Below are 60948 nucleotides of genomic sequence, written 5' to 3' on the forward strand. Positions count from 1 at the left end.
TCGAAAATCTCTGCAATTACATGAGACAGGTAGTATTACATGTGGTAAAAACCACTCAAACCAGACTTATACATCTATTGTGTGTGTGTGTGTGTGTGTGTGTGTGTGTGTGTGTGTGTGTGTGTCCAGAAGACAGTTGTACCCCTTCAATGGGACCATAGAGGTCATTTAGTCATTTTGTGCACCTATGGTCACCTCACATACATTGTAGGCTACCTGGTGCACACTGAAAGCCTGCCAACCAAAGAACCAAATTAACGTCACTTCTTCAACTTTACATTTTGACGCTGAATGTAGGCAGAAACTTGGATTGCATTAGTGTACCTGTTGCTTCCTGTGCACGACAACAAGCCACAAGGGGAAAATAGGGCCCTATACTGGATACACCTCCCGTATTTCATAATGTCTTCATGTTGAATCATCATGAATCATACGTAGGTTCTTACTGTAGCTTACATGATATGATTCATGATGACTATTTTATGTATTTGATGTAATACCATGTTTTTGTTCTTGTTTACTGTAAATCGCTCAGATTAAGAGCGTCTGCTAAATGCCTAAATTGTAAATTGAAATTGTAATGTTTTTTTTGGTGTGCGACAGTGACGCAAAAGTAGTGAAAATAGCCAATCTACACGCTGCAACAAGTTGTAAGCAAGTTATAGATCTGCTATTTATAATTTTCACCTACTGTATAATGACATAACAAGTTTAAAGTGGTAAAGTGTCAGGGGGATTTAATAAGCATTGAACCAATGAAAGCTATTAAGTTATGAACTTGTGACTAAGTTTCCTTCCATTTCCTTTCCATTTCCTGAAGTTCTAGTTTTGGAAATGCAAGGTTTCCGCCCGACAGCAGCGATCCTATTGTATGGAGAAACAGGGCCACAATCATACTTTTAGTTTTAGCACATTCTGCAAATAATGCAGTTCACATATCTTTCAAGTTTCAATATATCTCTGCTGTTGAGTTTAGGAGGTTTTTGTCGAAGCTACTTTTCATTTGTTCAATATTTCTTTCATCAACACACAGACGTAAAGGGCGTTCAATAGCATTGATTTATGAAACAAAAATGAAAAAAAAAAAAGCTCAAAAATGGAGTTAGGTTGTTTCTTCAACAATATAGAACATTTAGACGAGAAATTAGATCTGGTACTTTTTTCTAGGCACTAAGGAATTTCTATCAAGGATATTAACTTAGCAAAAAGGTGGTTTGTTGTTTGTTTGTGATAAAAGGCCGATTTTGAGAGTGAACTAAATTTCTGTTTCTCGACGTAAAAGTCTCCGGGCTCCATCTTGCGCCACCCTTAATCCTAAGTATTTGCCATTTTTTACTATTTTGAAAAACATTTTAAAATAGTTCAACTAGCCTAATCTACATCGAGACATTGTGAGCTTGTAGATTTGAACTACTGTTTTTAAAAATAGTAAAAAATGGCAAATTAATTTAGGGATAAGGGTTAAGGGCGCAAGATATAGCCCTCCATTTCTGAAATGCGACTATTCCGATTTGGGGTAAATCTATGAAGTACAAACAATGGTACATGCAATCCAACCCCAGGTTCCACCAAAGTTCAACGTCTCTTTATCGTCTGTAAACATGAAGTAGAAGACAAGGGAAACATTCCTATCAGGGATTACCTCATGGCTCGGTGACATGGAGCAACCAGGCTGTACTTTGACCCTAAGAGTATCATTATTATTAGGGGGGTATAAAAGTCTCCATGGTGACTATAGCTTAGCATACAGCGCAGTACGAGGAAAACTGTTGTACTCTTGGAACGCAGACAGTGAAACTGGACAGATTACGTCACGTCAACAGAATTAATCTGTTAATAGGGCAGGGTAAAGGCTAATTCTGTGCGTGCGTGCGATTGAGAATTTAGGTATTGGTTATTATCAGTGAGATTACGTTTAGGATAAGGATAAGGAATGTGAGTCAAAAGTTTACAAAATCAACAAATTAAAATGGCCTACAGAAACTCTTGAAAACAAATAATTAACTTTAAAAGCCCTATTTTGTTTTTACTTTGTCGTATGACATGTCGTGCAAAAATAACTGATCTGCAGGCTTAAAACAAGTCTTTAATGTGCTAGTTTGAAAATGTTTGAAAAGCATTGATTTTAGTGAACATTTCTCGTTTTTTGTGACGTGCCCAAAACAGTTGGCTCTCTCACCTTGCGGTAGGTCTTCACTGTGTGCCTCTTCACCACCTTCATCCCCTGCTCCTGCTCTCTCCTCATCCTCATCTCCTCCTCTCCCACCTCCTCCTCCTCCTCTTCCTCTCTTCCTCTCTTCTTGTCTCTTATGAGGACCTGGTCGTCCTCTTCCTCCCGGAAGTGGATGCGTGCGGCCTCCTCCGTCCCTCGCCCCTCCAGCTCTTCCTCCGTCTCCTTCTTCTTCACGCTCTCCAAGCCCAATTCTTCCGGCTCCGTCCCGGTGACCCCTGGGGCGGCAGGCGACATGGCGTCGGGCCCGCTCTCCGTGCCCGGGGTGGGCTTCCCGTCTTGGGGCGCTGGGTCCTCCTCGGGCTCTGCCTCCTTCTGCTTCTTCCTGGTGCTTCGTCTCCATCTGCTGCTGATACGGCTGGGTTTCCTGCAGAGGAGAGTCTCCCCGTCGTCCATCAACCCCTCGAAGTCGAAGGTCTCCTCTAGCCTCTCTCCATGGCCGCGCGGGGCGGTTGTGGGCCCGCTGCCGTCCGTAGTGCTGTTCTGCTTCTCCTCCTCGGTGTCCCGCTCTCCGCTGGCGCTGGCCGGCTCGTCCAGGCGGCCGTAGAAGCCGCTCGCTTTGTCCAGGAACTTGGGGGCCCGGAGGGAGCTCCGAACGGAACTCATCCTGGAGGTCTTGCCGATCGCCATCTTCTGTTCTGCCTCTGGTCTCCACTCACTCGCCTGTCTTTAGTTTTTTGTTGCTGAAAGGGAGAAATAGAACAGGAAAGATATTAGTTTAATGCCGTTGATAGCCTAATCATCTTTCTCCCTCTCTCGCACACATGCACACAACCATCATGTGTAGATAAGAGAGATAATGCCATATTACACTGGAGGTCAGTGGAAGATATCTCCTTTATCAGTCCCTTCCTGAGAGGAGAGGAATGCTGCTGGCTGAATGCACGTGTGCGCTCACGGTTTTGTGTGTGTCTCAACGGCTTGCAGTCGGTGTTATCAGGGATATGCAGATAAGCATTATGTCTGAAGACACCATGTTCCAAAACATACATTGTTGTATACACAAATGACCCAACAGGACGGGAGGACTTTGACGTTCATTTAACCTGTCGAACCGTTCACTGCTGCCAAAACCAATCAGTGTGTTTATCTTCTGCGTGTCAGTGTCAGCCTGATGCCCTACGCAGCACACATAACCACGTCCTACCTGCCGTCACCAGTTTTGGGCAATGTCTTTCTAAGCAAAACAATATATGTTATCAAAGACCTTTCTACTAACGTTTTCCATGAATTTCTTGAAAAATTTTCATCTCTTTTTAAAACCCATTTTGACCTGAGATCAGATTCTAAAAATGTCTTCTACATCCTGACAGTTTTCTGAAAAAGCTATGTTTCTATGTCAGTCGATCTGCTATTTTTCAATAGCTAAAGCATGACATAATGCTAGCACCAAAAGGGGTTCCTGCCCAAAATGGGTTAAAACATTTCAAAAGTAGCATTATGTTCAAGCTCACACAACACGTCACTTTAGTAGAGCTTATACCGTAGATGTGGTATTTTCACCATTTTTCGTACAATGACGTGGCCTAGATACGTAGGGGCTTAAGTGGCTAAAGTATCGTTAATCTGATAAAGAATTCAAATATCCCAAGGCTACAGAAACTTCACTTAATGTTGGTGGACACATGTCTCTCTCTCCTAAAACTGTGATCTTGTAAATAAACATGGTAGAACCTAGTCGAAATGTCCATAGGGCTGAAGTGGTTTAATGTAAGTTTTGTAATAATAATACAAATCTACAAAGTAACTTAAGTTGTAACTAAAGTTTTCAAATAAGTAGAAGTAAAAGTATTGGAAATTTGAAATACTCAAGTAACGTACAAATACCTCAAAATTGTACTTAGCAATAGACTATATAGACAGTGTATACCGGTAGTCTATTATATTGTAATACAATACATTACTGTGTACTGATGTTTCTTTTTGGCCATACACACCCCCACACTCTAATCTATCCACCATCACAATACCAGTTTGTATTTAGAGGTCCAGAAGCTACACATGGAAACCACCCAAACTAAGTGACTAATAGGATAACAGGCAGGTAGCGCATGAAAGCGGACTGCAGACATCACTAAGACATACATAGAAACTGTGTCAGAGACAATGGAAGAGAACCATTTGAACAAGTGCCAAAGAACAGCCTCGGGAGGAAGGAACTTTAACTGAATATAGCACACAAACATGACATTTTAAATTGAGTAATTGAGTAAAAGAGAGAGAGGGAGAGAGAGAGAAAGAAAACAAGACAGCGTTTACCTGCTCTTTCCTGTGTTGTGCGCTTGTGTACGACGTCTGCCAGTGAACTCTGTTTGCTGTCTCTCTCTCTCTTGCTGGACTCTGTGCTTGGAGCTAAGGTTACACCCCTCACACACACACACCGTGCCTAAACCTGTCAGCATAGCGTCACCAAAGCAAGCGTGCACACGGGTGCACACAGGTACACACCGCGCACACACACACACACACACACACACACACACACACACACACACACACACAGACACACACACAAAGTTGTCCAGTTTATGTTTTTAGTAACATTTTACAGAACACAGAAAGACGATCTGTAAGACAGAGAGACATCTATTCTTGTTTTTTTTAGATATTCAGTGCTTGACACAACACAACACAATTACACAACACAACACAACGCAACCTATAGACTGTCAATAAACAGTTAAGCTCACAGAAGAGCTTGCATCAGAAAGGGACATCCTACTCAGAATATCTACATACAACTACAATCAGCTGTTATTATTATTATTATTAACTACAATCAGCTGTGATAGACGGAGGAGAGTGGCCTTCAGTTCAAACCAGACGTTTGTGTCTTATCCCTAGGGCTATACAGTTTCATTAATCTTTTTGCTTACAGTCTTTTTTCCCAGGGCTTGGCGTTTGAAATCGTTTTAGCCCACTTATCAGAAGGCCTGTATTGTTTCCATCACGTTTGTGGCTGGAGTCAGAAAACAGACCTCAATAATAACAGTTTTGTCCTTAAAGTTGGCGCACACTGAACACTGATTAACTTATCCTAATTCACCGGTCGGATGAACAGGCTGCGCTCTACACTCTCTATGCTTGCGGTATCAACAAGGATTTGTCTCTGCCTCACTTTAAAGTAGGCGTAAAAAGATAAAAAAGACTGAGCTTGGTCACTGAATGTTGATCCCACTGTTGGCACGGTAAACACTGCACTCACTGGGTGGGACAGGGTGTGTGTGTGTGTGTGTGTGTGTGTGTGTGTGTGATACCAATACATCCTGAGAACAGAGACAGGGATAAATGGACTAAACTCCAGGATGAAGCCATATAGCACACAAACAGATTCATACTGTAATGTATACACACAGACAGACACTGACGTCCATACATACTCATATACAGTACACACCACTGCATTCCCTTTCTGCTTTTGTGGAGTTCATTGAGACACACACACACACACACACACACACACACACACACGCACGCACACACTAGATGGAGCATAATGAGCGTTATTATTCCCAGAGTGAAAGCGTGACAGTGTTTGGCTGACGATACACTCATTATCCTCACAGACACAGGTGTGAAACTCGACCTTGCAGCGACGAGGCACACACGGTAATAAAAACCTCCGTCTGACTGACTGTGCAGAATCCTCCTCCTTCACGAGCTTTGAATCATCATCGTCGCATGTGTCTGGCCTTGTAAGTAGCTAACCACCTCTTACTCACCTGTCGACACCACCCACCAGCGTGTGTGTGTGTGTGTGTGTTACTATACTTGTGCGAGGGCCAAATGTCCCCACAAGTATAGTAGAATTTAAGAAATGGGCATTATGAGGACCATTTTCCTGGCCCTCACACGAGAAGTTGGTTGTTTCATGGTTTAAAAGCAGTGCTTGTGTTTTACGGCATTCCACTCATTTTCAACATTTTACTGTCATTAATTAATATACCTTAGAGATTAAATAATTAAAAAAGTCCCCCCATTCTGCGTTTCCTAGAACTGGAGGTCTGAAAAGGTATATTAATGACATAGTAAAATGTTGAAAATGAGTGGTATTCCCCTTTAAATACAATACTACAACTACAATTATCTCAAAATTGTTATGCAAGTACAGCACTTTGAAAAAAAAATTACTTTACACCACTGGGTTTAGGATTAGACATTTCGATATTAGGTCTAAATGTTAGGGTTGGAGTTATGCCTGATTTAATAGTTGTGTACCGGTGTTGCACTGCAGAAATAGCAGATTTAAAAGCTTGTTAATAATAATAAACTGTATTTATATAGTACCTTTCATACATAAAATGCAACCCAAAAAATAACAATCAGCGGACTAAAATATATACAAATGACGTTGCTCACAACGTAATTTGTATATATTTTGTCTTGTATTGACCTGCTTTTTTGTTTTTCGGCATTCCGCTGATTGTTATTTTTTATGTCAGCATTTTCCGGATTGAGGGTTAGGTTTACAAAAAAGTGGTACAAATGGCATTCATAAATCACCATCATGAAATGCTGATGTCCTCACAAGTATAGTAATACAAACGTGTGTGTGTGTGTGTGTGTGTGTGTGTGTGTGTGTGTGTGTGTGTGGTATAGGGAACCTGTGTGTTGTGCACTGAGGTACACAGATACCGTTCCATATATGGTCATTGTCCGGGCAGCCAACCACGTGAGGGCGTAGCGGCATGTCAATCACTCAGCCTTGGAAACGGGCCAGGTGGGTGGCGGTTCGAGAAGCTCCGCCCCCCCGCCCTATGATAGGCCAGGAAGAGCTGCCAGGTGGGTGACCATGGCAACGATCAAGCAGAGGCAGGTCGTGGCTGGATGGATACCGCAGCAGGGCAATTAGCACAAAGGCAGTGACGTTATTTATCACGTCTGAGAGAGAGAGAGAGAGAGACAGACACACACTCTCACTCACATTCACTCGCACAGACCAGGGGTTCTCAACCAGTGGTCCGGGGACCACCAGTGGTCCTTGAGGGGGTTCCAGGTGAGTGTTGCAATGGGCCTGGTACCCATGTACCCGTCTAACTACTTCAAAAACGTCAATCAAGCCCACAATCACAACACAAACGCCGTTCAACCCAGATTTGGCACGAACAAGGGTTTAAATGTGTTCTCCTGGTATGCCACCAAAATGTGGAATGCCTTACCAACAGCCATAAACAACTTTAAGTCCATTTTGATACCAATACTTTTGTACTTTTACTCAAGTAAATTTTGAATTCCGGACTTATTTAACAGCTAGAGCAGGGGTTTTCAACTGATTATGAACCAGGGACCACCACCCTGACTGAGAATCAACCTGGGGACCACCACCCTGACTATAGAATCAACCTGGGGACCACCACCCTGACTGAGAATCAACCTGGGGACCACCACCCTGACTATAGAATCAACCTGGGGACCACCACCCTGACTGAGAATCAACCTGGGGACCACCACCCTGACTATAGAATCAACCTGGGGACCACCACCCTGACTGAGAATCAACCTGGGGACCACCACCCTGACTATAGAATCAACCTGGGGACCACCACCCTGACTGAGAATCAACCTGGGGACCACCACCCTGACTATAGAATCAAGCTGGGGACCACCACCCTGACTATAGAATTAACCTGGGGACCACCACCCTGACTTAGAATCAACCTGGGGACCACCACCCTGACTGATTGAATGAACCTGGGGACCACCACCCTTGATTGAGAATCAACCTGGGGACCACCACCCTGACTGAGAATCAACCTGGGGACCACCACCCTGACTGAGAATCAACCTGGGGACCACCACCCTGACTGAATCAACCTGGGGACCACCACCCTGACTGAGAATCAACCTGGGACCACCACCCTGACTGAGAATCAACCTGGGGACCACCACCCTGACTGAGAATCAACCTGGGGACCACCACCCTGACTATAGAATCAACCTGGGGACCACCACCCTGACTATAGAATCAACCTGGGGACCACCACCCTGACTATAGAATCAACCAGGGACCACCACCCTGACTGAATCAACCTGGGGAAAACCACCCTGACTGAGAATCAACCTGGGGACCACCACCCTGACTGAGAATCAACCTGGGGACCACCACCCTGACTATAGAATGAACCTGGGGACCACCACCCTGACTGAGAATCAACCTGCGGACCATTGTTGTGTTGGGAGGGGGGATATGGTCATGGTGTGGGGGAAAGAAACTAACCTTCCATATTAAACTCATGTTGCTGTTCATTGCAACTTACTCTATGAGTAAGCAGACACCTTTTTGATTATGGGTTATGATTGATTATGGGCACATTTCCTTTTAATGGTGAATCAACCAGGCAATCCGGTTATACGGTTTCCATTGAGATTCAAACTCTTTTCTGAGGAAGTTCTTGACATCAGACATCCCAGTAACTGACAACATCGACATCATTTGTCACCAGATAATTTACTGCATTGTTTCTCAACATGTAGGTTGAGAAACCTACAAATTGTGGAGGGGTCAGTTTAGTTTGGGGATTAAGACCACAGCAAGGAAGAAAAAGGAGGGTCACCTCTATACTGTGCATCAGACATTATCCAGGACGAATGACTTGAATGACCTTGTGGAACATTCACTGACAAACAGTAGTCAGTCATCTAAGGTTCACATGTTGCCTGGAGCTATTAGAACACACACACACACACACACACACACACACACACACACACACACACACACACACACACACACACACACACACACACACACACACACACACACACACACACACACACACACACACACACACACACACACACACACACACACACACACACACACACACACACACACCTGAGATCTGACTGACTTACAGGAAATAAACTCTGTACCATCATCCGTTTGTCACCTGTATCAGACCTTGGAGTCATAGGACAAAATAAATCAGTCAATATCCTTTTCCCCCAAAAAATGTATAACAAAGGGTAACGTTTTACCAAACTCTGGCTATCTTTGGGTTGTCTGATTGCCGTAAAACAAAAGACATAAAGAAAGAAAAATATTCCCATTAAATATTTTTACTTGCATATAATGACAGTCACATGCAAGAGTTTTTTTCTGTCATTACGTTTACGACCTCCTATTATGCCTTTTAGTCCATGGGCCAGCTGAGATCTCGGTACAACTAAAAAGGACAAGATATATCTAGCCCATGGACTATTTGTACAGTCGTCTCTTTTCGTAAATAAAGACATAGAATAGTCTGTCATATTGTTGAATAGTGTGTTATATATTAAACCCTATATTTTGTTGTGAAAAATAGATGATCTACATTGTAGATCATCTATTGAACATTTTTGCTTGATTTTGAGCTTGTAGATTCTACAAGCTCAAAATCAAGCAAAAATGTTGAGATTGAAGATCCATTTTCACTTAATGTTTCGCCCATTATAACATGCCCAGAGGGACGATAGGGTTTATGTGGTAAGGAAGTACACGTAGACACAGTGTAGAGACATATCTCTGTCTGACACTTGATCTGTACAAACACTTTGAAGTCATATTGCCCACAGCTAACTTGCAGTGACTCACTTAACAGCAGAGGTGAGCGGTTGTCTGGAAATCGAAATATCGCCGGTTCAATCCCAGCATCTCCTCCTGGCATCATGTGGAAGGAAGTGTCTTTTAGCAAGGCAAATGAGATTTATTAGCTGTTCAAAGTTGCAATTTTTATGTTTTAAGAGAAGTCCACACCAAGCACAATAGCTAATATACTGTAACAATGAATATAAAGATAATAGTTAAAACATTTCATGTGGACTATAACAAAGACAATGGTGAATGATATAGTTATTAGTGCATGGCCCTTTACGCAGTGATTCCAACCTGGGTGCTCTGTGGATTTTGGATACAGGATAGATTGTGCTTTGAGATTCCTACAACACCACGTGTGTGCAACAGTAGTGGTCTTACCCGACCACAGAATGGAAATGTCACAATAGAAGAATAGGTAGACCAACCACCATAGTTGTGTTAAATTGTATAATCACACTTTACCATAAAGACTGGTCGAAATATACCTTTCCAGTAGAACATGTTATTTGACCTTTGCTCCAGCCATCTTGTTCCACCATGTGCTCAAACATAAGAATCTAAAACCCACAGTGGTTTAAAGAGAAACAAGACAAAGTTAGTAATTACTAGTTATCACTCATCTCATTATCTGGCTTGAATCAGTGAGAGAATTCCTTCCTTGAGTGCCTTCATCTACATACAGTGCATACTGCATACTGTAAACTGACCAGATTTGATAACATGATATGATATGATATGATATAGTACTTTATTGTCAGTTCACACTGAAATTTGTCTTGCGACACAGCACAGAAACACATATACAAAACACAAATAACAAGACAATTTACATACATAGAGACATGAGCAATATCCACCGCTTAGATTATCCTGTGGCTACTACATCTCCTGATTAAGCCTCAAGGTCGACTGGTAGACAAAGGACCTCTTTAGTCTGACCTTATTGTATGCTGGTACACCATATCTCCTTCCTGAAGGTAGCAACCTATATTCTCCATACAACACATGCTTAGTATTAGAGGTGATATTCCTTGCTAACCTTAGGATGCTGTTATCATATGTGGATGTATAAAGTTTCTGAAGTTGTTGTCCAACAATCTTTGAACAAATGTTCAATGTTCAACATGTGTTAATGTGGATCATTTCTACTGACCCTGGCCGCGTGGTTGGCTGTAGTTGAGCTGCTGCGATTGGTCTACATTTGTGGGGACAGAGAGACAGGCGGACAGACCATCCCTGTTCCAAACGGCAAGGCCACCCACGCCACACCAATAAAAAACAAAACTCACTGTTAAAAACAAAAAAACAAACATTCAGACTGTACTAGAAATCTTTTGCATTATTTGGTTTATTTCCTCAAGGCTGGGACAGACAGACAGTTAAGACTAGAACCACATTGCACATTGTAAACAAGGAACAATATCAATATCTATACAACAATAAATAACTTATCATACACTAGGATTTAAAGGACTTACAGGCACTATTTAAAAAACACACTCAAACAAACACTAGCTGCTTGTCATTTTCTTACAGTATCATACAACAGCACAAACGTCCACCAACTGTAGCAATTTTCGGACAACCTCAAAATCGTATATGTTGGCTATGTTATGTATCACTTTATTATTGCATAAGGCAGTGGTTCTAAAAGCCGGACCCTCAGGGTTCCTTGAGGGGGGTCCAAATGGACCCTTACATGTCTCAAGGTACACATTCACATTTGTACACTCCCAAAGGACAGCTGTGGGGGTCCTTGAAATGTAAAAGTTTGAGAATGACCGGCGCAAGGCATTAAAATGACCAATCCAATAAATATTTCCCCTTAAGTTTCTGAACGCATTCCTGTAGCTTTCAGTCGGCTTCCCGTCAGGCTAACGTATCCCCACAGTGTCACTCAACGTACCAGAGTAACAGAGTACCAGTCGCCATTGTTGAGAAGGCATGTTAATGCTAGGTTAGGTGGCCTAACTCACATTTCATTTATCCTACTTATGTGTTGATAATAAGGCATGCAGGGAACTAAGTACAGAGCCTGTGATTCAATGGCTTTGCGATGAGAACATTTTGTAAGTAAATCTAAAGTTTCAATAAAGAAAATGTATTATATATAGGGGGTGGGGGTCACTACTAGCCAAGCGTGATCATCATTACTGTCCACATAGTACATGTATGTCTGAGCAACATGCCTGTGATTCTCCTTCATAAACGCATAATAGGATAATGCACCTCGTTTGAACTGGTATATCGCCACTGGCAGTGCATTGAAGCATTCCTAAGTTCGACACAAAGCAACGGTAGCTATGGTTCGACACAAAGCAACGGTAGCTATACAGCTATACTGTAAAAGGTGCTCCTTCTGAACCCGCCGACGTTTTCCAGATAAAAGGTGAAGAGGGGTGTAATATTTGCATTAGCCACTAATGCGTTAGTCAAACTTGTCACGTTGTCAGTGGAATGACAGCCCGACACACCCACTACACACCCACATGGCAGCTTACCATACTCGGTACAGTTTCAAACCCTGAACCGGGAGGATAGGGTGGTCATGTGGTCAAAGGATAGGCATGATGTTAGCAACAAGGACAACAGAACAGCTGACTGGTGACTTAAAGCTGCACTGCCGGTATGTAACTTTCCTGTTCCGTCCCGGATTTGAACCCGGGTCTCCTGCGCACAAGTGCTGACATTCTTGCCAGTGAGCCCATAGAGCCTGCCTGCTTGCACGGAGGAGAGATAGAATTGACCTTTTAAAGGGTCAAATTTCTATTCTATGAATTCTCAATAGAATAGCAGGGAGACCAAATACAACCACGTCAATTGTATAAGTTATATTGTATTAACATACCATACAGATTGGACAAAATAAAAAATATATTAAAAAAGAAAATAAGTTAAATAATACAGCTTAATAAACCTAACCGACAACAATACATTCACTCAATTCACAACTCACACATTCACTATGCTGTAGCAGGGCAACACGCCCATACAAGCACTCATTGCCATTCACAAAACAACGCAGACAGACATAACCGCGTCATCTTAAATATGTCACCTTGGACAGAGCTTTCACATTTTAATATTTTACAGTATTTACAAAAGAAATCCCTGTACAACATATTACAAGAGAAAGGTACCATTGTGTGTGTGTGTGTGTGTGTGTGTGTGTGTGTGTGTGTGTGTGTGTGTGTGTGTGTGTGTGTGCGCGCGCGCGTGCGTAGCCGATTTACAAGTTCACAACGCATTGTGATGCATTGAGCTTGTAGATCCATTGTTGAAAATGGCCAAAAAAAGATTCAACATGGAAACAATTTGACATTTATCGCAAAAATAATTGCGATTACCTCAAACAGTTGCGATTAGGCGATTCCCTGAGGTCACTGACTGAAAGGTCAGCTACCCGACGTACCGTCATATCGCCCTAGGGCTTAGCAGTTATCAGAGGGTTTCTTCCTGCGTGAATAATTACAATGCAGCTGCCCGGGTCTTCCCCCCCGAGCTTTGTTGATGAACATACCAGCAATAAATACAACAAGTATTTTCATTATAATGTGTATTGTGTACAGTCGACCTCCTGAGTGTTTGTGGTACTTATTGTTAATAGCATACACGGTAGTAATCCAGAGCAAAGCCAGCTTTGCAGGGGACGAAGAAGAAGACTTTCCTAACTCCAAAGTCAAAGCTAAAGTTTATAGAGTAAAATAAAAGTGTTTTAAAAGTGTAGTTTCCGGTGACGCTACACAAGATGGCAGCTTAGTAACAGAGCTCCGGGTATCGTCCCATTATATTCCCCTAATTGAGTAAGTTTTATACATCGAAAGTTATACAAACTGAGTGAATAATCAGTGGGGGAAAAGAATCAGGGTAAAAAAAGGAAAATATGAGTTAACCCATTTTAGGCGGGAACCCCTTTTGGTGTTAGCATTACGTTATGCTTTAGCTATTTAAAAATAGCAGATCTACAAGATCATGAGCTTGTAGGTCTGCTATTTTTGAAAAATCGAAGGACGACTGACATGTGTGTGTGGTGCGTGCGTGTCAGTCTCCCAAAGAGTGGTATTGGTACAAGGAGTATCTGTATGCCAACTTTGAGGGCCTTAAGGAGTTTGCGACCAGCATGATCAACCAACAAGTGTGTCACGAGTGATGACCCCACTGAAGCAAGGACAACATTGACAGCCTCACTGGATTTTTTAACAAGACCCAATCTTGGGAAAACAGCATTTCCCCTTAACACTAGGAAGTCTGAAAAAAATTCACTACTACTCAGTCGGACTATTCCGGCCCAATAGCCCGCTCTCCCCCTTTCTCCCCCGCACCACTCGTTCACACCTCTTCAGCTGGAGACGACATTGTTGCCTAAATGCACGCACTTTTCTGAAAATGGTTAATCTGCAAGCTGCCCGAATTAAATCATATACGTTTGGCTGGTTAATTAACTTGGAATTTGTTTATTATTTTGATAAGATAATAGGAATATGAATACAATGATTATTATCCATGATGAGGGTGGGATGTTAATGTTATTGAATGCTCGGTTAGACTCGACCGACATTTAGCTATTAATTTTTTTCCCTCTCTCTCTCCCTCTCTCAACTGCTTTTGCGCCGTTTCCCGACATTTCCTTTTCACTTGATGCCGTTTCGTAGAGATGGCCTACACAACCGATCTATATACCAAATGAAAGCCAGCATTTCGTAGTTTACATGGTATTTTGATTTTTTTAAAATGAGAAACATAGATTTTTAGAATCTGATCTCGGGTCAGAATGGAAAACTGTCAGGATGTAGAAGACATTTTTTTAGAATCTGATCTCGGGTCAGAATGGGTTAAGAAACGCCGCTGTTGAACAGAGGAACGAGGAGGACGCGAACGCTGGGAAAACAACAGCGGGACAAGATGGAGGAGGCGGCGACGGCATAGACCGGCGACCCGACATGGAGACGGTGGATTCACTTCGCAGAGTTGTGAGTGAAGTTGTGACCACGGGGGGTCTGGCTACAATGCAAGCTGAACTGAAAAAAGATCTCGCTGAATTTCGTACATGTTTCCGAGAAGATATTAAAAAAATCAAATGGAGGAGTGTAAGTCTCTAAACAAATCGTGGAAAATAAGCATAGGAGACACGTCACTTCCGCCCACCCCGGAAGTGATAGCCGTCCATATTTGAGCCATATCCTCATTATAAGCTCATTCTAATGGTCTAATAAGATGTTAATTGTAATATGGTTATTATATTTATTATCATTATTATTATTAATCACCTAACTCACCTAGATCAAACGAAGGCATAAGGTTATGTGGTAATTATATATATATATTCATGCAATGTGTTTGTAATAATATTATATAATGGAAATACAATGGCAAAGTCTGTAACAGTTATAGCTGTAGTTTCTGAGTTTGAGTTTCAGAATGGGTGTGTCTGACAGTGTGTGTATGTGGGTGTGCGTGCACTCGCCTGTGCGTTTGTGTGTGTGTGTGTTCTTCAGACCTACACAGCAGTGTCTGAGCCCAGTGTGTGTGTGCGTGCGCCCGTGCGTTTGTGTGTGTGTGTGTGTGTGTGTGTGTGTTCTTCAGACCTCCACAGCAGTGTCTGAGCCCAGACCCTGAGCCTGGAGAGCTTCTTCTCTCTTCATCTTGGGCTTCTCTGTTCGTGTGTGCCACACCAACACCTGCACACACACACACACACACACACACACACACACACACACACACACACACACACACACACACACACACACACACACACACACACACACACACACACACACACACACACACACACACACACACACACACACACACACACACACACACAATTATGGCTAAGAATAAGCATCAACTAAAAATATAAGTTCACTAATAAATATATATCATTTCCTAATGATAACATTACACTGGTACTGGTCAGTATCATGCAATTCAAACCAATAGTCTTCTGCTTCTGAACATTATTTTCTGCCAATTCCCACCATGTGCAAAGTCTGTGTCACTGCTGACCCCTAGTGTTTGGGGAGGGTGTAGACACCCACATCTCCTACACGGGCTCCATGCACACAGAATAACTCTTCCTATACTTCCGGGCCCCTTTACTTCCCTCACAGGTGTTACCGATGATACTACCGGTAATTAAGGCTCTGTTCCTGTTTAGTGTGCAGTGGTTCTCAAACTTTTAAATTTCAAGGGCCCAAGAGTTACACACCCGTATAGGGACATTTGGAACCCACTAAAGACACTGAGACTCACTGGTGTAGCAGAGTGATTCCGGTGAGCCAACATGCACAATAGCAACACCCTGACTGTTTGACCAGAATGGAAAAAAATCAGTCGCATGCACGTGCGCACGCACACGCACACGCACACGCACACGCACACGCACACGCACACACACACACACACACACACACACACACACACACACACACACACACACACACACACACACACACACACACACACCATCATCTAACCTTGGTGCAGTTGTCTGCCTTGGGCTCCAGTTCGTCCATGGTAACGAGACCCTGCAGGAAGCTGCTCTCCAGGAACCCCATTGGAGCGTTGCCGTCGAAGCAGGCGTCCCGATTGGCCAGGACCAGCTTGAGGGAGACGGCGAAGCCGGCCATGTCCATGGGGAACGGACGGCTGGGACGCCAGCCGGTGTGGAAGCGAACGACCTGAGGAAGAGCAAAGGACGGGTACAAATAAATATCATGTTAGTTAGCCCTTTTTGACTGGAGATCAGATTCTAAAAAATGTCTTCTACATCCTGATAGTTTTCTGAAAAAGCTATGTTTCTATGTCAGGCGTTCTTCGATTTTTCAAAAATAGCAGACCTACAAGCTTGTAGCGCGCCACTCGGTGGCGCGCTATGAGCTTGTAGATCTGCTATTTTTCAATAGCTAACGCATAACATAATGCTAACATCAAAAGGGGTTCCCGCCCCAAAATGTGTTAAATATTTATTTAGGTCTTCTGTTTGCGTATACGTTTCATGTCAAGATTTTGCAGATTTTTCTTTACAAAATATGTCGGTCAAAACTAAGTAAAACATTGGTAATCGGTAGACATAAATGGCTCAAGTGAACAACAGTGTAACATTTCACAGGTTCTGGACTTGTTTCCATAATTATGCTAAGTTTCAGAAAGGTTCTCAGAACCTGCTCAGGCGGTAGTAGTAACCCTGAGTTCTTGGAAACCCAGAACTTATACTTTCACATTTTTCTTTGGAAAATATTGCCAATCTAAAATCTAATTATGTACCTCCCGCTTTAGGGATGGTTGTAGTTACAAGGGAAATATACCATCACCGAATTCAAGAGGTTCTGGAAGGTTTCACGTCATGGGAGGTTCCGCCATAAGTAAAATAACTCCAAAAAGAAAATCAGGATTCAGACCCAGAAAGCTGGCATCGGCCATGCTCTTAAGCCGACTGCGTAGGTTGCGGCTAATAATACAACTGTGCAGAGACGTGTCACTGAAACACCAGTGTGGACAGAATAAATAGGACGTGTCACTGAAACACCAGTGTGGACAGTATGACCGGGCACCCATTTTGGTGTTGGCATCATGTTATGCTTTAGCTATTGAAAAATAGCAGATCTACAAGCTCTACGGTTCTGGTTCTGTAAATAAATAAACAGGACAGGCGAGTAAAAAGGTTTTGGAATTGTTCTTATTTTTTTTAGGTTTTCTAATCTCAATTGCACCCAAAAAACATGAACTTTTAACATTCAGTAGATTTTCTGTGATCTGGGGTTTTCTGGCTCAAACAGGTGCTCTGATTTGCCGGCAGTAAGTGACATCACTTACTGCAAATCCCATATATGTCAATGGGATTTGCCAGCAGATGTCACTGTTTCACTGTGTTGCCTGTTTTCATTGTAGCTCAAAAGGCCCAAAAAACCCCAAAGAAAACCTCAGACCACAGAAAATCCACTGAATGTTCAAAGTTCAGGTTTTTTGGGTGTAATTGAGGTCATAAAACCTAAAAGAAAAAAGAAAAAGAAAAAAAAATGAAAATGAATGTCATAAAACCTTTAAATAATAATAAACAGGACAAACGAGGACAGTGACGGTACCAACCTTTCCTCCTTCAACCACAGGCCTCTCGTACCTCATCCCTCCAACCAGGCCCACAGGCCACACTGACACACGCTGGGTACCACGCATCTGGGAGAGGAGGACGAGCAGAACACCAGAGTCCAAAGAGGGAGTAGGATTATTGATCCATCAACAATGTTCTTGCTTACGAAGTACAGTAATAAGTAGGGACCTGCTTACTTGTAGCACATTTAACTAGTTCTTAACCCATTCTGACCTGAGATCAGATTCATACGAGGTTTCCACTGGACACACACTGGTCTGATTAACCCATTCTGACCCGAGATCAGATTCTAAAAATGTCAGTCGTTCTTCGACTTTTTCAAAAATAGCAGACCTACAAGCTTGTAGCGCGCCACATGATCTGCTATTTTTCAATAGCTAAAGCATAACATGATGCTAATACCAAAATGGGTTCCCGTTCAGAATGGGTTCAAAACTTAATTCCTATATACCGTACTTAGTTAACTGGGATCCTACAGGGGTCTATGCTTGGCCCCATCCTTTCCCCCCAAATAAATAGCACATTTTATTTAAGTTGAATATGTAGGGCAGGGTATTTAATTCAATATGTTTTGTATCTATCAAATATGAATTTGTCATACATACAGTACATATACTTAAATATTTGTTTAAAGTTAAATGTTCTCGAATATATTTAGTTTCTCTTCAAAATGTTTTTTATTCAAGTTTTAGATTTTCAAATGTGAAAATTGTGCACATTTTGACAAAACATAATTGGTGCTCCGGGACACACGTGCACAGTGAGGTCTGCGCGCTGTCTACACACGTGCACACACACCTCCTCAAAGAGCTGCACACTGTGGGCTCCATTTCCGTCACCGCTTTAAACCCCTTATCCCTAAACTTCTTTGCCTTTTTTACTATTTTGTAAAACATTTTTGAATAGTTAAAATGGCCAGTTCTACAGGCTCACAACGTGTCAATGTAGATTGGCTAGTTGAACTATTCAAAAATGATTTTCAAAATAGTAAAAAAAAAAAAGGCAAAGAAGTTTAGGGATAAGGGGTTTAGCGGTGACGGAAATGGAGCCCTGTGTCTACACACGTGCACGTGCACTTCACACACACACCTACCTCTTCAAAGAGCTGCAGACTGTATGTGTTGTCGTCGTCTGCAAAGTAGACCACAGCAGCCTGCTGGTCCCTGCCGTCCTCTCGGAGCCACCGTAGACCCTCGTTTCTCTGCTCCGCTCCGCGAGGCTTCAGCCAGCTGGGGTCTCCCTGGGGGGGATCAATCAACACGCCACTCCGTTTAAACCAGTGCTTTTCAACCAATGGTATTGGTTGAAAACCACCAGTGGTCCTTGAGGGGCTTCCAGGTGGTCCCCAGCTAAATGATGGAGAGTAGATGGAGAATAGATCTTTAACTCCTGAGAGCGTGAAATGAAACACCAACTATTTGGTTTCATTTTACGCTCTCAAGTTCTTACGCTCTTCTACGTCGCTATTTCAGTGGTGCTCAAAACGTTGTTACTGTATGTCTTTGTCCGCCCTAGCCCATCCCTCAATGTCCACCCACCTCTTGCAGTTTGCGGTCTTTGGGCGTGGCGATGTGGAGGTGAGTGTAGGTCAGGCCGCTCTTGGCCAGGAAGTCGGTCACCAGAGGTGTCTTGTGAGGGGAGTCCTCCACCAGGATCCAGTGGAGCTGAGGTACGTGCCTGAACGTCTGAGACAGGCGAGTCAACTCCGCCTTCTGCACAAACCTGGACATTGATTGATTGATTGAAATATGTATTAACAGTTTGCAGAATTACAGTACATTTCAAGCACAAACTTAATACAAAGACTGTTAACTCTGAGTGGACGACCCAATTAAGCATTACATGTTGTTCAATTCATCAAAACATTTAGAGACGTACAAATAGACACTTCTATATAGTCAAAGAACAGAACAGGAATTCACCATAAGATGAACACATGTACGGAGCAAGTTCAACATCGTGTGTGTGTGTGTGTGTGTGTGTGTGTGTGTGTGTGTGTGTGTGTGTGTGTGTGTGTGAAAGAGACGGACAGACAAAACGAGGGAACGAGTGCCACAGGCTCCAGCTCTGCTTCATAAGCGCGGGTAATCCAGTCGCAGTGTGCCGCGGGTTCGACTCCCGAGACCGACGCGGCCTTTACTGCATGTCTTCCCCCATCTCTCTCCCGTTTCCTGTCAGCCTACTGTCTGTCCCTTCAAAAAAGCGTTAAAAAAAATAACACCCGTGTGAACCGAGTGGTGCAACTCCCCTCTCTCTCTCTCTCAATAGCAGGCAACAGTGCAGCACTGTCTCTCTCTCTGTTTCTGGCACAACAGCGCCCCTACTGGTACATACTGGTGCGCATTAACGTCACATAGGTGAACACGGACATTGCTGTTCCTTGGAGTTGTTGCACCACTCAAAAAGCTCACCACAATCTCACCTGGTCGGATTGTGGTGAGCCCACGGTGGCCACTAGATGGCAGCAAATTAAGTTATTATTTACCTTGCATATGTTGGGGTGATTACAAAAATGGTGGTCTGGGGGCCTTTGACTGGCTGCTTCTGGGGGGATTTGGTCGTCTCTGCCTTCTTCATTTGCTCCTGGAGACGGTGTACCTCCCCCCGTAGCCGAGAGATGGTACGGTCCTTAGGCATGTTGTGCTCTGCGCAGTCGCAACGCTGACCTGCATGGTATTAGGTACAGAACAAAATAAAAGTATTCACTATTCATTCAGTATTCACTCCACTAGTCCACTCGTTTTTATTAACAGGTCATGTTGCTGCCTCCTGCATTATGTGCAAATTCAAAACAGGTGGTACGCAGGGCCGTTCAGTGACTTCGACGAGCGCACCCAAACTCCAACACAGAATTTCTTGACAGAAAGAAGCTCATAACATGTCTACGGTGGATTTTTATGAAACAAACGCTTTGCAGTTTGAAAGAGGATAATTCAAGCTTGGACTACAGATGCAATGTTGGTGAGTTTAACGTTGTTTAATACAAGCAGATAGCAAATGCAATTTGGATGAATGGGCTCACACTGGATGGTATTGCAATTCTAGATTCATCCCATTATTTAAAGAAATCTAGTCCTGCAAATTGCGGCTACCCGGGGTAGAAAAGGTTGGCCGCTCAAACCGCTTCTTCTGAGAAGAAGAAGCTACAGACAGCGCCGGTAATCCACCTTGGTAGAATGAGATGTTCGACCGGCCAGCAGCAATGAGGACGCAGCGCACAGAAGGACTGGTCAGACGAAGGAGGAGCCAGGCCCGGAGGCTACCCACAGTGCCTAGAGCCTCCTAGTGTCGCCACCTGCTACACTGTCTCGAAGCGCCTAGGCTCAAAGAGACATACAGTATATGCTTTTCTGGGCATGATAGAGGGGCGGGTCAATCTTTGATTGATTGATTGAAATATTTATTAACAGTTTGCAGAATTACAGTATACATTGCATTTCAAGCACAAACTCAATAGAAAGACTGTTAACTGTGAGTGGACGACCCAATTAAGCATTACACTTGTTTACAAGAGGGTCCACCATGTTCAATTCATCAAAACATTTAGAGACATACAAATAGACACTTCTATATCTAGCTAGGGGCAGAGTAATCTAGTAAGAGAGTGGCGACACTAGCATTGACTCCCATTGTAGCAATGGAATGCGGAAGTGCTCATTCTATCTCAATGGAATAGTTCCAATGTTTGGAACTATAGCCCATAGGCACCCGCTTTGCGGCGAGATCAAAGCGTGCCGCCACTCTCCTGCTCTAGACTCTGGCTAGTGGGTACTAGTAATAACCACACCTGCAAAAAGCTAACATCCTTGGGTGAGCACTTTATATTTGAAATCTGAACGTTTATGTACACGATAACTTTGTAAATGTAGCAAAGGGGGGAGGCACGTCATAACTGTCGTGAATCTTGGCAGTCATGTCTCAGGGCTAATGTGAAGGATCAGTCAGTGTGACTTACCCAGCTGCATCAGTGCGTAGATCAGACCCATGAGAGACACCATGAAATACAACACAAACACCGTCTTCAGTTTCAGCTTCATCCTTGTCGCCATGGCGACGGCACTGCAACAACACAGGCTACAAGGGAAGATATAAAAAAATATCACACACCCAATAATGTCAACATTATTTTATCCCTTTAGTTTTAAACCCATTTATTATTGATGTCAATATAATACAACGGTTTGGGAAATTGGGATGCTGACCGACATATGCTGAACGAATAACTCAATGTCGTTCATCATAGTGAACCAGTTTGATATTAAAATGGCATTTTAGCTGACAGACCTTTGATCATTTCCACCAAAGCCATGCATGATGCATCATCATTGACCAATTATAATGCTGCAGTGTAGGCTAAGTACAGCATACAGCATAGCATGAATGGAAATTAGAAGGTAGTAAGTTGTTGGGGACAAATTAAGTGCAGACTGGGTTTTAAGCCTTTGTTTTGATATCCCAAAAAGGTCGTTTAATTAATGTGGCTGTAAGAGAGTATAGTCATCATCTGATGTCAAAGGTAACATTCATATTAGCTATGTTTGGCTAAATGTTTACATTGCACCGCTCGTCAAATGTTTTGACACTTACCGAGAGCTAAAGCCTTGAAAGACACAAAGGTTGAGACTGAAATGTGACCTTATTTCATGTCATTTTTGATCAGATGTGGGTAAAAGACAACCCATTCATCCAGGTAGTGGATACGTAAACATTTTTTTGTTGCCGCTGTCAGGGTACCAACAACTTCCGGGTATATAGTGCAGCTCTTAAAAAAGTCCTCGGAATCATACCGTCACAGTAGTTCCGTTGACATTTACCACAGTTTACCTTTTGGCTTTCATAGACAACTGTGATTTGATTACATAAACATATTAAGCATACAGGCTACTACTATAGGTAGGTACACATTCAGCAGGGGTCAACCATTTTGACATGAAGTGCCATATTCTTTTGTAGACGGTCAGTGTGCCATAAAGATTAATTATATGACCCCATAAAAATCATAGCCTATATAACCTTTATTTTCTTCTTTTGAAATATTTCCTTTCACATCAGGATGAGCAATATTAACACCATCTAGTTTGAATGTAGAATCATGTGCATGATAGGATGTAATTTGCACACACACGGTTAAACGAAGAATCCTCTCTCACACTCGTGCCAGTCATCACCCTCCCCTGTGCCATTGTTGGCAGGTTGTCAACAATTTGCCTAGGTTGCCTAGTCCTGCACTACAGTATGAAAAAGTATAGGTACAAATAACACGGGGGGGAAAGAAAAAAAAAACAAGGAATATCCATCTAGAAGTCAAACAACTTTCCTTTATTTGTAACATACAAATAAAACACTGACAAGGCAGAAATGACTTATTTTTCCCTTTCATTGTCGGTTAAGCACAGGACTAGAACACTCATTCTCAAACATCGAGGTTTTTTTTAAATGTCATTTAAAAAGTGTTTAACCTGTAAAAGGCAAAAACAATAAACTGAAAATGGATTCGCAACCGATTATACATAATATATATACACACACTGAGGAAAACGAAAGAAAAGGAACGTATCGGAGGAGGGAGGGGAAATTAAAACAATGTGACATGACGAGGCGAGGGTGGTCATGGACAGGTTGTAAAATAAGTGATTTAAAAGAAAAATAGGTTCACTCACAAACAAAAGATCTTTTTATCACAAAATAAAGATCACTCCAAATAATACCCCCTCAAAGACACCTCAGCTTTTTTCACGTAAAATGTTGACCCTGAGCACAGTTCTAGGGCCGGTTAAACTTTAACCAACGTAAAGTAACGTAAAAGCAACGTTTCACTTTTGGAAGAATATTTTCAAATGTTCAAAAGCACCAACTCAATAGGCGTTATGGAACAGCCACCGTTTAATCCATTAAAACCCAGGGAAGCATTCGTGTGATTTTAGATTTTTGTGTTAGAAAATAGCAGATATACAAGCTCACAGCACGTCACTTCGCGCCGCGAGCTTGTTCAACTATTTTTTAAAAAATCTTTGAAAGTCTGAGAATGCATTTGTAGAAGTAGAATCAATCTCCGGTCTAAATGGATTAACCTGTAGTGAACACCGGCCTTTCTGTGACCTCAGACCCTTAACAAAAATAATTTCTGTGGACGATAACAAAAATAACATTTTAATAAAATGGTGTTGCATTGGAGTCACATTTAGCATGCTTGTATAAATAGTTTGAATTCCGAGCGCTGCATATTAGGTCTACAGAACTGCCAATACTGTTTGCATGTACTCCTACTGACGCATGCACACACTTAACTTAAAACTTCTACCAAAAGTGAAGAGTGCTTTAAATATGTTGAGAAAAAGAAAAAACAGATTTTTAGATCAGAGCCGAGGGACAAACCAATCCAACTGACATCTCAACAGCCAACATGGTTGCAAAAGTAACACAGAGGTTTGTTTACATTTGAATAACCTGAGAGAGAGAAAGACTCGGTCAGTCGTTGATATACCGTTGCTATATACACACAATATCCTGTTCTTTTTGTGTAGCCTCTGCCAATACAAATGAATGATTGTACTTATCAGAAGTTAGGCTAGAACTAAAACATACAAGCAATTGTTTTTTGAAAAGTTTTGTCTTTTGTTTTTGTTCATCATTGTTGTTCCAACAAGCAGTAAAACACCTAATGTACTGTAAGCTCCGAGTGCTCGCCAGCTGGGTAATAGGAGTTTTTCAGTGACTCTACAAAATAAAAAACTGTCGATTGATACAACCTTGGATGGTGTTTCGTGTCAAAATGGATTGGTCAAAGTTGGCCTCATGGACAGTTATTTCACACCACAACTGGGTTAACTGAAAATCTCATATCACACTTTCACGGATGACAGTGGGTTTCACAAAAAGTGAAATATAAATAAATTAAGACAGCATCTCATCTATTAAAAAAAAGCAAACAGGAAACATTAACCTCACATACAAGTGAACCACAGTTCTGAGGTGAAATGGTTGGTTGGTGGTCTCTAGAAATGGAATATAATGACCCAGCAGACGGGCACTGGAGGTGGTCAAGATACCCTGAAGGTTTTGTAAACAGATATGGAATCGACATCAGCCTGTCTAGGTAGCAACTGTCTAGTTAAAGTGGTTCCCAAACCTTTTTAGCCTGTGACCCAAAAGACCCAAATTTGATGTCTCCCCGGGACTCAAACTACTGAAAATAGCAGATCTACAAGCTTGTAGATCGGCTATTTTCACTCCTACTCAAACATTTGTTTTCTAATTCTTCTTACATTTCTTCATGAATTTACAAAAAGAAAAAAAGGTTTTTAACCCATTCTGACCGGGCACCCATTTTGGTGTCAGCATCATGTTATGCTTTAGCTATTGAAAAATAGCAGATCTACAAGCTCATATCGCGCCACCGAGTGGCGCGATATGACCTCTTGTCCAAAAATCCTCCCATAACAATCTGGGCTCCATCGGCCAACAGTATCGTAGCGCTAGGACCATCTTCATCCCACTGTAACGCCACTATGAACACATGAGATACAGCTAAAAATCTAAGGGTTGTGACGTCAGCTAAAAGGGCAACAAAATTAGGCAAGGGTTTTTGCCTCCGTTATCAACTCTACAAATGTAACCGATCTACTTCTGGCGGACGGCACACGGCCATACCACAAAGTATAAATTGACCTGTTGATTCTACATGCCAAGATGCTTTTTTTTTTTTTGCTCAGTGGAGCCTGTGCATCAACTTTAAATCTAATTCAGACTCCCCAACATTTCACTTACGTTTTAACCACAGCCGTTTTAATGGGAGACTTATAGTCATGCTGTCAGAGGCAGGAGAGGAAACCCGGCTGCTGGGCTAATCCTGAATAAAGACAGCGACCGTGATTGTATTAATTATTAAACAAACATTTTGAATCTCATCATGCAACATACCGATAGTTAGTTTGGGAATAGGGGCGATGGCCGAAGCGAGGGACATTATCTCAATGAAAATGTCTTCCAAAAATGACACGCATACATCCTTCCTGCTAGCTTAATGTCCTTCCAGTGATAGCGTTCATCAACTTAATATAAGTGGACTGAAGACAGCTGTGTAATGGAGCATTCACGTATACTGTACCATATCCTTCTTGTATTAAATCAATATGATTTGCTCATGGTGAAAAGCGGTGGTGGTGATGAGGATATATTTAGTAGTTACACAGTCAAAAAGTAACATTTGTTTTGATTAGTACGGCTGAGGATAGCAGGGGGATGTCTAAAGTTCAGGTAACGGATCAATGGATCTATGGATCTATGGTCGTCAGTACCGTCATGTGAGTGGGGGAGGAGGAAGGCTACAAAGAGAAGGGGGAGGAAGGATGCCGTTTTACAGATTTGAAACCTGGACTTGTGGAAAACAGTCATCGGTGCCTACAGGGGCTGGAAGGAGGGAGGAGAGGAAAGGATATGTGACGGAGGAAGGAAGGATGTTGTCTTTAGAATTATCCAAACAGGATCAATGGCAACGTTGTGTTAAGAAGAACCTATGAAACTTAAATCTAAGCTCGATCGAAGAGAGAGAGAAAAAAAGCAGTGGCTTTACACCGTGGTCGAGGAACCGATAATGGAAGGAGAAGATGAGACGGGTGATGAACTCCCTGTGATCACTGTGGGTTTCTTTAAACGAGTCGAGAGTCTCCAGACAAACTAAAGGTCTATAACATAACTGGAAGTCGGAGCCATTAAGCACATATCAGCTCAAGCTTTGCAGAAGAGAGCGTGATTCATGGCTCTTTTGAGTACAAACATAACATTTCACATCATTTTCTTTCACCCTCTGAGGGACTGTGTCGGCGTGACCACACAAAGCGAGTTTGGAGTGTCTGTCATGCATTTCTACGGTAAGACTGCCCTGGTGCACTCCTCTTCCCAGCGCCCATAAAGCATAGAGGAGCGCCGCTCTTTTGATCCTCCAGGCTGGTAATTTACGACCCGACATTGAATGGGTATATGGATATATGCAGATATGACCCTGCAAATAATCAGAGATCGAAGGTCGGTCATGATTTCATAATCGTGCACCCCTAACTTGTGCCAATGACATGGATCAGAGCATTCGAGCACGGCAACGGTTGATTGGTTTGAACGTTGTGGGTGTTAATAAACAATGCACGCAAGCACTATGGACATGGATATCCAAAGCGCCTCTCAGCTCATAATACGCTTTGTATGGACACGGACCCGAATACCTCATCCGAGTCACACAACACCTGGTGTCTGTAACAGATCAGCCTGCCATGATCAGTAGTATGAGACCCTAAAAATGAGTAGTCCAAATGGACTCCAATGGAAGTAAAATGATTTAAAAAATAAAAGGTAGCAGGAGATAAAAACAGAGGCGGGGGGGGGGGGGGGGGCTTGGTCAAGGAGGATGGCTGTACAGCGAGTTAGACCCGTTTAATACTTGGTTGTGTGATATTTTTACGTGCCAAAAATGAACAAATCTATAAGCCCACAACCCATTGGGGCGCAACACGTTTTGAGTTTGTAGATAGACTATTTTCTACCCGCAGCGCCGGCACAAAAACAAAGTATAAATTAAATCAAGAGAAGTGCAGGTTGTGGCACTAAAAGCCAATCTAACCACAACGGAAGCACCATAACGCTTCTGTGTAGATCAAGAGTTGTCGTTTGGATTTTTTGCTAAGTCACCTTTCATCATTTCACATTTTCTCTTTGTGGTAGCAGTTGGTGCTCAAACAGCTCACCGATTCTGAACTGGAATACGAGGGGAAAAGGACACTTAATGGGGACACTTCCCAGACTGGATTCCTATCACTTAAACCAGGAAGTGTGGAAAAGAATAAAATAAGAATGATTAAATTAAGGTTAAAAACCTAAGCAAAGAGGAGGTTAACAACATGCACAGTAGAATTACGTTTTATCTCTTGAAAGTGTTGGGGGTCCTTTTTTCCACCCACCGAGATTTAAAACGATTTAAATGAACACTAATGGTTTTCCTGTGGAAATCACCTGAGTGATACGATAGGCAGGTGGGAGAAAGCTGGAAACCCTCACAGTTACATGTAACATTAATAAGCAGTAGGACGGGCCGTCGAGGTTCAAAGAAGGCGCGTGGTTGTGGAACGCCCGCTGTGCTGTCGCACGCTAACAGCTAGCGCTGTGCTGTCGCACGCTAACAGCGTATATCTACACAAAGTACCTGGACGACAGTACAGTAGCAGTATGCTACAGTACAGCAGGGACAACTCAAAACATCATGTCTCCAACGGCAGAAAATGGCCGATCTACACGGCTCACAGCGGCTGTGAGCCGCGTAGATCGGCCAATTTCTGGGAATATTTCCCCCCCCCAGAAAAGGGTTCATGTAACTCGTCTGGGGGTAGGGGGGGGGGGGTCCCATAAACCGAAAACCCAAGTTCACACTCTAATACGTGGAAAATAATCTGACTGTCCATCGCCCCGTTTTCCATCTTGGGGACCCAGCAGCGGGGGGGTGGGGGCCGGGGGGAGGTTAGGAAACACTGCGTGACGAATGAGGACAGAGTGCAGTATGTGAACAAAAGGAGATCAGATGAGCTAGAAGGTTGTTGGGAGTGAGTGGGTGGATTAGCTTTTACATGACTTTGAACCAGTAACTTGCTGATCTCTGGAATAACCAGGGGTAGGAAAACAAGGTGCCGTGTCTGAAAGCTCACACTGCATACCGCCTTAACACACCGCCGACGTCACCTCCCATCTACGATAAGACTTATGTAGCCAACAGCATGAGGAGGCGACACCCAAAAGCTTCTGAGCTGGAGATTCTTCCGAAACGCCTGACGCACAGCAGGCAGTGTGAAATTTCACAGGCGGGCACGAAAGTAGCTGGTCTTTTTTAAACCGTTTGGGAGGGAGGGAGGGCGGGTGGGTGGGGGGGGATGGGGGCAGCCAATCAGTGGCAGCAGCCCCCACAGTGCCCGCCGCCCCCGTGGGTGTGTGCCTGTGCCGCCGCCAGTGCCACCAACGCCTCGCCATGTTTGGTCCGCCGGCTGAGGATCTCGTAGGAGCAGTCGTCGCCACAGCAGCCCGACATGCTGGGTGAACTGTCGTCTATCTCGAATCTGGAGGGACGGCAAAAGAGACCACATGAATACTAAGGAGATAACGTTGTGGCCGCCGCCCAGTCCAATCTCTAGCCTTCATTAATAAGTTACCCGACCATGTGTTCAGTTTGTGTTAATGAAGCCGCACAGACCACCATTGCGGTGTTAAGTGGCAGAGCTGTGGCAGGAACAATCTGGGTGGCGTCATCATCCTGATTAATAAAACGTGTGTGTGTGTGTGTGTGTGGGTGTGTGCGTGCGTGCAGTATGTGTGTGTACAGTATGTGTGTGTCGACTAGTCTGCTGATGGTCTATGCCCCTTTAGGCCAAGCAGAAATTGTCTATAAATACTTTTTTGTGCTTTCTAAGCACAAACGTAGTTGTTCTACTTTTGAAAGGACAGCAGGCCATGTTGTTCCATTTTACAAACCCCATTTGGATTCTAAATTAAAGTACAAGCTGCCGGTGAACTTTGCAGTCCCTGTGGCAAGTGGACAACAAGACATGATTAAAATCTTTCTGTATAGAAAACTATACGACATATGATGTCATAGTCACACCATGGTCTGGCCGTGACTTATTAATTAACTATGATTACAGTTTCTCGTGTTACAATTTTGTTTCAAAAGTATTTGGTGCACAAAGTGGGAAGAAGAATAACATTAGAATGCAGTCAACTTTGCCTTTAAGAAAAGCCTGAATGTGTGACGTGTTATACTCACTGTAAAGCATCTCTGAAAAACTGGTAAGCCCCATGGTTGTGTTTGAATACTGTCAACATCACTTTCTTCATCTGCGTGCTAAGGCGAGAAAGAGAGAAATCAAATCGTTGCGGTCCTGTAGAAATCTCTCATCTCCATATTTCATGGATTTTCAACAGGTGGTCCGTGGACCACTGGTGGGCCGTGAAGGTATTGCATGATGTGGTCCCTGACCAAGCATTTAGTAATGTAAGAAAGGGAAGATTTGTATTTTAATTTATTGTATTGACCACAAGTTGAGAAACAATGCAGTGAATGACGTGGTGACATATGATGACGCTCGATCGATGTTGTCAGTTACTAGGAAGTCGGACGTCAAGAACTTCCACAGAGAAGTGAGTTAGAATCTCATGGGAAAACTGTACCGGATTGCCTGGTTTGAGTCACCATTATAAGGAAATGTGCCCATAATTAATTGCATGTGTCTGCTCGCTCATACATACAGTAAGTTACAATAGCAAGTACATGATTTCATTTCATTACCCCCCTCCCAACACAACAGTGGTCCCCAGGTTGATTCTCAGTCAGGGCGGTGGTCCCTGGTTCATAATCAGTTGAAAACCCCTGCCATATTTAATGGTGTAAATTAACGCCCTACTTGATCCCTACTGCAGCGTCACACAAAATATCAAAAGTAGCAGATCTGACTGCAAGCTTGAGCTTGTAAAGTAACAGTTTTGGACATAATTACTATATGAAGTTTCCACCTAACAGATGACGAAATCACGAAGCACAGGGGCATAACGTTCCTTCCTCATCACGGTGGAATCATTTTAAGAACGCCGTTTTGTGTTATTGTACATTTTGACAATAAAAAGAAAAAAAATGTAATTATAGTAATACATTTTTAATCTGCTTTAATATCGGCCTCGTTGATCGCTACAAATCCGTATCTGTATTGGCCATGAAAAAAACCATATCGGTCAATCCCTAATGACCATTTACAGTTGGTTTACCTGTTAGCAATGAGCTGTAATATCTGAATGAGTTGGTTTACCTGTTAGCAATGAGCTGTAATATCTGAATGAGTTGGTTTACCTGTTAGCAATGAGCTGTAATATCTGAATGAGTTGGTTTACCTGTTAGCAATGAGCTGTAATATCTGAATGAGTTGGTTTACCTGTTAGCAATGAGCTGTAATATCTGAATGAGTTGGTTTACCTGTTAGCAATGAGCTGTAATATCTGAATGAGGAATTTCCCCAGGCCTTTCCTCCTCACTCTGCTCTCCAGCTGCACCTCATAACTGCAACACAGAAGAAGATATCACGTTATAGACGTTGTGGACGAGGATTGTTTGAGACGGGCGTTCCCAAAGTGGCGTCCGGCCTTACGGTGGAGCCCCGGTTTTACGGTCTTACCAGTATAGTACCTCCTCGCCACACTCCACGTCGAATCTAAAGTGGGAGAAGGCGACGGGGGCGGAGTCTCCGTCGCGAGCCAGGAGGTACCACGCCCGCTCGTCTTTCATCTCGTCTCTTTTCTCCCTCTCCTTCCATCCCCACTCGCTCTGCTCGTACCTGGTGGGGGAAAAAAATCACACCCGTGTGAAGTGAGGGCCGCTAATATATTAAAGTCTAACTCATGTTGCTATGATTAGGTGATGTAAACAAACATTAAATTATCTTTATTTTTAATGGCAAGATGACGTAGATTTTCCCTTCATTGTCAATGGCGTTTTTAAAACAAACATTAAACCTGTATATAGGAGGGGCTAGCGCCCCTCAAAAATACGAAATTCTAAATTTACTTTATTTACAAATAGCAGATCTACAAGTGCACAATGTGACGCCTCTGCTATTTTCAAATGGCTGAAATATAGGGCTGAAGTGGTTAATGCATGTTTTGTAATAATAATCCAAATCTACAAAGTAACTAAAGTTTTCAAATAAAGCCAGTGGAGTAAAAGTACAATATTTGCCTCTGACAAATGGAAATACTATAGTATTGTGTGTGTGCGTACTTATTACTATAGTATATAGTAATAAGTACAAATACCTAAAAAAAAATGTACTTGACTGACACAAGCCCAAAACGGGACATTTTACCATCAAAGATGTGGAACCGACAGCATGGTGTCCTGAATATGGCCTTCAGGATAATTGTGGTGGAGAGACTCAAAAGTAATTCAATCCCCTGTGGGAGTTTGCCAGACGGCAGCAGTTAAAATATAGACCATGGGTCTTCAACAGGGGGTCGATAAGAGCTACTACAGGGAGGCTGCCAAATATTTGTGTGAAAGGAAAAACTCATTCTTCTTCTTTTTGCCAGCTGCTTGAAAAGCGGCTGGACTACATGTTCACCTACCTCTACTAGCGACCGTAGTTAACACTTTTTCTAAGCCAATGATGAATGGTACAAGGTCTGAACGGCATTAAAAGGTGAAGCCGTATTGGCTGCATACTGAGCCGAGGCAGAGGCTGCGGCACACACACTGATTATAGATTTTCATAAACGAGAACTCGCTGCAGCTGGCAATTAAGACCGAGCCATTCTTGTTTCACATGAACCACTAACCATAGCCTCTGTATTCTTACCAAGACATGGTAGAATTTGTTTACCGTTGGGTAAACAGATGTTGGTTTGGGTTCAATTAACGTGATCGTAATGTTCTATTTTTATTACCTTATTTCACCATAGTTGTATTGTTTCAGTTAATCGCACAGTCCAACTGAAATAACCAAACATTTACAGATGAATTGAATATGAAACTCCATTTCCTATCCAACTATTCAGCCTTCTAAAATAAGGGTGACTGGACGTACAGCAGAGCAGCCCAAAATACTTACAGTGTCTGCATGTTAGATCTCGTGAGTTCATAAGCCCATTCGACAGACAGCGGGTTGAGGGTGGAAACTTTCTTACACTCTATCTGCAAGTTGAGTCTGGGCACAAAACAGGGACATGAAGTCAGCAACATGCACAATCCAACTGTATGTGATTTTATGATTTTAAGATATAGATATAGAAATGAAACAAGATGTGTAGAGTATTTTATATGACTTGAATAACAACACATACCCGTTTCTGTCATATTTTTTAAAGACGGGGAAAGCAGCCAATGGGTCATCAAGCTGTGAGAAGAGAGGGTAAAAAGGCATGTAAAAATGTCATAAAGCAGAAATACATTACGTTCAGTTCACGTTCGCTCAAAATATGAATGTGTTCATGAACGATGGTTCATTGAACGTGCTCAGGGACAACACTGTAAGTACAGTATGTTCCCGGAGACAGAGGCCTGACGAGAATGATCCATTAAGACAGTCATTGTCATACATCATCATCATGGAGCATAAAGTCGTCTTTTCCTGGGGCCTAGGGAAATATATAATGGCCCTGCTGCACCTAATCTCTTGTCTCTAGGATTAACAATAACCACCTCTTCTCTTCCAGCTAACAATGTGGACTGCAGGCATTATTCGTGTTTTAAACAATGGCCTGACTGTCAAATCATGTCTGCTGGCAACAAGAAAATGTTGTGGGAGAATGGTTTGCATTCCTGCATGGTTGGCGAGTTTACGTTGAGGGGTAAACAAGAAAGGAGACGGGATGGAGACGAACGACTTGTGAAACAGATGAAAAAACAAACTAATTCATTCTCTGGATTTATTCTGGCGCTTATTGTGGCCTTCCAGCAGCTTAAAGGAGGATGCGTTTGTTTGTGTGAGTGAAATAAACATGGTCATTACCAGCCTTTTTTTTCATATTCAAGAACAAATATTGTCCATTGAATCATATGTATGTTTCACGGTCCATTATGTCTGGTTTAAGCTGGCTGGGTGATCTGCCAAATGTCTCAGCAGCAATGAGACCCACAGAATGTCAAAGGCACTTGGCATCAACACAGCACCCCCGTTTCATCAATAAATGGGAGGGTGGTGGTATTACCAAGACCAGAGTCTAGACGGACAGAGTGGGGAACAGACCAGCATGACAGCAGACAGTCAACAGACGGAGAGATGGCAGAACACAAACAAAGAGATCTGAATCGAATGATTTATTATTAGAATGAGTAAATATTAAAATATCTCATAATATTATTATACAGAGACGGGTCTATAAATTACCAATGCTGAGGCAGCATTTCATAATTTCCTGGTAGTGACCTCACACACAAAAAACGATATCTGGCTGGACTTGTTATATTACTAATCACATTTAAAGAAGCGAGAGAGAGAGAGAGAGAGAGAGAGAGAGAGAGAGAGAGAGAGAGAGAGAGAGAGAGAGAGAAAACGAGAGAAACTCAAAGTGGGCATTTATTTTACTATCTTTTACTATCATCTCGTAAAAGATGTTTCACTTGATTAGCCATCGAAAGAGGCTGCAAATCCATCATTTCAGGACAAATAAATAAATACATAAATAAATAAGCATCCAACCATGAAAATTATTTAGGCCAATGTGTGCCCTCGACCAGGACCATCAAACAGTTTCCCTAAGCTCATTGGTTAATGCCACTCACAGGCCTCTCACCTTATTGGCTATATCCACCTTGGCACAGACAGCATCCATAGCGGCCCTCTCCTCCTGGCGCTTGGCCTTCTTCTCCTTGGCTTTATTAGATTTCCTCTGGATGAACGGAACAAGGGATGGTGAGGGCAGGAGTAGAAGAGAGGGTAGGTGCCAAGTTAGAGTCTAAATGGTAAATACTAAATGGTGCATTTATATAGTGCCTTTATCCAAGGCGCTTTACATAGATTGTGCATTACATTCACCCATTCACACACATTCACACACCGATGGCGGTGGAAACCATGCAAGGCACCAATCAGCACATCAGGAGCAATTAGGGGTTCAGTCAGTGTCTTGCTCAAGGACACTTCGACACTAAAGGAATTGTGAACAAGGGAGAAAGTGAAAAAGAGATGTCAAGAGTTCAAATGAGGGGAGGGGGGGTTGTAGTGAGAGGGATGAAAATGGAATGAGAAACAGAGAAATGTGGGACAGTGGGTGGGTGGTTTAAGGACATGGGGAGAGTATCAGGTGTTAGACAGAAAGTCTTAAGTGTGGCATGAGGAGAGACACAGAGGACAGATGTGAGATAATCAATCACTGCATCAATGGCGTTGACGAGTACACCGACTGTTGTCGTCTGGTAGCCATACACAGATTTTGAGGAAGGCTACGGAATTGTGGTTGGCTCCTTTCAATGTAGTCCGAAGGCACAAGTTCTTTGCTTGGCTGCATTTCTAATGGGTTTTGGTACATTTTTCCCAATGCTATGCCAGGCCAACACAGTGACCCAAATCGAGAAAGCCAGCTAGTAGAGACAAGAACAATCTTGAATAACTGGCTGTTTTGTTATTTAACTTGAGTATTTTATTCAACAAATTGTTGTCTTCTCTATTATGATAAATGTAGTACTATTTCCAGATTCATTCATATTTTTCATTTGCGTATTCTCTTAGTGCCCTCATTATTTTGACAGAAGGTGAGCGAGCCAAGCTGCTTGGGTTGGTAATTTAATTTGTGATCAGAATATGGCTGAACATTAGTACTAGGCTAGCTAATTTGATCCACGCGGTTTAGAGCATAAAGCTCAATTTGTTGACTGATCACACAGGCCTTGCACAGAAACTAACTAGCATTTGGCAACAAAGCTCAAGGAAATTCAGAACCACTAGTTTTAGCTATGTGACCACTGTGATGCTGCAATAACCACACGAACTCTAGCATGACCTCACCTGTCACTATTCTGGGGGGCGAACATTCTGCAAAAATAGAAGATCTACAAGCTCACAAGGAGCTTGTAGTTTGGCTAATGGCAATTTTGCCAAGGAGATTTAATGTAGAGGGAAAAGGGGAGGGGACCAAGTACGGACCCTGGGTTTAAGTTGTTAATAAAAGAGAGTTGAGCCAGAAGGCAAAGCTCTCTGTCTACCGAGCAATCTTCGTTCCTATTCTCACCTATGGTCATGAAGTGTGGGTCATGACTGAAAGAATAAGGTCGCGAATACAAGCGGCCGAAATGAGTTTTCTTCGACGGGTGGCTGGCGTCTCCCTTAGAGATAGGGTGAGAAGTTCAGACACACGAGAGAGACTCAGAGTAGAACCGCTGCTCCTTCGCCTGGAAAGGAGCCAGCTTAGGTGGTTCGGGGCATCTGGTTAGGATGCCTCTTGGGCGTCTCCCTAGGGAGGTCCTCGATGCACGTCCCACTGGGAGGAGACCCCGGGGCAGACCAAGGCGCAGTTGGAGGAAACACTGGAACGTCTCGAAAGCTCTCTGGTGGAGCTGTTGCCCCTGCGACCCGACTACGGATAAGCGGTTGAAGATGGATGGATGAATATCCATCTATTTATATATGAACATAGGACAGCTGTCGAGTTAGCAGAGAATGTTTCAAAGGAGCATTGAGCAGCTAGTATGCAGTATGCACAATACTATACAAAACTCATTTTGACAATAGTTAATTGCTACAAATTGCCTGTGTCTTGGATTGCTGAAACGTGTAGCTTGATTAACACCTGCTATTTGAGCACCAAAAATAGCTGAATGGTAAAGTAATGCAATGCACGCACAGTGTTGTGATTATCATTATAGTCCTTTGTTTAAGTTTAAAATACAATCAAATTAAACCTCCCTAACCATGTAGCTTTATTTAATTGGACATAAATGCAGTGCTTGATTCTCAAACCTTTTCTTATCAAGGACCCCTAAATTAATATGCATTTGGCCGTGGACTCTCATAAAATTTTATTTTGTGCCTGGGACACCCATACAATATTTTTGCTTTCAGTTTCATCAGTTCTTTGCAAATAGCCATTACATGGCAAAATGATTAAACCGATTTTGACGCTATTTCAACTAATTTCGCTGGGGATGCCCTTGAACCCCCTCAAAGACCCCTGGTGGTCCCCGGACCCCTCTTATGATAACTAGACTATTATGGACAGTAAAATACAAACTCGGTAAAATGATGGTGGATAAACTGCACCAAGGGCTGAGAGAATATTTAGAGCTGCAGTGGACCAACAACAGGTCATTAGTATAAGTGCATTTATCAACCGACAGTCCTGAACAAACAACAAGGGCAACAATTAGGAGAAGGAATGCATAGAATTCATTCTGATTCATTCTGTACCATGCACAAGCAAGCCACAGACTTCACACAACACAACACGTGGATTGGTTTATCTGGAGTGAAAGTGAAGGGATCAAACTCTGTCTGATTAAAAAAAAAGCTTTTAATACCGGTACTCTCCGTTTAACGGGGACGTCAGAGATCGCATGTATAAGAACACATGCGGGTTTTAATACCTGGCTGCCTCTGGCCATGAACACAAAACGTGTTCAGCTACTGATACAGAAATGCAAAGCACCCATCATCATAAAAGATGGATTCCTTGAGTTGGGAGACCGGGCTACCAGCTAACATTGATTGATTGATTGAAATCTTTATTAACAGTTTGTAGAATTTACAGTACATTTTAAGCACAAACTCAATACAAAGACTGTCAACTGTGAGTGGACGACCCAATTAAGCATTACACTTGTTTACAACAGGGTCCACATTGTTCAATTCATCAAAACATTTAAGGACATACAAACATTTAGAGACATACAAATAGACATTTCTCTGTAGGTAAAGAACAGAACAGGAATTCATCATATGGGAAGCAAAAAAGGGAAAAGATACAATATACAGTGAGGGAAAATGGGGTGGGGGGGTGGGGGGGATTCAGATTTTACAGAGGCCAGTTTCGAATTGCAGCCGTCCGTAGGTGCCCTTTGAGAGCGGTTTTGAAGGAGTCAAGGGATTCACATGTCTTAATGACTGTTGGTAGGGCGTTCCACATTTTGGTGGCATAGGAGCGAAAAGAATTTAGTCCCTTGTTTGTGCCGAATCTGGGTTGTACATGGTTTGTTGCACTCCCTCTGGTGTTGTGGGTGTGGACTTCGTTTACATTAAGGAAGTATTTAGACAGGTACATGGGTATCTTGGTGGTGTATCGAATCTTGTGGACCAGACCCATTGCAAGATGCTGTACTCTGTCGTCGACCCTAAGCCATCCCAGCCTGTCAAAGTGGGCAGGGGTGAGGTGGGTTCGGGGGGTGAGGCCAAGTAGGAGCCTGACCAAGCTAACAATGTCACATAAACAACACAAGTTAAGGATAACAATCAATCGCACACACAACGCATACACGCCGTTTAAAAACCACACAGTGTGGGGTCCAAAGCGGCGGGTGTACTTAGGACTAAAGCCCTTTTTTGATAGTGGATGTAGGTAGGCTAACCGGGAGGCTAACGGCTAAGCTAACAGGCTAACAGCCTGGTGGTGGTGGTGGTGGGTGCCAACCATCCACCTCGCATTGCTTCCTCCTTTTCCTTTCTCTCTCTCTCCACAGCCTCTCTCTCTCTCTCCATCACAGGGTCCATGCACACGCACGCACACTCTTTGTTCACATCCATCCAGTCCACCGTCCAGGGTTAACCTAGTCCCGGCACACATACACATTATTACACACACATTTTATATACACAATAACAACTCACACTCACCCCCATGTCGAGCACCTTGTAGATTATACACCTGGCTCTATTGTTGTTGTTGGGACTCCTTGTCTGTCTGGGTTTTTTGAGTTCTATGTATGACACACTGCCGGGTCGCGTGCTAACGAGGCTAGGTAGGTTAGCAGTTTAGCACGGATCGATGTCTGATTTATCGCGGATTAAACCCGATTATTACACCATCAATTTGCACCAAATTAGCGAACAAGTATTTTTCCCCCTTTTCGCCCGGATTGGCGCCAAGAGCATGAGAGGGGTGAAATTATTCTCTCTCTCTCTCTCTTTCTCACGCACACACACACACTTTTCCTCCCTCCCTCTACCTCACTCTCTCTTTCCTTTCTTTCCTCTCTCTCTCTGTCTTTCTCTCTCTCTCTCTAGTCTAGTCCGAGGCGTCCAACTAGTTTAGCGCGAATATGGTTTCCTTGTTGGGGAAATGACGACAGCTGCTGAGCACACATCACAGGCACCCAGGGGGCTGGCATGGAGTGGAGGAGGGGGGCGTGGGGACACTGGGGGTCAAATGATAATCTATCTATGTCAAGGAAATTAAGGAAGGACCCCCACATTAATAAGACTGTGTGGATGTGGACCTCATCTGAAAATATTTTGTGATCCCCCCCAAAAAAAATAATGTGGTTTAAACTGATGTTGATATTATATTAACTCATTTTAGCTTGGAACCCCCTGAAGCCTGAAGGACCCCTCTGGGGGTCCCTGTCGGACTGGGACCCCGTTTTGAGAACCGCTTATCTTAATTAATTTAATTTAAGGTTCTAGGCGAGGGGCAGAGCCTACCCAAATGTGCACCCTGCCCACCCACAATCAAGTTATGGGGAATATATATTTTTGGCCAATAAATAACTATCTATACCATTTATCATTTTTGATCGGGTGGCACCGTAGGCAGCATTTGTAGAAATGTAGACCCAAGTAAACACATACTGCATGGCAGCGACTAGCAAGGCGGAGGGAGAGGCGACACAGTGTTCTTCCCCTTTTCAGGGGTTTGGGGGACTTGGCCGCCCAAAATAGTTTACATCATCTCATTCCAGCCAATCACAATTTGCGTCCTCACCTTTGTCTTCAATGTTTGTTTACACAAACTCACAAAGTAAACACTCAAAGCTGGACATATCAAAAAATATCACACTTGTGGGAAGTGAGGGGCACACACTGTGGCTGCCACATGACTGCACTGCTCAAAGCAAACATTAAAAGTCACAGGTCGGGGCCTGCTTTTTTGGTCCATGAGCTTTTTTGCTCATCTTGGGGAGCATGAATAAGACAAACATTAAAAGTCCATAGACTTGGCTGCCACATGACGTCATGTCTGAAAGCCAGATGTTAGATGTTGGAGGGGATAGCGCCCCTCAAAAATGGTATGGTACCATAAACCCACCATACACTCGGAGAGTACAAATGGATTTGTACCTTGTTGAAGTTAAATACCTGTAAGGGTTCATTTGGATCCAAAGTTTAGCTGGGAACCTGCTGTTCGCTGGAACCACCTCACGGACCCCAGGTCCATCAGGGATGGAGATCCCATATATGGAGATCCCTGATGTCATCAATATTGGCCAGCAACTCTACATCTGACCTCAAACCCTTAGATCTCCATACAGTATGGAACTGAGCTGTTCTGACTGGCCAGTCATTCCATACAGTATGTTGATCTGACCCCCCATGCCAAAGCACCAGTGCTCGGCCAGCAGTCTGCCGTCACCCAGGCGGATGCGTGCACATGAACTCGCCCTTTAGTGTCTTACTGGAGCATTTTGGGCTGGGAGCCCCCATGGGAAATTGACCATGTCTCTGATTGGAAGAAATGTTATTTGTAAATGTACTATTTTGTGTGTAGTCTGTGTACTGAAGAGGTGGAGAGACTGGGAGATACTGAACACTGATCTATCAGTGGTTCTCAACCTTTGTCATGTCAAGGACCCCCAGAATTATCTGTATTTGGCTGCGGATCTGAAAATATGTTGTTCCAAGGACCCCCCAGAAGCAAAGATTTGTGTTAAAAACATTCCCTTTGAAGGAATATATATTCAAAGATTTGCGCCACATTTTCACAATTTTTTCAAAAATAACAGATCTACAAGCTCGTATCGTGGCACAGGTCTCTACACATGGATTAAAGCAAAATAAATTCTCACGGCAGAAAATGTTTGCATGGCTAATGGCTAAGTCCTCTAATGTGAGATCTCAGATAAATGTTTGCATGGCTATTGGCTAAGTCCTCTAATGTGAGATCTCAGATTTGTGAAACAAATATGAAAATGACGCCCACACACACACACACACTGGCAGTGAATCCTAGACAATTAACACAGTATGTAACATTGTTTTAGTAATATTGTTCCTGCTGTTCCACATACTGTCAACCAGGTGCAGAAGTCATAGGCCGAGGCTTTGCCTTTAACCTATGCTTTTATACAAGGTATGGATTAAGAGTATTAAGATTTTATGGAAAATGCTTCAGAATATATCGCTATGTTGACCACTATAAAATGCTTAAAACAGCCTATCTAGAGCTTGTAGTTCAGACGTTTCCGCTGTGCAAATCTCTTTAGCTCGTATATTGCCAAATCTTCACCTATAACTTAAGGCTATTATTGTGACATGGGCATGTGGTTGAAAAACAAACAATCATATCACCATCCCAATACGAGTGACTGCACTGCACCAAAATATGTAATCCTAAATTGAATTGAAGTTAGTCAGCAAGTATCCCCGATCGCAGTAAAGCACAACCAGCATACACATTAGCAGCAAGTATAAGATTTATTGTAAATTCCATTGTTGTTACATTGTGTTCATGACACACCTCCACAATGCTGCTGCCCTGTCCGTTCAGGCTGACATGAGGCAGAGCGTTAAGCACGTTATAAAGTATAGTTGTAAACGCTGCAAGACACTGATGTAGAGATCAACGCATCTCTGGGATGTTTACCACGCTGCAAGGATACAGAATACCCATTCATCAACACGACGGCCATTACGCCCCTTAGTCATGTGGAACTGGGGGTTCCATAAAGCACGTTTTGTATAGGACTTTAAGCAACTAGTCGACTAGTAGCCTGGGCACCATTTCATTTAGGGTATATGATCCTGTCGGGAGCGGATGATATCGTTACGTCATGTTGTAGTATTGTTTTGTAGTCGACAGGCAGGAATAACGGGGGGGGGACTTCCTTTTCCCTCAAAGCTCAATAAAAGCTGCATGGCTACGAGAGCTTTTATTGTTATTCTTCCGGTTTGAGGGAAAAGGAAGTCCCGCCCTGTTGGTCCTGCCTGTCGACTACAAAACAATACTACAACATGACGTAACGATATCATCCGCTCCCGACAGGATCATACAGACTTTTGAAACGGAGACCAGGCTTTCCTCCGAGGCGGTGGAAAGCCTGGTGAGGCGAGGATAGTCGACTAGTGAATCCACTAGTTGACCACGTTGGTACTAGTTGACTAGTTGATAAGAAAAAAAGAAGGAAAAAAAAGCTTGGGTTCTTTCCTCCCGTTTTTGTAGTCCTCAAGATCAGGTAGATTATATTATAGTCAGTCATGTACAAATATTATTATTAAAAAACAAACAAGTTGGCCTAGTTAAACAACTAGTCGACTAGTAAACTAGGCAACTAGTAAACTAGTAAACATCACTAGAAGTGAAAGCCCTAGATTATACTTTGTACGGTAGCCAATCTATAATTTATAGATCTGCTATTTTCGGTGTAAAACACCGTTGCATTTTGGAGCATAAATTCAAGTCTACCAGTCTCACGTAGCCAGAGATCACCGCCTGCTCACACATCTAAATCCAATGTATGGGCTAGAACAGCAGGCAAACAGCACCACTAACAAACATACGCCCAACTGATTTTAACCCATTCTGACCTGAGATCAGATTCATACCAGGTTTCCAACTGGACACACACTGGTCTGATTAACCCATTCTGACCCGAGATCAGATTCTAAAAATGTCAGTCGTTCTTCGATTTTTTTCAAAAATAGCAGACCTACAAGCTCGTATCGCGCCACTCGGTGGCGCGATATGAGCTTGTAGATCTGCTATTTTTAAATAGCTAAAGCATAACATGATGCTGACACCAAAATGGGTGCCCGTTCAGAATGGGTTAAAACCAATTCCCGATACCATCCCAATATGGACCGCCCTGAAGTCTTCGTAATCGTTCTGAGGTCTAGATATAAGGCCCGAATCTCTATTCTATACATTTCCAAATTGTTTCCACACAGTTTTAGACCCTACATGACATTTAGATGTCACCAGACGAAAGATTGGCAGGCAGAGATCTTTGATGGCCTGACTACGCAAGACTATATGTAATATTAGCCCATTCTGGACGGGATCTCCTTTTGGTGTTTTAACTAAGCATTATGTTATACAAGCTCATAGCGCGCCACCGAGTGGCACGCTATGAGCTTGTAGATCTTGAAAATGCGGCACAAATCTTTGAATATATATTCTTTTTATTTATTTCGACATCAGGCCTAAATGGGTTAACTCTAACCGTGCATTTTAACAGCGGAAGAACAACGGCGAGCGACACTTGAATTTCATTGGCTATCACACAATCGCCCACGACGTTTTGACAGCGGACGACAGCCAATGGGACCCTACTGGCAATTACTGGCGATAGTTGGCGATGGCAGGCGATGGTCGAAAAGTGGACGGAGGAACGTCGGCCGAAAAGATGAAAATAATTGATCTTTTGGGGCAACCTCGTCCGGCGATAGGGCGACAGCCAATGGAATTCAAGTGTCCTCCATCCACTTTGACCATCGCCTGTTCGCCTGCCATCGCCAACTATCGCCAGTAGTTGCCAGGAGGGTCCCATTGACAAAAAAATAATGCACTTCCGGAAAATTCGTCTGGCTGTCGCCCACTGTTAAAACGTACTGGAAGAGCAAAATGGCCACCATGTGAATTTGCCCACATCTTCAGTAAGTAATGTTCAGTCATGTAGTTGAAGAATGGAGGTCTGAATGGTAGCTGTAGAATGGAGCTCTGAATGGTCCAGATTTTCATTCATAAACCGTCCCCCCTCTCCCCCCCCTTTCCTACACACACACAAAACACGCACACTATAGGCTCTGTGCATAACTGCAGTCCCGGGTTTCCATTAAGGTGAAATACGTATTTCAGTTCATTTTTCCATAGGCATGTTTGATCCACTCTGCGGTAGATTTGAACCGAGTACACATATGAAGGCGTCATGATAATATGTTCCAGTTCAAGTCTGCTGCTGAGCCAATCAAACAGACCTGTGGAGAAACAACGGAACGGGTATGCCAACTTCGGAAAAACCCGGGACTACAGGACTGTATACAGAGCATATATCACTGCTACCAGTGACACTATGACCCACACACCCAAACTCAGTTAAAGTCGCATCGTGCCAATCGGTGGGAATCGGTTCGGGTCTGGTTGGATAACCTGTGCACACTCAGATCTCCATCGGCCATACTCGCAACGGCAGCCATTTTGCTCTCAACGTCACGCTCTGGGCGTTCGGTGACCCCCCCCCGATCCGCAGAATGGCTGCCGACGTGATGAATGATATGGTCCAATAATGACCTGCTGCTGCTGTACAGTGGCGACATAAAAAACACTGGAGAACGCTGCCGCCTGCCGGCTTGTCAAACAACCGGCTGGCGTTCCGTCTCCGTTGAGCTGCCTTGTGTCTCCAAAACGGCGATGGATGTTGTGGAACGAGCGGGAGGAAGCGGTGATGGGTCGGACAGGAAGTGTCTTAATAATCGTCCAAGAAGAAGTAGTTGCCGCTTTTCTTCTGCTCTGTGTCCTATAGGAGACGGGGCAGAGGGCAAAGGTCACTAAAGGTCATTCCAACGGCAACATGGCTTTAGAGAGTTGCCGGGTAGAATGGAATAAAATTAAGAGTGTAGCAACTGTACACGACAGCATCAGATAAGAGTGTGTATGTGTAGGTGTGTGTGTTACCTTGATAGAGGCTTGTTTGTTGATTCGTGGTCTGAAGTTGTTTGGGTCTCGTCTGAACGTGATCTCCAACAGAGATAAGAACTTGTTCATACCTGCCAACAGGCTCTGTGGACTGATGGACAGAGAGCAAACACAATGAATTGTTAATAATTTAATATCAACTGAAACAAGGTTAAAACAAGGTTCTGACCTGAGATCAGATTTGACAGTTTTCTGAAAAAGCTATGTTTCTATGTCAGTCGTTCTTCGATTTTTCTAAAATAGCAGACCTACAAGCTCCCGCACAAAATGGGTTAATATCAACTGAAACAATGTTAAATCAACTGTATATAAGTTAGATTGATAATACAATACAATATTTCCACATATTTTCATCTTGAATGAATACCATCTTATTATACTGCTCTATCTAGTGGACAAGTTAATAATTACGGTTTTCCATAGGAGGGGTACAAGGTTATACAATGTCTCATGGTGATCATTAAGCTTCATCGATGTCAATGTGAATGAAGACTAAATTGATAAATGGAGAACATCTGTATTTTACAATGATTACTGGCAGCTTGCTGTACAATATACTGCTTATTACACTTAGAAACAACATGAATATGTTTACAAGTAGGGCTGGGCAATATGTTGATAAAACATGTACAATTAGAGTCTATGAGATTAGGACTCACTGTATCCATAGCAATGTAAACAGATGCAAAACTGCTTAACTAACTGCAGAACGCCTTAACTGAACAATGGAATTGATTAGTAGTAGCAAAGCCATGTAGTAATGTTTAGCATGCAAATCGCTAGTGTGCATTGTGTGTGTGTCTTACGTGTTGGCCCTACAGTCTTTGGAAGGGTTTCCGTCGAAGACGATGACTCTGTCTGCGAGGTAGGTTGCCATGATGAAGTCGTGTTCGACTACGAATGCAGTCTTCTTAGCATGGAGGATGTACCTACACACACACACACACACACACACACACACACACACACACACACACGCACACACGCACACGTGTGTGAGTCTACAGTATATACAGTACTTGACTTGTAAACCTAACACTGGCAGAAGTTCTTTCGATGAATTTTCTTTAGGATAAAAAAAATGGCAGATGCCACTGATAAAATTGCTGTCCTAAGTACAGTAATTGTGTGTGTGACTGTATGTGCTCGCGTTGCACCTCTTGATGACTCTCGCAGCCATGAGTCGCTGTTCGGAGTCCAGGTAAGCCGATGGCTCATCAATGAGATAAACGTCTGCTGGTTTCCCCAAACACAATGTTAATGCAACTCTCTGTAGCTCTCCACCGGACAGGTTCTGAACCTAGAGACACAGACACACACAATGTTAATGCAACTCTCTGTAGCTCTCCACCGGACAGGTTCTGAACCTACAGACACACACAATGTTAATGCAACTCTCTGTAGCTCTCCACCGGACAGGTTCTGAACCTAGAGACACAGACACACACAATGTTAATGCAACTCTCTGTAGCTCTCCACCGGACAGGTTCTGAACCTAGAGACAGACACACATAATGTTAATGCAACTCTCTGTAGCTCTCCACCGGACAGTTTCTGAACCTAGAGACACAGACACAATGTTAATGCAACTCTCTGTAGCTCTCCACCGGACAGGTTCTGAACCTAGACACAGACACACACAATGTTAATGCAACTCTCTGTAGCTCTCCACCAGACAGGTTCTGAACCTAGAGACACAGACACAATGTTAATGCAACCCTCTGTAGCTCTCCACCGGACAGGTTCTGAACCTAGAGACACAGACACAATGTTAATGCAACTCTCTGTAGCTCTCCACCGGACAGGTTCTGAACCTAGAGACACAGACACAATGTTAATGCAACCCTCTGTAGCTCTCCACCGGACAGGTTCTGAACCTAGAGACACAGACACAATGTTAATGCAACTCTCTGTAGCTCTCCACCGGACAGGTTCTGAACCTAGAGACACAGACACAATGTTAATGCAACTCTCTGTAGCTCTCCACCAGACAGGTTCTGAACCTAGAGACACAGACACAATGTTAATGCAACCCTCTGTAGCTCTCCACCGGACAGGTTCTGAACCTAGAGACACAGACACAATGTTAATGCAACTCTCTGTAGCTCTCCACCGGACAGGTTCTGAACCTAGAGACACAGACACAATGTTAATGCAACTCTCTGTAGCTCTCCACCGGACAGGTTCTGAACCTAGAGACACAGACACAATGTTAATGTAAGAGAGCGATAGAGATAAAGGCATAGTGATACATTTTCTTATTATTTCTTAATTTTCACTTTCTTATGGAAACAAAGACATTAAAAACTGGATTCAGAGAAAGTAATTAAAAAGAAAGGTGTGTGTGTGTGTGTGTGTGTGTGTGTGTGTGTGAGTGAGTGAGTGAGTGAGTGAGTGAGTGAGTGAGTGAGTGAGTGAGTGAGTGTGTGTGCGTGCGCTTACGTCTTGGTCTATGATGCATTCTATCTGCATGGGTTTCATCACATCGGTGATGAACTGGGGATGCGTGTACGCATCTCTGATCTTGTCATGAAGCAATGCTCGAACACTGCCCTGTAACACAAAGACATACACTATATTATAGTATTAGAATAGCTTCACATTTGGCCCAGGCCGTGGCGTAACGGTCTGGGCACCTGACTGGTAATCCAGTCGCAGTGTGCCGCGGGTTCGACTCCCGAGCCCGACACGGCCTTTACTGCATGTCATCCCCCCATCTCTCTCCCGTTTCCTGTCAGCCTACTGTCTGTCCCTTCAAAAAAACAATAAAAGGCATAAGCCGCAAAAGAATATCTTAAAAAAAAAAAAAAGAATAGCTTCACATTTGATGAACAGAGCCACCAATCAACAGACAGACAGACACACTTACAACAGCTTTAGACCATTAGACAAGACAGACTTCAAGAGTACCTTGAACTTGGGGCTGATGGTCTGAGGTTTGTAGCTGACGTTGAGGATGGGAACGTCACCTGACAGAGAGAGACAGAGACTGTAAATCTAAACTGTGTGTGTTTGCGCATGCATGCGTGTGTGTTTGCGCGTGTGTGTGTGTGTGTGTGTGTGTGTGTGCACAATGTTACCTCCCCCATCAGCTTTGAGTCCTCCAGCCAACATCCTGATGAATGTCGTCTTCCCTGTCCCTGGATACAGAATCACACACTGCTTAGATATACTGTAAATAATTACACTAACGCGTTTATATACTTGTGTCCGTCTAGAGAAGTGAATAATATCATAATACCAACAGCTGTGGACACACGACTACATTTGAAGCGTCATGGCATCAAATCATTTAGACATTTAGCAGATACTTTTAATATCCAGAGTAACTGGACAGGGTAAATAATACTAGTGTGAAGACAGTAAGACACCCATTTAGTCCACCGTGAACATGCATCTATAATACATCATTAAAAAAAGGAAAAAAAGCACAATTTGAATAGTGATGCAGAGGGCGCATAAAAGAGAAGGAAATACAGGATCTTTGTAAGAGAATTGATTAAAAGAAAATAGTAATTAGCTACTGTAATTAGCTACTGTATTGAAAAGAGGATAAGAGAAGAACATTTTAAGAGAAAGAAAATACTGGATTTGTGTGTATGACAAATTAAAACAAACAAAAAAAGATTTTTAGGTTAATTGTCGTGATTCGAATCGTATCGTGAGTTCAGTGAACGACTGTAGCATCTATTAAAAAAAGGCAACAAGAAGGCATACACGGAATGAGAGTGCTAGGGGGTGAGGTGGAGAGGTGAGTTCTCAGCATGGGGCACACAATACAACACTGTATGACACAACAAACACCACGTCAGTGTATGACAACATGCAACGTACCGTTCTCTCCCAACATCACCATGATTTCAGAATCAGTGAATTCGCCTTCTTTGATGTCCAGACTGAATTCTCCCAAGGTCTTCTTCATGTCTGGATACTGCAACATAACACAGTCAGGTTGGACCAAGGAACACTAATGTCCCATCTTTTTTTCTTTGGAAACCCAGTTTTTCACCCAGTGTCATTTATCAAATGTAATCCTGGGCGCTACACTTCCTCTGCCAACCTGGGGGGGGGGCAGCGGACTGGCCTCATGCTTCCTTCTATGCATGAGGACTCCAAGCTGCTTCTTTACACCTGACATGGGGGAGTTTCCCCGGCCGGACGTAGCGCGTGGAAGGAACGCGTTATTCCGACCAGTTCCTTTCCCCTCCATCAGGCGCCCCGGCTGGCCAAGGCGAGGTAGTTTAGAGACCAGGATTACTGCATGTTATTTGTGGGGGTACCTACCCTAGGGGACACGGGGAGAACATGCAAACTCCACACAGAAAGGACCTTTCGCCAACCCCCGCCTGGGTATGGGCACTGATGACACGGGGGAGAGAACACGCCCCCAGCACCCAGAGCGGGAATCAAACCCAGGACCTTCTAGCTGTGAGGCGACAGTACTACCGACTGTGCCACTGTGCCCCCGATCTCCGATCTTTTAAAATCACTTAAAACTCTGTACACTTAGTTGACCGAGGTTCCCCAGGGCCCTATACCTTTTCCCCTCTAAATCAAATGGCTTAGCAGACAAGCTCACAATGCGTTCAGTTTGTAGATCAGCTATTTTTGCATGCTTGTGCTCAAAAAGGTACACACCAGGTAATGTCTAAGTCGTTTGACGTCCTCCTCATTGGCCGTCTCGGCCACCTTGAAGACCAATGAGGTTTCACGGAACCTCAGGTTCTCCGTGGGAACGTAACCATCCAGAAAGATGTTGATACCTGGCACACACACACACACACACACACACACACACACACACACACACACACACACACACACACACACACACACACACACACACACACACACACACACACACACACACACACACACACACACACACACACACACACACACAAACAATTCATTTTAGTTACTTGTGTTTTTGCTACAATAGACTTTAAGAGAGGTTTAAGTCAAGCACTTTGATGTTGTCTGTTTAAAGCCACAGTAGTTGGCTCCAGGTGCTACATTTTGAATGTATTAATGTTCAGCAACTTCAGACTAAAGACAATACATATTTTCATGGAACAAATGAGAATGAGATGAATTCTTGTTTCCGAGATTCACATTTGAGCAAAAATCGTGCAGTACTAGTGTCATTTACCTTCTCTAACGCTGAAAGGCATGGTCACCACTCCGTATGCACTGGGAACGCCGTATAGACAGCAGATGAAGTCAGACAGGTAGTCCAACACACTGAGGTCATGTTCCACTACGATGATGTACCTAACACACACACACAGTCACACACACAGTCACACACACACACACACACACACACACACACACACACACACACACACACACTAGCATCAGTCAGTAAACAGCGCTTGGCAAAGGTTGTCGTTTCAGGAGTAGGGATGGAGCCCGAAAATCGGGTCCATTACAAATCCGGTTCGGCATTTTAGTAGTAGGCTCAATAAGGACCTGGCTCGATAAGCCTGCTCGATAAGGTGATCGTTATCAATAAAAATGTACGAGCTCCATCCCTATTTAGGAGTGTTACCTGTCAGGTGTGATCAGTGATCTGATGGTGATAGCTGCCTTCAGCCTTTGTTTGACGTCCAGATAACTGGATGGTTCATCAAACATGAAGCTACAACAGAGAGAGAGAGAGGAGGGATATGTAAACATAACTTTCAACTGGTTAGAAAGAAGAATAGAACAGAAATATACTTCATCAACCAGCTTAGACCGGGAACCCCTTTTTGTTGTTATACCTTAAATCCGGGAACCTATTTTATTTTATTTTTTTATCAGCCGTAGCAACATAAACATGAAGAAAAACAAGAATCAGAAGTTTTTCAGGATTTAGAAGGCATTTTTGGAACATTATAATGTGCAATTTGTAAAAATGGAAAAATATGACTCCTAACGTCGTTGAAGTGGGACTCATAAAATGTCCCTGGGACTCATTTCTAAAAGACCATCCCTGCATCCCGGGACTCATTACATTGAAAACATATTTACATCACTGGTGTGTGTGTGTGTGTGTGTGTGTGTGTGTGTGTGTGTGTGTGTGTGTGTGTGTGTTACATGTCAGCGCTCTGTATGCAGACCACAGCACAGGCAAATCTCTGCAGTTCTCCACCAGACAGGTCCTCTACGTTCCTGTCCCGGAGGTGAGTGAGATCTGACAACACAGAAGCAAAACCATCAGAACACCTACTGTACCCACACTGAACTTAGCAGAAACACACACACACACACACACACACACACACACACACACACACACACACACACACAGGAAAAACAAGTGTGTGTACCTAGCTGTTTACAGACGAGAGTCTGAGAATCTGTATCATCCTTCCTCGTGAGGATGGCTCCTACTGACCCCTGGTGGCAGACATGGGAAATGAACATGATTGAAGATTCAGTGACACATATTATTGGTCTACCTTTTTCATTAAGCCCGACAACACAACAAACATTGCACTTGTGCTCTATTAATTTCTTAAATGTAAAAACCAGGGGTGTGCACAAAAGGTAGAGGTCTACCAGACAGTAGATTTGAGAGGAAGAGAGAGTACTGCCAAAGCAGACAACCCGCCTTCCTCAGCGTCGTCAACGCTGAGGAAGAGAGTACTGCCGAAGCAGACAAACCGCCTTCCTCAGCGGTGGTGACGCTATTCAAAAATAGCAGACCTACAAGCTCGTAGCGCGCCACTCGGTGGCGCGCTATGAGCTTGTAGATCTGCTATTTTTCAATAGCTAAAGCATAACATGATGCCAACACCAAAATGGGTGCCCGGTCAGAATGGGTTAAAAGTGGCTTTCAAGTCATGATCTATTTTCTAACATATTTTAGTAGACACGACGATCCCACAGCCAGGAGAACTTCATTTGTCAGTCATGATCATTTTGATGATTCTTTTGTCATGCTTACCTTGACAGTCTTGGGGATCTGGTCGACATACTGCGGTTTGACGATGGCTCTCAGATCGTCTTCCAGGATCTTGGTGAAGTAGTTCTGAAGTTCAGAACCTCTGAAGTATGTCAGAATCTCCTGCCAGTCTGGAGGGCTCTGGTACACAAACGTTAATGTTAGTAACCAATCCATTCCACTAGTATTCATTTGAACATACTATACACTCGTCGAGGTCAGGCGGAATTACTGAATTTCAATATTTCATCAGAAGGGAGTTCCAACCGCGCCTCTAGCCTATGGCAGGCCAGTCTGGTGCATGTCAGAGGCCTCTAGCCTATGGCAGGCCGGTCTGGTGCATGTCAGAGGCCTCTAGCCTATGGCAGGCCGGTCTGGTGCATGTCAGAGGCCTCTAGCCTATGGCAGGCCGGTCTGGTGCATGTCAGAGGCCTCTAGCCTATGGCAGGCCGGTCTGGTGCATGTCAGAGGCCTCTAGCCTATGGCAGGCCGGTCTGGTGCATGTCAGAGGCCTCTAGCCTATGGCAGGCCGGTCTGGTGCATGTCAGAGGCCTCTAGCCTATGGCAGGCCGGTCTGGTGCATGTCAGAGGCCTCTAGCCTATGGCAGGCCGGTCTGGTGCATGTCAGAGGCCTCTAGCCTATGGCAGGCCAGTCTGGTGCATGTCAGAGGCCTCTAGCCTATGGCAGGCCAGTCTGGTGCATGTCAGAGGCCTCTAGCCTATGGCAGGCCGGTCTGGTGCATGTCAGAGGCCTCTAGCCTATGGCAGGCCGGTCTGGTGCATGTCAGAGGCCTCTAGCCTATGGCAGGCCGGTCTGGTGCATGTCAGAGGCCTCTAGCCTATGGCAGGCCGGTCTGGTGCATGTCAGAGGCCTCTAGCCTATGGCAGGCCGGTCTGGTGCATGTCAGAGGCCTCTAGCCTATGGCAGGCCGGTCTGGTGCATGTCAGAGGCCTCTAGCCTATGGCAGGCCGGTCTGGTGCATCTCAGAAGCAGGACAGGTTACAGGAGGAAAGGAGGCACTGGAGCAACTCGGACAGTTTAAGCCCTTATTTTATTATCAGGGTGCAAGTAAAAAATAATGACCTGACGAAAATGTGACTGATACATCGAAACGTTGTTGCTTTTTTACTTGCACCCTGATAATAAAATAAGGGCTTAAACTGTCTCTGCGTTGCTCCAGTGCCTCCTTTCTTTCAATATTTCATCTTTTAATGTTTTTTCCATAAATGAATGCCCTATATTATACTTTATCGTATGACAGCGATGCGCACAAGTAGCAAATTATCGCTAATCTACAAGCTCACAGCACACTGTTGGATGTTGTGAGCTTGTCATGTACATTGTCAGCCATTCTTATGGAGGCCAGGTCGAAAGTGTTTAAAGGAATAGTATTTCTGGTGAAACTAAAAAAAAAAGGACTCTTTGAGTCTCCTACCGGAAACCCAGCCGTGTGTGTGTGTGTGTGTGTGTGTAGTAATCCTGCAACAGATTGCACCATCTCTCACACTATATTTCAAAGATTATGTAGTTGATGAACATATTTTCTCTTCATTGACACCATGAACATAATCCAGTCACTCAATCACTTGTGTTTCAACTACCATGTTGAAGAGGACAGTAGAGAGAAGTGTCCATTCTAGAAGTGGGAAACATTCGACTACAGTCTGGAAGAGGCATTCCTTACCAGACTACAGTCTGGAAGAGGCATTCCTTACCAGACTACAGTCTGGAAGAGGCATTCCTTACCAGACTACAGTCTGGAAGAGGCATTCCTTACCAGACTACAGTCTGGAAGAGGCATTCCTTACCAGACTGTCATCCTTAAGACGCTGTCTTAAGGATGCTATTTTACAGCTTGGGTAACAAATGTAAATTGCTGGCATTTACATTTGGAAGCCTCTGTAATGTCCACAAGTTGTGACAGGACTACAGATTGCATGAATGCTCAAGCCAAGTTCTAAGTGCCGCCAGTACCAACATTTACTAGCTCTGGAGTACTACACATGTCTATCTACGTCCTGTAAGTAGACAATAAACATCAACATTACATGTTGAGTAATCATTACAAGTAGCTCTTATTTTAAAGAGGAATTTCGGTTGTAACCAAGCTGCCATGACAGTTGTAAAATTATGCCTTTCAGAGTGCTGGTCAAAACAAGTAAACAAGAACCCACGTGGATTAAACACATGATTTTAGCCAAAGTTCATATATTTAAAACACGCATCTGTGACAAAAATGTGTGTGTGTGTGTGTGTGTGTGTGTGTGTGTGTGTGTGTGTGCACCGTGCGTGCGTGTCTCTGTGTTTTAAGAGCAGTTGTCATTCTCACATCATATTTTCCCAGATTGGGTTTCAGTTTTCCTGCCAGGATCTTTAGAGCAGTGGACTTTCCAATACCGTTGGTACCGACCAGACCCAGAACCTCACCTGGTCTGGGGATTGGAAGACTGGATGGACGGACAGAGAGCGAGAGAGAGAGAGAGAGAGAGAGAGAGAGATCAATAATCATTTATAAGTTATAGGATGGGCAATATACTGATATTATATCGATATAGGGACATGAGACTAGATATCATCTGTAATTACATGGCCTAAGTATTTTTAACACTAGTGTTTTCTTCATCATTATTGTATACAAGAATAGATGTCTAAAATAGATACAAATAGCCAATCCACAAGCTCACAACAATGTAACAATATATATCATCCAATCCACACATGTATAAATGCACTGTACATACCGGTGCAGTTTGAAGGAGTTGGCACAGTACCGGTGGGTCGTCTCCTTCACCAAGTTACTGGGCAGGTTGACGATGGACAGAGCGGAAAATGGACATTTCTACACGTGCACACACACACACACACACACACACACACACACACACACACACACAGAGAACGTTTTACTAAATGGTGCATTTATATAGCGCCTTTATCCAAGGCGCTTTACAGAGATTGTGCATTACATTCACACATTCATACACCGATGGCGGCGGAAACCATGCAAGGCACCAACCAGCACAGCGGGAGCAATTAGGGGTTCAGAGTCCTGCTCAAGGACACTTCGACACTAACTCTGGGGGAGCCCGGGTTCGAACTGGCAACCTTATGGTTACCATCCACTCCAGCCACTCTACCCCTGAGCCACCGCCGCCTCAAGGTACAGACACATTGTCCCGCACAGCCAGCTTGATGATCATATATCTCTGCCTCCCAATACATCTGGTGGCACATAATTAAACTAATATTGTGAAATCTCACAGAACAGAAATACAGTACATGTATTTGATTGATGTGTAAACTACAGAACAGGGTCCAGTTGCGTGGTTGTCAGTGGTGGAAAGCACATTTATTTAAGTAAAAATGTTGAAGTATTTGCACTTTACTTGAGCATTTCCAAGCTACAATATTTACTTCTACTACTAAACATACATGAACCACATTTCTGCCATTTAAAAATAGCCGATCGCCCAGGTGGTGGCGTAACCGTCTGGGCACCCGACTGGTAATCCAGTCGCAGTGTGCCGCGGGTTCGACTCCCGAGCCCGATACGGCCTTTACTGTATGTCTTCCCCCCATCTCTCTCCCGTTTCCTGTCTGTCCCTTCAAAAACTAATAAAAGGCGTAAGCCGCAAAAAGATATCATAAAAAAAAAAAAAAGCCGATCTACAAGCTCACAATGTGACGATGTGATGCACTGTAAGCTTGTAGATCTGCTACTTTCAAAAGATTTGTATACAATTGAAAACTTGAAATTCAGCATAATGACTACGTTTACTTTTGGTACTTTTTTGACAATACTTTCGTACTTTTACTAAAGTACATTTTGAATTATTTTAATTGCAACGAGTACTTCTATATTGCATTGCTGATACTTTTACTAAAGTAAAACATGTTAGTACTTTTTCCACCACTGGTGGTTGTTACCTTGATACAGATCCCACAGCCAATACACAGCGACTCAGAGATCCACACCAGCTTACTCTGGGGAGTGACTTCTATACACAGTTTACCTGTAAGCGCGCGCACACACACACACACACACACACACACACACACACACACACACACACACACACACACAGTCTCTCTGTCAGGTGACGTTCCCAACCTCAACGCCAGCTACAAACCTCAGACCATCAGCCCCAAGTTCAAGGTACTCTTGAAGTCTGTCTGTGAAAAGCTGTTGTAAGTGTGTCTGTCTGTCTGTCTGTCTGTCTGTCTGCTGATGGATCCATCAATCAAATGTGAAGGTATTCTAATAATATAATATTATGTCTTTGTGTTACAGGGCAGATCAGAGATGCATACACACATCCCCAGTTCATCACTTTGTAATAAGTATTTATGAATAAAACACTTACATTAAAGATATACATGAAGTATACATGTGTGGTTCAGAAATTGTGCCCCCTCAGTTTAAAAAACTAAATGACACTCTTATCATATATCATCGTACATCACTTTCCATGGTCAGCCAATCAGCTGAGCACATTCGTGTTCAAACGGACAGAGGCCGACACACACACACATACACATAAACTGTGCATAGGAGGGGCTAGCGCCCCTCAAAAATAATAATCATTCGAAACCTGTGTATACTCACACATCAACACACACACATACATACCCATGCGGACAACAGGACAACTCTTCTTGCATTCTTGTCGACATTTCTTGGGTTTACACTTGTCATGGCTGACGATGGCAATCCTTGTGTTCTTATCCGCCATGATGCACAGCAGCTAAAAGAGACGGGAGGGAGAGAGAGAGAGAGATAGGTCAGCTTAAACCTCTGTTTATCCACATTCAGACATCTTTCACATCTTCTGTGACACATTGGGACACTGCTGACACACGGCTGTGTTTAGTGGAGTGAGAGATAAGGAGAGGGAGGGAGGACAATCACACACACACCCATCCAGACCGACATCAACCATTAATACTACTGTCATGACTTACCTATCGTCTGTCTGTCCTTAGTGTCCTACAGCACATCAATATTGTCACCTACTGTTAGGGCTTGTATTTTTGAAAAATCGCAAAAATGCGCCACAAATCTTTGAATATATATTCTTTCAGAGCGAACGTTTTTATCAGGCCTAAATGGGTTAAAGCAGACTAGTAACTGTACTGTTTGCCTTTGTATTGCAGGATTGTGTATAATGAACAAAAGAGTGTATGGTGTGAACAGAAAGACAGAGCTACCATCCATACAACACCATTATTCTGCTGACAGACTGACCTGACTGTCCCACACGCTCAGTAGATACACACACCGGTTCATAGATGGAAATATAGATCAACATTAGGGGTGATCAACAGGTGATCAAACCAAGTGATTTAACAAATTATTTAAGACATACCGGTAATTGATTTTAAATTCAATCATCGATTTTGGAGAAAACCGATGTCACATTTAAAACAAACTAACAGCTAGCTGGTAACCAGTTCCCATCATATTAGTTGGTAACAACTACCTAGGCCCCATCACTTTAAGCAATATCAGAAATCAAAATAGCCCATAGTTAGCAATAACTAGTCCAATCCAATCCCCATTGCGTTTAACGTAATCAGATCAAACATCATCAATCATAGTCTGCATCCAGGGTTTCTCCCTAGAAACAAATGTAGTCTGGGTATAGGCGGCAAGTACCAGAGTGGGGCGCATATGCACATGTACACTATAGCTGCACGTTACAGACACAATGTAATAAGTTGATATTTATGCCAAATATTTCAATAGCACTGTCATATACAATATGACTGTGGGTTCACCTTTCTTTTTTTTTTTAAGTGTAGCAACAGAGAAACGTTCTTCAAAACAAATCACAACCGGGTGAAGTGAGGGGCGCTACTATATTAAAGTCTAACTCATGTTGATTAAAACAAACATTGAACTAAAGACAAACATTAAACCTGTGTATAGGAGGGGCTGGCGCCCCTCAAAAACATCATCAATAGTCAATAATAGTCAAAAGTATCACATTATTGCTCTTATTTGCATTCCACCAACCTGTTTTAAGGTTGTTTAACCCATTAAGACCTGAGGCCAATTATTCTGGGAGATGCTTTCCTTGTTTTAATGGGTTAGAGTGTAATTGTACATTGTAAGTGAACAATTTTGGTCAAAAAGTTCATGTTTGTTCAGTAACAGGTCTCTCTCCCCAGGCTCTTTTTTTCCCAGGTGGGTCACCTCACCAATTTCATCCACTCAGAAGAGAAAACTAGAACTCATTCATCAGCTTTTTGTTCCATCACTTCCAATTACACTTGCTCCTGTATATCCGCCATGAGTTCTCTCACCCTTCTGGATGAAATTGGCATTTTCCGTTTTCTGGGCAAATATCAAACACCCGACCCTATATAGCAATGATTAAGAAGATGGAATTATAGAGCTATAATTCCATCTTCCAATGAAACTTCCTCAGCCGTTGCTCATCATAAAAAACAAACAAGCCGCTGAGTACCTTAATAGTATTACCTGGTAGAGTACATAGTGTCTGAGCTCAGCAGATGCACAGGCGGCCAGGGTTGTTAGACCTCAGGCTCTTTGCTGCATATCATTCCCCATCTCTCTCCTACTATCCACATAAACTATGAAAATGCCCCCAAAACATAATCTATAAAAAAACCCTGATCCACAGCCAATCTCCATCACATGTAAAATTGACATCATCACACACACACACACACACACACACACACCATGATGAGTCAAACTTAACTCACAATCAAAGGCCCACACATACTCCAGTTTTAGGTGATAAGCGAGCCACCACTCACCCAAACACATTTCTCTCTGTTCTTCACCACCGAAAAGGTCAGTAGTATGCCTGGGCCTTGCCCTTTACAACACCACAATAAAAACTAGTGTAGTATTCACGTCACTGTTTTACTTTATTTAACTGTGTGTGTGTGTGTGTGTGTGTGTGTGTGTGTGTGTGTGTGTGTGTGTGTGTGTCTTTAAATGTCCTGATGAATTGAAAATGGAGGACCCTGATGTAAACAAGCCTGAATATATCCTCGCAGCAGCAGTTTTTGTATTGACCTGTACTTTCTTTTGCACTGTACCCATTCTACAAACTGAATCACATGTATCACATGTCAAATCTACAGTTAGTCAGAAACTAGTCAAATTAACCCAATAGTAAGTTACACAGTAAATACCCATCACAATTATGGGCATAACGAGTCAACCTATAAAGCTACAGTTAGAATGTAAATAGGTCTGGTCTATATGGACTATAGCTAGCCTGTAACTGGTCAAACCTAACCTTCAGTTAGCCTGTACCTATCAAATCTAACCTACAGTTGTCAAACATAATCTACAGTTAGACAGTGACTGCATTCACTATTCAGCAATCATCACGTGTAACGGCATCGCTAGTCAAAGTAAGCCAGTGACTGCTCAAAACAAACCTACACAGTAACGAATCAAACTAAAACTACATCAGGCAGTAACAAATCAAAGTACGTAATCTACACTAATCCATCAGTCATTAAATGGCATCAGTGTGTCACTATAGCATCAAACTAAACGCTACAGTTAGCCGGCGTACTAACAAGTCAAGATAAACTAGCCAACTAGTCAAATTAAACGACAGATAGCCGTTAACATGTCAAATTTAACGGCGGTTACCCCCCTACGCGCGGTAACAAGTCAAGTTAAAAGTACAGTCAACTAGTAATAACCAGTCTCCATCACATAAGGCCCAGTGTAATTTGACAGCTGCTGTGTGGGGATAAAGAAACACACAAACCTTTACGTTTTCATCTCCTTCAAATCATAATCAAACTCACCCCACGCGCCGGGGTCGGCGGCCACGCGGCTCACGACTCGTTCGGTGGTGAGATGAAGCCCGTCTCGGCGCAGATAAGATTTAAATGTGGGTGAATTAAAGTGCTGTTTTAGGTTTTTCTTTACAGCAACGTGTTCTTGTTCAGCAGAAAAAAGCCGGCAGTGTGACGGATCTCTGCGTGGGAAGAAAGATGGCGGCTGAGTGACCTCACGTCACCGCGCGTTCCGCGCAATGTTGCCGGGTCTTGCAATAGAAACAAGCAACCGGGTCTATGAAAACAAGCCCAAAAGAAATTGATTGATAAAATAAAATAAAATCAATATAAGTCAATATAAAAACTGCTACTTTGTGGAGTAGAGTGTGACTTCCAGCCAGGGTCCACCATTTTCAATTAATCAGAAACTAGGCTTGGGGCCTTGGGCTATTTTAAAATTGCATAGCAGATCTACAAGCTCGCAACACGTTGCAAGCTTCAAGCTTGTAGATCTGCTATTTCCAATAAAAAATAAAATGTAATTGTGGAATATTTTTTTAACATTTTAAAAACTCAAATCTTGTCCCTGGCATAACATATTTTCAGATGTGGGTCTGCACCATCTGCACTCTGCAGACACAATGACAAACTAGAAAATTCGCAATTTAAAAAAATTGCAGAGTGTGGTTGCCGCAGTGGCTTACATATGCCCCTCCCACTAGTATTGCCAGCCAATTACAATTTCAAGTCACGCCTTAGATCATGCGTAAGTAATTCGGAGGGGATTTAACCCCCGAAATTCATGTTTTTGCGACAAACGGTTACATTTCTCGCATTTGCGGCGCCCCCTATGGATGAAAATTGAAAATTGCTTTTAGAACTTGGTTGATTGAACCACCCCGGACATGTGATTCAAATTTGGGATGGATTGGACATTCCGTTCGTGATTTATGGCATTTTTTGTGATATAGGCCCCTCCTACTAACTTCGGAAGACGATTACGGCCGAACGATACGCACTTTCAAAATTCTGCGGCTCAGTTTTAACACCCGGGACCCAAACGTACAAAAATACATCATAAATTAACCCCCTGCGCTAACACCCCTGAAGTACAAATTTGAAAGAGCAACTCTGACTTGTTGAGTTGTATTTGACCCGAGTACTGGGGTTGAACAGGCATGTGAACAACTGCATCACAACATGCAACATTTATTATGGTGAAAGAAATCATAAATAGCCCCGTTTCCATCACTGTACTCAAAGGCAGCATTCAAGAGAACTGTCTTTTCCCAACGGCATTAACGTTGCATGCGTCTCCAGTAAAGACATTGATTACCAGACACGGAGTTGAGACTGAGAGCGGCGTCACGCACCAAACTGATCTACAAGCTCACAACACAGAGAGAAATGTTAAATAGAAGTCCCTGTGTTGAGTGTGTGTGTGTGGCTTTGTTCAGCTGGCCAGGACAGACCAAAAGCCAAGAAGACCGTGGACCTTTTCGGCGGAGATGAAGACGAGGATGAGGAGGACGAAGGTGACATATTCAGTGAGAAGTCGAGCGCCCCGCCCCCTCAGAGCACCGTGGCCCTGCCCCCTCCGGCCCAGAGCACCGTGGTGGGGGAGGAGCAGCCCAAAGCTCCCGAGAAGAAGGTGCATGCACTCACTCACTCACTCACTCACTCACTCGTTCACTCACTCACTCACATACATACGTACACACGACTTTGACTTTGACTTACATGCGGGAGACCCAAGTTCGAATCCCGGGCGTGTGTGTATATATATTTATATACACACAGTGCTGTAGTCTAGGTTTTTTCAGACGGCATACCATAATTATTCCCTACGCGGCATGCGCACTCCGCATGTATAGAACCGTACGCTCGCGCATGGTCAATGGATGGAATGATTTGCAGACCAGATTGCACACCTCTGCTTGTGAGGACATTTTGCCAGCCGGTCCGTGGT

The 60948-nt window shown here is 43.3% G+C and overlaps 4 protein-coding genes across 5 annotated transcripts in view; all 4 read right to left on the bottom strand.

Moving 5' to 3' along the window:
* LOC310875384 (uncharacterized protein) overlaps positions 1-4548 on the bottom strand; it is a 6973-nt gene extending 2425 nt beyond the window's left edge. The window contains exons 1-2 of the mRNA XM_083788593.1: positions 4490-4548; positions 2180-2913 (exon numbers count right to left, since the gene is read on the bottom strand). Of these exons, the coding sequence (XP_083644719.1) occupies positions 2180-2860 (681 nt within the window). The 5' untranslated portion in view covers positions 2861-2913; positions 4490-4548. The remainder of the gene's footprint in view (positions 1-2179; positions 2914-4489) is intronic.
* A 10816-nt stretch (positions 4549-15364) lies between these two features.
* Positions 15365-21983, bottom strand: b3gat3 (beta-1,3-glucuronyltransferase 3 (glucuronosyltransferase I)). Its single transcript, XM_083788552.1, has 7 exons — positions 21875-21983; positions 20405-20585; positions 19458-19641; positions 19013-19159; positions 17898-17984; positions 16286-16489; positions 15365-15484 (listed from the first exon to the last, which is right to left on the bottom strand). The coding sequence occupies exons 1-7, from the start codon at positions 21966-21968 to the stop codon at positions 15386-15388; spliced, it is 996 nt and encodes a 331-aa protein (XP_083644678.1). The 5' UTR covers positions 21969-21983; the 3' UTR covers positions 15365-15385.
* A 6159-nt stretch (positions 21984-28142) lies between these two features.
* naa40 (N-alpha-acetyltransferase 40, NatD catalytic subunit) lies at positions 28143-38600 on the bottom strand. 2 transcript variants are annotated; one of them, XM_083789151.1, is made up of 8 exons: positions 38250-38600; positions 34228-34323; positions 32776-32828; positions 32544-32639; positions 31116-31274; positions 30917-31000; positions 29717-29794; positions 28143-29012 (listed from the first exon to the last, which is right to left on the bottom strand). In XM_083789151.1, exons 1-8 carry the CDS (start codon positions 38259-38261, stop codon positions 28844-28846), a joined length of 747 nt encoding a protein of 248 aa, XP_083645277.1. In that variant the 5' UTR covers positions 38262-38600; the 3' UTR covers positions 28143-28843. The 2 variants fall into 2 exon arrangements, with proteins under 2 accessions (XP_083645277.1, XP_083645278.1); XM_083789152.1 differs by having other exon boundaries at positions 38256-38599.
* A 4755-nt stretch (positions 38601-43355) lies between these two features.
* abce1 (ATP-binding cassette, sub-family E (OABP), member 1) lies at positions 43356-59169 on the bottom strand. Its single transcript, XM_083788406.1, has 19 exons — positions 59007-59169; positions 55834-55948; positions 55131-55216; positions 53945-54042; positions 53533-53650; positions 51206-51343; positions 50586-50655; positions 50353-50449; positions 49823-49912; positions 49421-49542; positions 48907-49031; positions 48103-48199; positions 47349-47408; positions 47179-47237; positions 46711-46821; positions 45426-45568; positions 45075-45197; positions 44248-44359; positions 43356-44089 (listed from the first exon to the last, which is right to left on the bottom strand). The coding sequence occupies exons 2-19, from the start codon at positions 55934-55936 to the stop codon at positions 44039-44041; spliced, it is 1803 nt and encodes a 600-aa protein (XP_083644532.1). The 5' UTR covers positions 55937-55948; positions 59007-59169; the 3' UTR covers positions 43356-44038.
* Between the last annotated feature and the right edge of the window lie 1779 nt (positions 59170-60948).

The sequence above is a fragment of the Protomyctophum parallelum genome, assembly GCF_964188405.1.
Source record: "Protomyctophum parallelum genome assembly, chromosome: 18".
NCBI classification, from domain to species: Eukaryota; Metazoa; Chordata; class Actinopteri; order Myctophiformes; family Myctophidae; genus Protomyctophum; species Protomyctophum parallelum.

Excerpts from the sequence above, each read along its gene's own strand:
- naa40 (XM_083789151.1), bottom strand. Across the intron at positions 32,829-34,227 it reads AGGTGGATATAGCCAATAAG|CTTGATGACCCATTGGCTGC; the intron begins GTGAGAGGCCTG and ends CTCTTCTCACAG. Across the intron at positions 31,275-32,543 it reads AGATCTAACATGCAGACACT|GTACGAGCAGAGCGAGTGGG; the intron begins GTAAGTATTTTG and ends TTCCCCCACCAG.
- b3gat3 (XM_083788552.1), bottom strand. The coding sequence starts at position 21,968 with ATGGCGACAAGGATGAAGCTGAAACTGAAGACGGTGTTTGTGTTGTAT. Across the intron at positions 17,985-19,012 it reads GTCTGCAGCTCTTTGAAGAG|ATGCGTGGTACCCAGCGTGT; the intron begins GTAGGTGTGTGT and ends CTCCTCTCCCAG. Across the intron at positions 15,485-16,285 it reads AGGCAGACAACTGCACCAAG|GTGTTGGTGTGGCACACACG; the intron begins GTTAGATGATGG and ends GTGTGTGTGCAG.
- abce1 (XM_083788406.1), bottom strand. The coding sequence starts at position 55,936 with ATGGCGGATAAGAACACAAGGATTGCCATCGTCAGCCATGACAAGTGT. Across the intron at positions 49,913-50,352 it reads TGCATACAGAGCGCTGACAT|CTTCATGTTTGATGAACCAT; the intron begins GTAACACACACA and ends TCTCTGTTGTAG. Across the intron at positions 46,822-47,178 it reads CCATCAGCCCCAAGTTCAAG|GGCAGTGTTCGAGCATTGCT; the intron begins GTACTCTTGAAG and ends TTTGTGTTACAG.